Source organism: Schistocerca cancellata, chromosome 8, assembly GCF_023864275.1.
Source record: "Schistocerca cancellata isolate TAMUIC-IGC-003103 chromosome 8, iqSchCanc2.1, whole genome shotgun sequence".
Lineage (NCBI taxonomy): Eukaryota > Metazoa > Arthropoda > Insecta > Orthoptera > Acrididae > Schistocerca > Schistocerca cancellata.
The window spans coordinates 483,118,036-483,190,124 of record NC_064633.1 but is presented as its reverse complement, the minus strand read 5'-3'; the positions used below and the strand labels follow the sequence as shown (position 1 = coordinate 483,190,124).

At 40.6% G+C, this 72,089-nt stretch overlaps 2 protein-coding genes across 2 annotated transcripts; both read right to left on the bottom strand.

Annotated features, from left to right (window-relative positions):
- Nucleotides 1–19,102: 19,102 nt before the first annotated feature.
- Nucleotides 19,103–56,799, bottom strand: LOC126094698 (programmed cell death protein 7-like). Its single transcript, XM_049909226.1, has 6 exons — nucleotides 56,296–56,799; nucleotides 32,649–32,792; nucleotides 29,373–29,594; nucleotides 21,585–21,771; nucleotides 19,507–19,726; nucleotides 19,103–19,343 (listed from the first exon to the last, which is right to left on the bottom strand). Exons 1-6 carry the CDS (start codon nucleotides 56,791–56,793, stop codon nucleotides 19,208–19,210), a joined length of 1,407 nt encoding a protein of 468 aa, XP_049765183.1. The 5' UTR covers nucleotides 56,794–56,799; the 3' UTR covers nucleotides 19,103–19,207.
- Nucleotides 56,800–56,960: 161 nt separating this feature from the next.
- LOC126094699 (tubulin-specific chaperone A) lies at nucleotides 56,961–70,568 on the bottom strand. Its single transcript, XM_049909227.1, has 2 exons — nucleotides 70,276–70,568; nucleotides 56,961–57,181 (listed from the first exon to the last, which is right to left on the bottom strand). Exons 1-2 carry the CDS (start codon nucleotides 70,403–70,405, stop codon nucleotides 56,961–56,963), a joined length of 351 nt encoding a protein of 116 aa, XP_049765184.1. The 5' UTR covers nucleotides 70,406–70,568.
- Between the last annotated feature and the right edge of the window lie 1,521 nt (nucleotides 70,569–72,089).

Genomic DNA, 72,089 nt, shown 5'->3' with positions numbered 1-72,089 from the left:
AAGAAAAGAAGTACATTGGGCTCATGGTGGCAGCTACACAGCTCACACGTTCATGATCACTGCCTGTAGCCACTGTGGCTGGACTTGTTTTCTGTACATTGGCATTTTCAAAGCTCACCAAGAATTTCCTGGACTGTTACATTTTTTAATTTGTGTATGTTACATGCTAATGTATTATTTTAGGAAAGTTAAAACATTTTTATACTCAGAAAAATAATGGTTACAAACCTATAATGTTGAATACTGACAGGATTGCATTTTAAGATTTGAATATACGGAATACAAAAATTTTGGATACTGATAACTTTTGTAATATCAAGTTTCAACGAGACGTAACATGTTTGTCTGAAAAAGGAGTATAATGGCTTCAAACAAAAAAGTTATTAGCGGGGCCAAATTTTGAAGTGTGCATGGTTTACAGGTATCTTAAATTTGGAATATTTCTTTAAATGAAATGTTTGTAAATGAACTACACTGAAGAGCCAGAGAAATTGGTACATCTGCCTAATATTGTGTAAGGGCCCCCACGAGCATGCAGAAGTGCTGCAACACGGCATGTCATGGACTCGACTAATGTCTGAGGTAGTGCTGGAGGGAACTGAGAACCCGAATCCTGCAGGGCTGTTCATAAATCTGTAAGAGTACGAGGGGCTGGAGATATCTTCGAACAGCACATTGCAAGGCATCCCAGATATGCTCATTAATGTCCATATCTGGGGAGTTGGTGGCCACCGCAAGTGTTTAAACTCAGAAAAGTGTTCCTGGAGCCACTCTGTAGCATTCTGGACGTGTGCAGTGATGCATTGTCCTGCTGGAATTTCCCAAGCCCATCAGAATGCGCAATGGACATGAAAGGATGCAGATGATCAGAAAGGATGCTTCCATATTTGTCACCTGTCAGAGTCACATCTCAATGTATCAGGGGTCCCGTATCACTCCAACCGCACATGTCCCACACCATTACAGCTTGAAGTCCCGTGCTGAGAGGCAGGGTCCATGGATTCATGAGGTAGTCTCCATACCCTTACATGTCCATCCACTTGATTCAATTTGAACTGAGGCTTTACTGATCAGGCAACGTTTCCAGCCATCAACAGTCCAATGCTGGTGTTGACAGGCCCAGGTGAGGTGTACAGCTTTGTGCTGTGCAGTCATCAAGGGTACACGAGTGGGCCTTCGGCTCTAGTGGCCCATATTGATGATGTTCGTTGAATGGTTCGCACGCTGACACTAGTTGATGGCCCAGCATTGAAATCTGCAGCAATCTGCGAAAGGGTTGCACTTCTGTCATATGGAACGATTCTCTTCAGTTGTCATCAGTCCCGTTCTTGCAAGATCTTTTTCCGGTTGCAATGATGTTGAAGATTTTAGGTTTTATCGGATTCCTGATATTCACGGCACACTCATGAAATGATTGTACAGGAAAATTCCCACTTCATTGCTGCCTTGGAGATGCTATGTCCCATCATTCATGTGCCAACTATAACACCACATTCAAACTCACCTAAATCTTGATAACCTGCCATTGTAGCAGCAGTAACCGATGTAACAACATCGCAAGACGCATGCTGTCTTGTATAGGTTTTGCCGACTGCAGCACTGTATTCTGCCAGTTTACATTTATCTGTATTTGAATACACATGCCTACACCAGTTTCTTTGAGGCTTCAGTGTGTTTTCATCATCAGTAGCCTAAAAACTATCCTGTGAATAACACAGTTGTGTGAAGTACTGCATGAACAAGAATTTAACAATTGTAAGTACTGTTATATATATCACTTGTATAATGTAAAGGAGAGAGATAGATAGATAGATAGAGAGAGAGAGAGAGAGAGAGAGAGAGAGAGAAGTAGAATTGTTGAAGTTTTTGTAACAGAGTCCCCAAATTTACTACCCTCCAGGAAATTTCTCAGGCTCAAATCACTCTTGGGACTGAGAGCTGGCTGGAACGCCTAAGTAGAGAGCGCCAAGATATTTCAAGTGATGGAACATTTATCAGAAAGACAGGTTAGACACCATAGGAGGGGGAGTACTCACTGCAGTTTACAAAAATATTGTCTCAATTGAGGTCAAAGTTGAAGGTGACAGTGAACTTATCTGATCAGGTGTAACACGTGTAAGGGAAACCAAATTAATTGCTGGATGTTTCCACTGTCAACGCGATTCTGCACTGACATTTCTAGAGTAATTCAAAAAACGTCGACAGTTGATGATGATGATGATGATGATGATGATGTTTAGTTTGTGGGGCGCTCAACTGCGTGGTTATCAGCGCCCGTACAATTTCCCAACCTTTGCTCAGTCCAATTTCGCCACTTTCCTCGATGATGATGAAATGATGAGGACAACACAAACACCCAGTCATCTTGAGGCAGGTGAAAATCCCTGACCCCGCCGGGAATCGAACCCGGGACCCCGTGCTCGGGAAGCGAGAACGCTACCGCGAGACCACGAGCGGCGGACGCGTCGACAGTCAGTAGCATGTAAATACTCAGATCATGCAATACTAATTGGAGGTGACTAACCTACCAAGTAAGGACAGAGACATCTATGTATTCATCGCGGAGGGTGGGCAGGGGTTTGTCAGTCTGTTACTGAGAGTCTTGTGGATTACTTTTGAATGTAGTTTTCTGAAAGTTGTATTGAACAGCTAGTTTGGCAGCCCACAAGCAATGGAGGTATCTTAAACCTTGTAGAAACAAACAGGCTGGATCTTATCACCAGCATCACTATAGAGACAGCAATTAGTGATCATAATGTCATTACAGTCAACCAGGGTAACTTTGTTCCACATTTTTCCATTTTTGAAACTACTGGACATAAAATAAGTAGCACATCACAATAGGCATTGTAACATTTTATATCTATAGTTACTGAGTGCTTGGAAAAATACTAATGAATCATAATTATGCTCTATTAGAGCAAAATTGCAACTTTAATGCTGCTTAATAAGAAGTAAAAATGAACAGTGCTAGTCCTGTATTCCATGTTTACTTTAAAATATCAAGATATTTGTACCAACATGGGACTGATAGCTTGCAAATTAATTGAATATAAATGCAGAAAAAACATTTCTTATAGTGTCTTGTTAATAATATATATTACAATTAATAGTGTAAGCATTATAATTTTCTTAAAAACGGAACACAAATCACTAATACTGCACAGGAAATAGACCCCTCAAATATCTTCATCTGATAAGCATAGGAATTCATTAATGATTTTAACCATGCCCCTTTTATTAACTTTTTTCATTCAGGATTCAAAATTTTTTTAGTAGTCTCCTTGCTGTACCAGACTCCATCATCTCTTTGAGGCCACACCCAGATTTTTTTTCCTTTCTTAAGCATGCAGCTTACTCTTACTGCCTTGCCCCTCTACTACAGTTACTTTTCCAGGATAGCGTTTATCCTCATATACTGCAACGACATAATCATATACATGAAACTCAACTACAGATGTAGAAGATTTGATTAATATGTCAATTGGTTATCCTTTTTCGACAACTGTGTTTCTCTAATTGATAACAGTAGGACTGTTGACAATGCCACGTCTTGTAGGCGATGACATCTCTAACGGCAAAGGATTCAAGTCCAGGAAGGGAGGGGTTCTCACAGCGAACAACGGCTAGGGTAAACCAACCACTACCAGAATTTCCAGTAGCGACGTCCAAAGTAAAATTAACCATGCAGCCAGGGAAGAATATAGGTCCATTTAATATAATTGCTTGCACTGTTCCATTTCCTCCAAGTTTATTTTCGAGGCTAATAATGTGTTTGTAGACAGGCATGCGGTGGCGGCGTTGACGATACACACGTCGATGAGGCATAGTGCTTCAATGCTGTTGCAGACATAGCTCACAGCAGAATGGTTCCGCTGGCGTGCACTGTCCACTTATATAGGAAACGCGCGACCTTGATTATGTAATGGGCTGATAACGGACTTAGACTCTGTAGGCACCAGCCGGAATGGGTTATCCCGTACGCGCTGTAGTCACACTAGCAGCGCGCTTACCCTGGTGCGCCGGCCTAGCGCCGAGCCAAGTCGGGCGGGTTGCGTCACCGACTCACTAGGCGCTCAGCAGGCAGTGCGGCACTATGTTTTTTCAAACTGTTGCATCATTGAGCCCCCGTTTCGCAATGTACGTCTAGCGGTTACAGAGGTCAGGGATCACACTTTATTAATAATTATAGTACAAAGTAATATCTCCAGTTACAGTTACATTTTCAGCCACACTTCTGTTCATATCTAATTCAGTGATGAATACTGCAACTATCAGAAGCAGCTATAGGCACTTCTTTTTTTGTAATTCCAAGTTCTGGGTGTTCCAGCATGAGTCTTCGCACCACCTCTTGTATTTGGGACTGATCTTGGTCATGGTGTACAAGGTCACACAACTCCAGCTTACCCTGTGGTTCATTTTCTTCTTCTCCCTCCATTCCTGTTGTCCACAGCTCCTGGTCTACTGGCTGGCATTGCTGCATCTGGATCACAGGTCCCACGTTTGATTCCTGGCTGGGTTGGGGATTTTCTCTGCCCAGGGACTGGGTGTTTATGTTGTCCTCATCATTTCATCATCATTCATGACAGTGGCTAGATTGGACTGTGGAAAGATTGGGACTTTGTAGGGGCACTGATGACCGCGCAGTTGAGCACCCCACAAATCAAATCGTCATCCATTCTTGTTAGTCTCCTTCTCCTGTTGTTACAACTTAGTTCCTTATTCTCATAAAATGCCCTAACATCCTCTGCAGACACTCTCTCCCCTGGTTCTATGGGCAACTTTTTGACGATCTTCAGATTGAGGTCCAAATGTCCTACAATCCCCAAGTATTTCTGGAATTCAGTTCCCACACATCTCATCACAGAAGACTCATTTCTAGCATTATCAGGCAGATATTATAAGAGACTGTCACAGTTAACAGGATACAGCCCACATTTCTGAAAACCTTTCACAAAATTTGTAGGCATTGTCTGTTCACCTACCTGCAATGTCTTCACCAGTAAGCCACTAAACATACCCTCTGGAAGAAACTGTTTCTTCTTTCCTTTTGGAGTCTTCCTCCACTGACAAAGAATCTCTCTCCAGTTTTTCTTCAGAGAAGAAAAATATGCCAAATCTATAGGCTGCAGGAGATGAATAGTGTATGGTGGCATGCAAATGAACTTTATGTTGTTTTTCTCACACGGCTCCAAAGTTTTTATTAAGATGTGAAAAAAGAGTTTTTCTCCATTAATTACTCTTCTTCCTTCTTTCTTTAAAGCAAAGAGGAGCAACTGAGGTTGAAACCAACTGTCAAACACATTCTGTTCTAGCCACCCACTCTGATGTGTTCATTTGTGTCCAAGGAACTGAATGGTAAATCCAGTTAGTCCATTTTTGCCTACTTTTAAAAATAAAATATGGAGGAAGGAATTCTCCTGCTGCATTTCCACAGAACAAGACAGTGAAGCATAATGTTGAGGTGTTCTCAGTTTTCTCAGGATGTCGACATGTCTGACGAAACAAGAGCTTTCCTTTCACTAGTATGTTATGAAAACTCGTTTGATCATAACTGATAACATTTTGAGCAGGAACACCTTCAGCCTCATCTTTCTATTTCTCAAAAAAGTGTTGATTACGTCCTCTCTTACAGCAGCACACTTCCTTAAAATATTGACTGTAAATTTGTGAGAAAGTTCAGAACTATGTCTTTCTAAAAATGCCCCTGCCTAGTTTCAGCCCAGCATATTACCAGCAAAGCAGTTTACTTTTAGTTTATGGGTATCAAGATATGATTTAACAATGCACCTCAGGTCAAAGAATGGTCCTGAAGACCCATGTTACTGATAGTTTTGTAGAACACCTACAAAAGATATTTCTTCAGTCTCGGTACAAATGGGGGGCCTTCCAACTTTGCAGTTGTGCTTGTTCCTCAATTTGTTCACTGTGGTTTATCTTGGAATGTCATATTTCCTTGCAGTTTCCCTCTGGTCAACTTGTCCAGAAGTAATTTCTTCTTCTATCTTCTTCAGGGTTTTATTCTTTCTGCCATCCCATGCTCTGTAGAAGGAAAACATAGCAAGCCTACTGTACTATTTATCTTCATGGCTAAATGGAGGCTTAGAATGAATATCTGTGAGCAGCTGTTTGCTAGAAGTTTCTTTGATTATTAATATATGAATAATCAAATTTGTACTCCCATAAAAGGCTCAACCACCAAAATCAGGTAATTCATGCTATAGCAAATAATTTTCTCGATTTTTAATACTACAGTATCGTGATTTACTATTCTAGTTTCAATTTAGTTAACGTTGTACTATGACCCTGGTAACTTTGTACTGGTACAATGCTATCCTAAAATGAGCACGAATCTGTAACTAGCTATAACATAATAGTTATGTTGATACAGTAAAGAATAATTTCAGATCAAATTACATCACTATAAATGCAAAGAATTATTTAACTGTTTGAAAATGAAACACCACATACCTACAGTCATAAACTGAAATCACTACTGTCAGAAGCTCTCTTCATAGTTAACATCATCAAAGAACAACCACAAGCCAAAGAACTTGTAGGAGGGTGGAAAACCAATCGAAATATGAACTAAAAATGTTGCTCTTAGTACAAAATAATACCAGTAGGTGGAATGTCAACCATCTGAAACACAAGTATTAAGTGGTGCAAAGGTGCCCTGTCCAGTAAGCAGTGACCCTGACTGACTGTACAGCAACTGTGGTTATAAAAGTTAACAAATCACTTAATAACTCTTGAAGAGTGTTTCTGCTAGCAAGAGCAGAGAAGCAGCTGTTAGGATCTCACACAGACAGTGAATTGACATCACTTAGTTCCAGTAAAACATCTGTAGAGGAATTATGGACAAAGTTTGAACAGATTGTAAAAAGTTGTCTGGAGAAGTGTGTGCCTACTATGTGCATTAAGTACAGAAGAGACCCACTGTGGCTTAACAATGAAATTTGGAAAATGCTGAGGCAGCAGAGGCTGTTGTACTCTTGATTCAGAAGAGAATTCACAAATGGACAACAGGCAAAGACTGTTACCGATTCTTGTGTCTGTCAAAAGATCGATGCGTGAAGCATACAACAACTACAACTACCACTACCGTACCTTAGCAAAAAATCTGGCTGGGAACCTGAGAAAATTCTGGTCCTATGTAAAATCACTAAGTGGGTATAAGGATGCCATCCATCCAGTCCTTGACTAGTCTGGTTGGCAGTTGAAGACAACAAAATGAAAACTGAAGTTTTAAATTTCATGATTAAGAAATTGCTCACGCAGAAAAATCATACAAACACACCATTATTTGACCATCAAACAGACTTCTATGTGGACAATATAGTAATAAGCACCCCTGGCACAGAGAAACAACTCAAAGATTGAAAACATGTCAGTCACCAGGTCTGGATGATATCCCAATTTGGTTTTAGAAAGAGTACTCTACAGCATTGGCCCCTTATTTAGCTTACATTTATCGTGAATCTCTCACTCAGTGGAAAGTCCCAAGTAACTGGAAAAAAGTTTAGGTGACTTCTGTATAAAAGAAAGTAAAAGAAAGGGCCCACAAAATGACACACCAATATCCGTAACATTAGTTAACTGCACAACCTTTGAACATATTCTCTGTTCAAATGTACAAATGTAATAAATTTTCTTGAGACTGAGAAGCTTATGTCCACCATCATTTATGTGAAACTTAGCCTGCCCATCTCTCATACAATATACTGTGAACTATGGATGAAGGGCAACAGCCAGATTCCATATTTCTATATTTCCAAAAAGCATTTGACATGGTGCCCCACAGCAGATTGTTAACAAAGGTACAAGCACATAGAATAGGTTCCCAGATATGTGGCTGGCTCAAAGATGTCTTAAGTAATACAAACCAGTAGTTTGTCCTCAACGCCGAGTGTTCATGAGAGACAAGGGATCATCAGGTGTGCTCCAGCGACATGTGATAGGACTGCTATTATTTTCTATACACATAAATAATCTGGCAGACATGTGGGCAGCAATCTGTAATGATGCTGTGGTCTACAGTAAGTTGTTGAAGTTGAGTGACTGTAGGATGATACAGGATGACTTAGATAAAATTTCTTGTTGGTGTGATGAATGACAGCTAGCTCTGAATGTAGAAAAATGTGGATGAGTAGGAAAAAGAACTCTGTAAAGTTAGGATACAGCATTAGTAGTCTGCTTGACGCAGTCACATCATTTAAATATCTGTGTATAACCTTACAGAGCAACATGAAATGTAACCTGAATGTGAGTATTGTAGTAGGAAAGGTGAATGGTCGACATCAGTTTATTGGGAAAATTTTCGGAAGGTATGGTTCATATGTGACGGATGCTGCAAATAGGATACTAGTGTAACAGATTCTTGAGTACTGCTTGAGTGTTTGGGGTCTTTACCAGGTTGGATCAAAGGAAGGTATCAAGCAAATCAGAGGCAGGCTTCTAGATTTGTTACCAGCAGATTCAAACAACATGCAAGTATTACAAAGATGTTTCAGGAACTCAAACGGGCATGCCTGGAGGGAAGGCAACATTCTTTTTGAGGCACACTATTTAGAAAATTTAGAGAATTGGCATTTGAAGCTGACTGTAGTGATTCTAATTATGCCAACATACTTTTCTTGTAAGGACCGCAAAAATATGATACAAAAAATTAGTGCTCATGTGGAGGCTTTATACATAGTCGTTTTTCCCCTCAATCTATTTGCGAGTTGAACATGAAAGGAAATGAATAGTGGAACAAGGTACCCTCCACCACACACTATACAGTGTTTGCAAAATACATATGTAAGCTAGATGTAACAGGTAGGGATATTTCATCTTGCTACATCTCAACAGCACCTCTGATTTATTGCCAATGCAAACAAAATACAAGTCAAAAGAGCAACAAATGTATTTTCAGTAATCTGCAACAAAAACAAACTTCAAGATTCAAAAACATTCTAACAATCAAAAAATTTGGAGCAAAAAATCAAACTTTATACTTATGACAAATGAAAGATCAGATTTCTTTGGCAATATTAAGAATTCCCATTATAATACAAAATGCTTGCTTATCATGTAGAATTGCCCAGTGGCTCAAACACTCTCCAGGATTGTTTGCACAATCTCTGCACTACTAAGTTATGTTAGCACAGTTGCCTCATTCAGTGTACTTATTATCTCTCTTTCTTATGATTTGCTTTTTTTTCTGTCAATTTGTTCATGCATTTGCACAAGTCTATTTTTTTTCCCTGAGGACTCTTTCTCATGCCTCCTGGTATTTCCATAGATGGAAGAATTCCCTTTATTATTGTTGTCCAATATTTCTGCAGCACCATTTGATTCACCAATGTTCACCGTACAGGTAATTCCAGTTTATAACTAGCATGCTACTTAATAGTTGTTTAAGTCAGTGGGTGATCTTCCATTCACATAAATAATATAAACATCTAATCCTGCCTATCAGTCCTAGACAAATTTGAATATTTGATTGTTAGCTGTGATTTAGATTGTTTGCTGGCATGAATTTGACACTTGTGCACTTGTATTATGATGTTCTGAGGAAATGTAATTAACCTTTTGTCTATCCTTCCATTTTTCTATCATTACACCTAGCGAATACAAAGTAATTGTATTTCCTTGTCACAGTTTAGCAGCTGTTTGCTGGGTACAGTGATAAAAATTAGAAACAGAATGTCACACCATGTTGCAGAGATAATAATACTGAAAGGAATCAAGGCAGAGTTGCATCCCAAAGTAGTAAACAAAAAATTTAAAGGTATGAATCCACTTGCTGTGCAGACATTTAAAGCCAGTCTTGAAGGGTTAACTTTAAAAGTCTACAATAGTGATAATTTGAAGGACAAATATAATACAAACTTTTATCACTTTCTTTAACAGCTCTCTCTCATTAAAAAAAGCACAGGCCCATGCATTACTATTAAGCAAATCATCTGAATAACTAACAGTTTTAGATATCATCTAGGAAGAAATAAGATGTGTGTCATCATATGAAGAGAAGAGAGTAGAAAGCTCTCAGAACAGAATTAAAGCTATATGGTCATTTGTGAAAAAGGTATCAGTGCAAAATATGGCTGCTCAACATGATACACCTCTCATGTGAGAATGAAACTGTTAGTGACCCTTTTAAGTTGTGCAAAATATTTAGTAATCACGTTTTGTCAATGGTCAGCATATTAAGTCAAAATTTTATCAGTACAGGTACATATGTTGTACCCTTGAAAGCTGGTGTTCTGAAATAACTACATCACAGCTAACTACAGCAAACAAGCATACAAAATTAAATCAGTTACTATGTCACTGAAGAGTAAAAACTCCCGTGGACTTGATGAAATTTCAAGTAGGATTATGAAGACAAGTGCACCATACATTACCAGTAGTTTTGTACTTAGTCATTTGTGCAGTGAGTCTTTCATGTGTGGTTAACTTCCTGAGAGTCTGGAATCATTAGTGAGACCACTTTATAAAAACAGTGAGAGAGAGAGAACACAATTATCAGCCATCTTCATTGCTACCAGTGTTTTCAAAAGTTTTTGAGAAAGTACGATACAGAAGACTAGTAGCACATCTCAATACATACAATTTGCTATCAAACACTGTTAGGAATAGAATGTCCACAGGTACTCTTTTGTGTATGAGGCACCAGCAGGGCTAGATGATAGGCTGAGGACAGTATGTGCCTTCTTTGATTTAACAAAAGCACTTGGTTACCAGGACCATACAATACTTTTGCATAAGTTTCAACATTAGGGGATTAGGGATATAAGTTCAACAATGATTTCCTTCATATCTGGAAAGTGGGAGTGGAAGGCTGTCATCCAGTGCTCATAAACAAGGAAGAGGTTAGAATCTGACTCATGTACGAGGGGCGCTCAAGAAGTTTCTAGCCCGAGACAGTTACTGTAATGTCTTGTGCAAACAACACCACCCACTTTTATGGTGACCCTCTGTGGGTATGCAAGTCAAATTTTGCGGCTCCAGCTTCATTAGTTTTGCTGCTAGGATATGTTCTGTACCGTAGTGTAAATAAAATGGCTAATATCGAGAGAATCGAGAACCATGGTGTGACTGAATATCTTCATTTGAAGGGAATGATGCCCAAGGAAATTACAGACAGCATGCGGACTACACTTAAGGAGCATGCTCCATCTTATGCAACAGTGGAAAACTGGGTGCCAGACTTCAAATGTGGAAGAACGAGTGTGGAAGAAGCGTCAAGTGGCAGAACTGATGAAACAGTGACTGCAATATATGATACGATTTTGCAGGATAGTCAGTCAATGTTGCAGCACATTGAAACCACATTTGGAATCTCCAATGGGTGTACTCATGACATTGTTGTGGATATCTTGGGAATGCAGAAACTTTCATCTCAGTGGGTCCCGAAAGACTTGAATACAGATCAGATTGGAGCATGTGCAGTGTTGTGAAGAAATGTTTGCCAATTTGAAGTGGGTGAAGATGTCTTTCTTGCAAGGTATGTGATAATGGACGAAACATGGGTTCACCACTTTGATCCTGAGACAAAACAACAGTCACAACAATGGAAACATCCTTCATCCCCTACCCCAAAAAAGTTCCGGATGCGAAAATCAACCAGAATGGGTGTAACTATCAATGCACCATATTATTGCACCCTCCTGCGCTGTTTGAGAGAAGAGAGAAAGAAAAATTGGCGTGTGGAGTTCTTTTGCATCAGGACAACACACCGGCATACAAATCCCTCACTACACTGGAAACTGCATGTTTGAATTGTTACGTCATCGGCCATATTCTCCATATTTGGCTCAATCAGACTTTTTTCTTTTCCCAAACCTAAAAAAAAGACCTTAAAAGGAAAACCTTTTATTTAAATGGTTTGCAGAAATTATCTGAGCGTGCCTGTGAGTGTATAAGTGTGCACAGGTATTATATTGCAAAATAAATTGGTACTATGACATTTCTGTCATTCTTTATTTGTTAGGCTAGAAACTTTTTGAACCGCCCTCCCCCATAAAGTAGGAGAATGGCACAGGGTTCTGTTCTGGGTCCAGCACTTTTTCTCTTTGCAGTTAACCCCAGTGACATTATGAATGGTGTGGAATGTAATACTGTATAAATAATTTAGCTAATGGGATAGTCAGCACATGGCTTTCAGAAAACAGATTAATGTTTTACAGTAACAAAACGCAGTGCTTACAGCTTCTGAGGTGAAACCTTTGAAAAAGGGAAATTTTATCATACAATGATGGTCAACAGTCAGTGATTTCGACCATTTTAAATTCTTATGACTGAGGATAGGCAGAAAGCCTTCTAGGAATTGTCACATTCTAGATCTTGTGCAGAAACTGGATGCTGCTATCTTCTTTATAAGAAAGACCTCCACTGTTTCTGACACTGAAACGCAAAAGCTTGTCTACTTAGCTTATTTTCATTCTGTCGTCTCGAATGGTGTTATATTTTGGGGCAACACTCTGCATTCATGAAGAATAATATTAGCTCAGAAACAAGTCAGACTGATATGCAGTGTCAGTCAGCAAACTTCATGTAGGCCACAGTTCAGATGTGTGTGGATTCTCATTCTGTAAGTTCCTGTATATATATTCAGTCACGCAATATGTTGTTGACAATAATGGCTGTTTCAGAAGAAACTGCAACATTCATTTGGCACACATTACGCAATGTGCTCTATTGAGTGTGTTTCATTTGCAATAGCTTCCTAGCAGAACTGGGGGAAAAAAAAAAAAAAAAAAAGATAAACCCCAAGCTTTCCTGATGGCACATACCCTTTATTCTGTACAGGAATTCCTTGCAGTAACTGGGAACTGGGAACTCTGCTCTGTAATGTGTTTTTCATGTTTTATTTAACATTTAATTCTTAGTTTATAAATTTTAGAATCAGCATTCTGTAAACTATGTACTGACTCGTTCTGTGGCCAAGTTGCTTAGACTTGTAGGGTCCTACAGAACTTGATTAATTAAATATGAACACTTTCATGCCACGTTTATGCCTTTTGTTTTGTATATACTGTCTAAATCACAATCTGTTCCTCCAAAGAATCGTTGATTCATCTAAAGATAGGTCTCCTTCCTGGGCATTAGTGTCTTTCCTGATGCTTGCACATATTAATAACTTACAGAAACTGCCAAGTCATTAAGTTAAGTGAATGACACATCCTTTGTCAGTTGAGGCAGTGATGTGAAATCAGTTGCAATATTCTGTCAACTTACCTTAGGGTGCAAATAAGCTACTTGTAAATAAAGAGAAGATAGTGGCACTGAAATTCCTGCTTGACACTTTCCAGCAGGGCCACAGTGACTGCTGCAGACCCCAGACATTTTAAATTTTTTCGACTTTGTTATGTAGCTCCTGCTTATAAAATGAAAGAAGGAAAGCAGATTGCCACCTATTTCAAAAATACTGTCATAAATTTCAAAACCATTATCACCAATTTTGGAACCAGATTCTTCAAGCAATCACAGAATTTCTTCCTCAGTCAAAGTGCCCCCATTTCATGACAAACTTCTGCAATCAAGACAACAATGGAACCGCACTGCAAAGATGAATGTTTAGGAACTAATCATGCCTTTAGCATGTTTTTCAAATCACATAGCACTTTGTGGAAATAGGAAGATCCACTGAGCAACTCTACAAAGTACTAAACGAGTGAACAAGTGAATTCAAGCCATCACTGCTTGGGAATTATGTATCGTGAAGTAACAGTCAGGAAAGCCGCACTCGGAGACACTTAAGAGTACTGACTGCTGGTGAAATTAAAACATGCCTGTAATCTCTGTGGACAGCAGCCGGAATGTGTTAACTATAATCCAAACAAGAAATGTTACTCCATTTACACCTCCTTTTGCACTCAATTAAACAAACTCAAATTTTCGGGAAGAGTTGTGGACAAACACCTGTCCTGGGAAGAGCATTGATCTAATTTGTAAGAATATCAGTATTTACTCTTTACATTTCAAGTCAGTGTTTCCTGGGGTTTCAGCCTTCCTGAACTATGATACCTTATGGCAAATATATTTTAGTTTGATAAGTCCACAACTGTACAATGGTATCAGGATGTAGGGTGGGACACCAGTAGTCCCTACAAACAGGATTTTCAAACTGCAAAAAAGGCAGTAAGAGTGGTAGCTACATGAGAAATATAAGATACTTACCATCTCCTCTATGTGCTCCCGCAGACAATTATGTTCGTGAAATTAAATACACAGAATGATGTAAAAAAAGTAATGTATGTAATAAATACACACAGGGAAGAGAAAGCTTTCACATAAGTGCAAGTAATAAAAAGTCTACAGACTGCAGTCTACATATAATGGGGACAATTTTCAGCAATAAACTACCATCTGATTTTAAGGCAACCAATTTAAAAACCTGAACAATAGCTGAAGCTCTTATTGAAAGGAAAATACCATTACTCAATAGAAGATTCCAAATTGTAATGCCCTTTTAAAACTGTTAGTGTACTGGTACACAGCCAGAAGCTTGTTTTTGTAACAGAAAACTGATAATTTTTGATCTTCACTAATACCTATATCAATGTATGCATGTATCTTTTACTGGTATGAAAAGCTGAATCAAGATATACACCTACATACAAACTCCACAAGACACTGTATGGTGTTTGGTGAAAGGTACCTTGTACCACTGCCAGTTATTTCCTTTCCTGCTCCACTTGCAAGTCGAGAGACGGAGAAACTACTGTCTATACACCTCCATAAGAGCATTAATTTCTCTTATCCTATCTTTGTGGTCCTTACGCGATATGTACGTTGGCTGTAGTCAAATTGTTCTGCAGCCAGCTTCCAATGCTGGTTATCTAAATTTTCTCAACTGTTTTCCTCAAGAACAATGTGGCCTTCTCTCCAAAAATTCCCAATTGAGCTCCCAAAATATCTCTGTAATACTTACGTGTTGTCTGAACCTGCTGGTAACAAATCTAGCAGCTTGCCTCTGAATTTCTTTGATGTCTTTCTTTACTCTGACCTGGTGGGAATCCCAAACACTTGAGAAGTACTCAAGATGGGTCACACTAGTGTTCTACATGTGATCTCCTTCACAGATAATCCACACTTTCCTAAAATTCTCCCAATAAACTGAAGTGGACCATTCACCTTTTTTACGACAGTCATTACATGCTTGTTCCAGTTCATACTACTTTGCAGCAAATAAACAAACACATTCTGTTATTAAAATAATTTAATATAGGTTAGTTTGAATAATCAATAACAGTTTTAGGTGTCCTAGCTGTGAATTTATAGCAAAATGTAATGGGTATAAGATGATCACCTACCTGCCAATGTTCATACTTAATGCTGTTCCTCTATTTTCAAAGAGGAGATCTTTCTTCCGGCAGCTTTGTAATCAAATGTATGTTGCGCATACGTAACGAAATTTCCACGGACACAAGCAGTTATTCTATTAAAGGTTTCTGGTTACAAACACTGGTTTTCCCTTTGTGTTTCTGATCAGAAACTAAAGCACTTTACCTATAAGTAGAAGCCTGAACAAACACTAGTGTATTCCTAATATAATAAATATGTAAATGTTTTATCTTCATATTCTGCTATGTCACGAAACATATGTAAAAGTTCTGCTTCAGCTATCATTGTTATATCTAAGTTTCTCCATTCTCAAGCTTCCAGCTTTTCTCCTCCAATTCATATTCTCTTGGCTCATAATCACTACGTTTTAATATGTTCAGTAATTTACCATTGAGTAGCAATCAATTTAATTTTTCATTCTTCCTGCTCCCCCCCCCCCCCCCCCCCCCCCTCCTTTTCAAATACAAGCTAAAAAGCAAATCATCTCTACAGCACCACATGCAAGAGCAGTGATATACTTAAACAAGTTAGAACACCTGGGGACAGTGGTAGTGACAAAGTTAACCCATGTAGAATAGTCAGAGGGTTGAGCATCCAACTTATTTTCTGTTCACCTTCTGAGACCATTGCCATGTTGTCAGTAAACCGTATCCCTCCGAATTGCTGTCTAAGATGAACTGTCCCAATGAGATATTCCTGTACTTCCCCTGCTGTCTCATATATAAAATTACCATTAGTGACAATAAGCAATCCTATCTTATACCTTCCCTGATTTTAGCCTCATATCGTTTTGTCAATGCTGAGTATTAGAGTCTGTCTTGCACAAAGACCATGGATTACCTTTTCTCTCTGTAGCTGAAACCACAGTGCTTCAGAATGGAGAACATTTTATTCCATTTCACATTATAACAAGCCCTCTCAGAATCAATGGAAGTGATGTATGTTATCTTATTTTTTTATTTGTGAACTATTATTAACATCAGTGCTAAAAGTAGCATTGAGCGATCCTGCTTCTCCTAATACCAAACTGGTCCTCTCCTTATCTGTTTTCAATTTTCCATTCCATTCTTCACTAGCGTATTATGAGTATTTCTGATGCATGGGGTACTATAGTGACTGAGCTGTAATTTTCAAAACTATCTGCTGTTGCTTTCTTAGGAAGCGCAATAATTATATTATTTTTCAATCTGATGGAACTTTTCCAGTTCCATAAAATTTCACGCACAAGCTTGCATAGTATTAGCCCTTGTACAGTATCCACATCACTCTCCTTTAGATTTTCTAATTTCTGGACAATTTCATTTCAGAGTGAGCTTTGTTGTTGTTGTTCACTTTCGTCATTTTACGTTTTGTTCTTTCTCTATTAATTCTAGTATCTTTCATGTGATCCATGGCTCTCTCTGCCTTTTCATTCCTAGTACTTCTTTAGCTGCACTTACAACACCTCTTAAGTCTACGAGGGGATAAAAAAACCCACACACAACCAACCACTGGAACGACATTGCCGTGGGCGGAGCTAGTGTAGTACGTATGCATTTTTGCTGCTAGGCATGTATAGTGCAACTCATTGCCAGTTCAGCGCCACCTGTGTTGTTCTGTTCATCTGCAGTGACTTTTTACTAGCGCTGCTTTGCCTTTTGAGGCAGCTGTGAAATTTTGTTTTCTACTCAATAAAAATGATGCTGAAAACAGCTTACTAAGGTGACACTATGGGAAAAACTCTAGCATATCAGTGGTTTGCTCAGGTTAAAAGTAGCAACATGTCTATTGATGACAAACCTCGTGGATGTCCATCAACTGCCTGAATCGACGAAAATATAGAAAAAAATTTGAGAGCTTGTGCTCACGAAACGTTGACAGACACAACTGATCAACTGCCAGAGATTAGTGAGTTCTCTTGGAGCTCTGTTCAGTGAATTTTGACAGAAGATCTGGGAACGAAAATGGTTGCTGCCAAGTTTGTTCTGTGGGTTCTGACTGAAAATCACAAGGTATGTCAATTTGAAACATACTGTGCTTTGAAACAATAGCTACTGATCCAAATTTTCTGGTGATGAGTCAGGTGCTATGGTTACAGAGGGGAAAGAGAGAGAGAGAGAGAGAGAGAGAGAGAGAGAGAGAGAGAAGCAATATTCAAGCCAATGGAAGATCTCACTGTCACCCCCCCGCCCCCCAAAAAAGTGCCAAGCCAAATCAGCAGTTTGGATTTGCTTTTTTTATACAAAGGGCGCAGTTCACTCAGAGTTTGTTCCCCCAGGTCAGACACTCAATTGAACATTTTATTTGGAAGTTTTAAGGGTGTGCTACAGTGTTCATCAAGAAAGACCCAATTTGTGACAGACAGAAGACTGGTTCTTCCACCACAATGCACCTACACACACACACACACACACACACACACACACACACACACACACACACACACACACACACACACAGCCACTGTTAGACAGTTTTTGGCTAAAAATGGCATGGTCCTGCTGCCCCACACACCTTAATTGCCTGACCTGGCTCCGTGTGACTCTTTCTTATCTGAAAGGACACGGATTTGAAAACTTTGAAGTAGTCACGAAAAAAATTAGGGAGGAGCAGTCATGCATTCTAAAGATGTCTATAAAAAAAAAAAAAAAAAAAAAATCTTTCGAACAGTGGAAGCACTTGTGGGACAAATGTATTAGTTGTAATGGAGAGCATTTTGAAGGGAATAAGATTGTTTTGTAAACAAACTGAAAATAAATAGCTTTTAAAAAATAATTAATTTTTTTTAGGGTACCCCCCTCATATTCCATGAGTTCTCCACATCAGCAAATGTCTGAAGTGTGGTGCTATTTTTTTTAAAATGACGTTCTCCTAAAGTAGTCTGAAATTGTGATTATTTCAACTTCTGTGAGTTGTAACATTTCAAATACTTTCTCTGTAATTTCAATGATTCAGTGGTATTTTGCATGAACACTTCTTTCTCAAGAATACTCTTAAAGTGTGTTTGCTTTGACTAACTTGTCCCCAGCACATTATACTACTGATCTATCTACCATCTAATTTTGCTTACCAAGACCAAAATTCTAACTTTCTGTTTCCTACCTTCACCTGCATTCTGGACTTCCACTAAGATTAAATTATTATTTTCTTACACATATTCTTTGAATTAATTAACATAATTGCAGCTGTCATCTGCACCTACAGCTGGCATTTACACTTTTATAATTACAATGGCTGTTAAACATCCATCCAATTTGACCATCAATGTGCTTTGTTTCCTGTAGGTTATCTTTACTCTACTGCCAATTTCCTTATTAATTATTATTCCTACTCCTGTTCTACCATTATCTCACCCTATATAAATAATTCTATGATATGCTCTATAAATATTCCTCTCATTCTGGCTATCTTACCTCACCGGTTCCTAAAATATTGGCCTGAACATTTTCCATTTTACCACAATGTCTTAGTATTGTAACATTCAACATACCTACATAAATTAGCATTTATCTTTTTTATGAATTTTCTTTTTTGCAGCATCTTTCTGACACTAGCTGAATTAGGTATTAAGATATTACCTACTGGTGACACATGAAAATTCGTGCAGGCCTGGGACTCGAACCCGTGTTTCTCACATGTTGTGAGTGAACGCCTTAACCTCTTCGGCTACCCGAAGTGGTTATTTTCATTGGAGAGAGAAGATGGAAAACTAAGTAATCTGTAGATTAGGCTCAACTAAGAGCATAGCAAGTATATGGTAGGTAAATGGTATGAAGTTGTACGAGCATTACACATTTTTCAGTATTTACTTTTCATTCTTGTTTATTAGTTTAATTTACTGCTGGCAAAAATACAAATAATTCTTTCTTCAAACCTTAAGCATTAAAAACAATTAATCATCTTGAGTTTTGGATGATAGTAAAGCTTCCCATGCACCAGATGAAGGATTTGTTGGTAATACCCAACCAATTGGAATTGCAGAAGACATTGGAGCACTTGCAGGAGCCAAACATTTATCCCAGGACCACCTAAACAAAAAACACAACAATTATCAAAACAGACAAAATTGGCAACATATATGCAGAAGAATGGGTAGGTAGGTTGGTAGGGAGGGAGAACTCCCAACATATTGCAAAAGTTTATCAGGGCAATAAAAGGCATAGCTGCACACCCTCTCTTATCAAAGAGTACCTGATAGCAAGGAAATCTTCGGTGTTCCTCTCTGCTGCTGCATAAAAACTTTGACTGTCAGCTTGGTTGTGTCCAAACAGTAACCTTTTCCATTGGGCTAGAACTGTCCTGTCATATCTAATCTTACGTTCATCAACTGCTTCTGTTAACATCACTCTGAGCCCTTTCTCCTCCAGAGCATATTCTTCCATTTTCTCTTCCCAAAGACTCTTAAGATTATCTGAAATGCATACAAGCATACATTAACTCAAATACAGGTCTCAGATCTAACTCACAATGAGTTTACAAATCTGGTCACATGACAAAGGTTTCATTTAAAGCCTGCAGGGGCAACCAATGACCCGTGGGATGGATGTGGCCTTTATTCAGGGACAGAAAGGGACAGGTGGGGGTGGGGGGGGCAGGGGGAGGGGGAGCAGAGAGAGGCGCGGCGGGGGGGGGGGGAGCAGAGAGAGGCGCGGCGGGGGGGGGGAGCAGAGAGAGGCGCGGCGGGGGGAGGGAGCAGAGAGAGGCGCGGCGGGGGGGGGAGCAGAGAGAGGCGCGGCGGGGGGGAGCAGAGAGAGGCGCGGCGGGGGGGGGAGCAGAGAGAGGCGCGGCGGGGGGGGGAGCAGAGAGAGGCGCGGCGGGGGGGGAGCAGAGAGAGGCGCGGCGGGGGGGGGAGCAGAGAGAGGCGCGGAGGGGGGGGGAGCAGAGAGAGGCGCGGCGGGGGGGGAGCAGAGAGAGGCGCGGCGGGGGGGGAGCAGAGAGAGGCGCGGCGGGGGGGGAGCAGAGAGAGGCGCGGCGGGGGGGGAGCAGAGAGAGGCGCGGCGGGGGGGGAGCAGAGAGAGGCGCGGGGAGGGGGGAGCAGAGAGAGGCGCGGGGAGGGGGGAGCAGAGAGAGGCGCGGGGGGGGGAGCAGAGAGAGGCGCGGGGGGGGGGGGAGCAGAGAGAGGCGCGGGGGGGGGGGGGAACGGTGGGAGAGGGGGGGAAGCCAATGTAAATACTGCATTCAGTTCAGTGTTTCTATGTGCCACACATAGCTTATACGTGAGTTGTTGCCTTTCCTTTATTTTACATATTATTTCATTTCCCGTGATTTCAATACATTATAAACACAAGACTACCATGTTAAATATTCTGAATTATCAAATGTATTTGAAGTGCCTTTACCAGTGACCAGTCAACACACTGGTGCTTGCTAATAATAGTAATTACTTCCAGCTAGCACCAGAAGCTGACATTAATGGTCATATACTAAATAAAACACAATGCACAATATTCCTTTGGTTCAGTAATGTAAGAAGTTAAAATGAAGTCAACATAGGCAAATTAGTTTCAGGTGAACTGAAATATACACACTCACAATTTAAAAAAGAAATATATATAATTTTAGTTGCTACAATGGAGAAAAAAGTTAAATTGCATAGATCAGTAAAAAAAATAGTTATCAAACTAGTAAAACATTATGTATTGAAATACTGTAAGAACACTATAGAAAAGAGTTAATATTGTAAATCTAATTTATATAAACTTAGGGAAATATATTTACGAGACAAGTACTAGATAAATTTGATACTGAGAGACTGTGCTACTAGTCAATTCATCAACTGCGTACACATTTTGAACAAATTACACCTGTAGCTAAACATAATATACAACAGTGATTAGCTCTGGAAAGGCATTTTTCTAAAAACTAGCAAGGTTTTCATTCATATTTATGTCAGCGCCTCTAATATTCTGCAAATTACCTTCATTCAAACTGTTTAATTCTGCCAGAAATTTCTATTAACATAATCATATTTGAGTGTTTAGATTTGCAATTCTTAACACTATTTACATTACCTTGCTCACCTACAACTGGTGTATGTCTTGTTCTTTATTATCTATATTAATGTACTTTTCACTACTTCATCCCATACTTTCACTCTGAAACCTTAGGATTTGTTGTTTATTTCAAAGGTCTTTTCACCTTTTTGGCCTGATGTGTAAGAGGTGCTCAATTTCCTATCCCCCAATATTAAAATTAACAATATTTCCACAAATGAAAATTTCAGATCACATTAGTGTAAGCCACTAAAATTAGGTTAAATATCAACCAACCAATAACACGAGAGAAACAAGCATCCAATTCTGATGACACTTTTTCTCCGCGTCCTAGGGCCATTTGAATCCGGAGTTTCCTCAGTCGAGCCAATGCTGAGAGTAGTGCCAATTGTCGACGGGCTTCTGCTTTCCTCTTCGTCACATCAGACAATATACTATCTGCCTCCAACTTCAGACTTTCTTCCTACACAGACACAACCAAATGAACAAAATTATTTTCACAAATTTGTTAAACACTGATTGAAAGACATAAAAAGAGAAGGTCAAACATATGGCACATTAGCCTTGCAAACGAGAGAGAGAGAGAGAGAGAGAGAGAGAGAGAGAGAGAGAGAGAGAGAGTGAGTGTCAACTTTCCATCAGTGAAAGGTGCAGAATGTTTCAAGCGGAGAAGTGGATAACTGTATTATGGAAGATAAGTGTGGTGGTATAGCTGTCTTGCTGTGTCTGACTACAGGAATACACAAAGGGAAACCTAGCACCGGCACAAAACTACTGTACTTAACTGACAAGATAAGGTTTGTCATCCAGATTAGTCATTCAAAAAATACAGGGTCATCTTACATTCACAGATACAGTTTTGGTTACCGAGGTCAACGAAGGAGCGACTTTCATTTGCAGATTAAGTATTGGTTATCGAAGTGAAGTGCACATTTAATTTGATGATTTTGGAAGGGTAGTATGGGGTGCAGTGGCAGAAATTTGGCCAAATAAGGGTAATGTAGTGGCAAGTGGGCACCAAATTTCATTGCGGTGCCCACCATGGGAATGCATCCCAAATACCCTTTTTTTTAAAAAACACCTATCACACTTAAATTGCAGCTCACCTGAATTTAAACATAGTTTGATCTGAACTGACTAATAAATGGACAAATACTTTGCAATAGTATATATTTCTACAGGAGACTAATTCCAATATAAATATTTTAACACTGAATACACACAACCTGTTGCTATAAATTGATCATGAGTTTCAACAAAGGTGCTCAAGTACAACTGCTCAACAGCATTGTTGATTTTCAATGTTGTCAAAAAACGAAGTATTGTGTTATCCTGAAGTGGCCAGATTTCTCCCGATTCAGCACTAGGGATCCAAGAGCATAAAATATTCTTGTTATGCAGTTTGCTTAACACTACAAGAACAGTAAATTGAAGCAAAACACATTCATAACTATTGAAAAACATGCATTTACAAGTCTGCATATCACACTTTGTCCACACAAACAATATGGCATCAATTTCAAGTTAATGGTTATTTATGAAGCAGAGACCACAAATGACTATGCAGAATGAAGGGCATCTGATGTCACAGAATTGAGAATGTTCACAGGTGGCATTAGATGATGAATAAATTACACACCATCAGTCCTATATTCCAAACTCATGGGTGACCAAATGAGAGAAAGCTTCAGTAACTGGAGCAGCAAATTGTTCACTACGTGTAAATGACCTCAATTTAGATTTTCCAATTACTTGAAAAAATGTGAACGAAGGTGCAGGAGATGAAGGGAAATTTTCTAAATGCACAAGTCACAAAATTCAAAGGAAGTAAGAGCTGGTTTGTAACAATGACAAAGAGGGTAGGACTCTCATTACAATATAGAACACTGGCTCAATTACTTCATGTGGCACTGGATGCAAAACTATTTGTGCATTAATGCTATAAAATCCATCAACTTCTTTTGGCAAATCTTATGATACTTTCTACCAATACAACAGTTGTTATATATTTTATTAATCAGAATGTTAAGAATTTCTTTGAAGGAGGTTCATAAAAAACTTGGATAAATATGGCAATTCCCCTGAAATAACACCCAGCAGGCAACAAGTAGCTGTATGCTTTGTTTATTACTTAAAGATAAACAATATTAGGAGGAGGATAGACTGCTATTCACACCATAGAAATGATCCTTTGAGTTGCAGACAGGCATAATGTAAGGATTGTTACACATTACAGCTAAATCCTTATTCAGCAAAACACACACACACACACACACACACACACACACACACACACACACACCAACAGTTACCCAAGCAAGCACACCTCAAGCACCCATGACCCTTAAATAAACAGCTCTGGCAGGTCAGAAATCAACAGCTCATCTTTACGGCGAGTAGCAATGTATCCTTTTCCTAATATTGTTGATATTCCTACCTGGAGATTCCATTGTTTTACATAAAGATCAACAATATTGTGTTGTATCACTTCTTATCACATCAACAAGGTTTGCACATTGTCCACAATGTGGTTACCGGAAATTTTATATTATCTCTCTACTCGTTACTTACAAACAAAAATTGGTAATGAAAATTCCTTTTCCTGTGAGGATCTCAACTAGGTATCACTGTACTGAGCCACAATGATCTGGTGAGTGTGGGGCCGATACGGTAAGGCTGATTTGGTTTTCTGTCAACTAGTGTGGATGACTTATGAGATGAGAAGTACGGCTGAACCTTGTTAGCTGTATATACAACATAAGTTAACTTGAAAAACAACATTACACTGCTTAATAATCAGCCAGCCATCTGGATACAGGATGAAAATGGCTTATCACATTCATCTTATTGTAGCATAAAAATTGAGATGATTCGCTGGTAAACCAATTATTAATCTCTAGCCAAGATTTAAAATACACTGTGTTAAAATGGTTTCAAATCATTTCTGATTACAAAACAAATATTAGATTTTGCTGACTGTGTATTTTTTGGATCTATTCAGAAGTAACCTGTATTACACACGTTTCATGCGTATGCCTGGCAAACACAATCTCCTGGCACATCTGCTAATCATCAGTTCTCTGAGAACTAGAGACATCCGCTGGGTGGCAAAACAACCAACTACATGCAGTACAATGCCTAGCACAAAAAGGGACCAATAACAACAAAAAGAATAATAAACTGAACATCATCATTTGATTACTAGTATCGTGTATAATTGTGGGGTTACAATTGTACAATAACCTTTCAGTGGTGAAGAAAGCAGTCTTTATAGCTGACAGAGGACCAGAGTTCATATTTTGCAATCAACACATTAATTTATGATGACTTGATGACACTTTCCGTTCATGAAACTGTGTTGCTGCAAACAACAACAATATTACAGTAGCTATATTTCTGATGGGGTACATAAATCATACATTAACTTATGCCTGAAAAAGGGAACAGAATTTTTGTTTTAGATAACAAACTAGTGGATATGCATAGATTTTGTTTTCAGTTCCTTTTCAAGAGAGAAATAATTGGGGATTCAATTAAGGACTTAACTCATGAAAGCAAAAATCATTCTCTCTCATCTGTAAATAAAAGAAACTGACATCTGCACCTAATTTTTATCATACACTTAATGGGAAGATTGGTGTTTGGATTGAAAACTCTACATGCAGTACCACTGGGTGCACTGAGTATGACAGCAGTACTGTTGCCAGTCTGAAGCACAGATAAAGGAGCAGGGTTGGTGTCAGGAAGGGCTTTTGGCAGTAAAAAAGGAACACAACTAATGATAAGTATCTGTAGTACTAGGAATTTCCCAGAGGCAACACACAGGAAGACTCTCTGTTCTCTGGGGCAAATGAGCAAAGGCTACATAGTCAAGTGAGGCCTTAGCTAAATAAGCTAGCACAAATCAGGATGGGCACATTAAACACCAATCAATGATAGGAAGAGGAAGAAAAAGTGACTATGTTGACAAAGGTGGAAGATCTGCGTACTGTGCACTTTCTGAATGATTTTATAATTTTTCTTGGGATGTCGTCCAGTCTGATTCCACTCCATGTAAAAATGGACTGCATGAAATTTGGGCTTACAAAGAGAGCATATAGCATTTGGATGTTTGTAATTTTTTAAAAATATTTACAGTATGTGAAGTCCAGAACTCAAATATCAATCTCCAGAAGCAGTTTGCTGATACTCTAGAAATTCTGGAGAAAATTGACTTTGAAATCTTATGAGCATCTTTAATTCACTAACTAGGCCTACTTTTCGGTCGGAAATGTGGCTCCCTGGTAGAATACAGCTTCCAAATTGCTGCTGCCTACCCATATGGTAGTTGCTGCCAGAGTTGGTGGTCCTGTGTGCATGCTTGGATGTATGACTGGTGTGGGTTTCTCTTCTTCTCATTAGCTGATGAAAGCTGTGTCCAAAAGCTTTGTGTAGGTGTCTTAATTGTGCCTGTCTGCAACTTAACATGTCTTCTTTACAGAAAGTAGCAATCTATCTTTTCTTACATTATTCTTAGTGCTGTAGTATTAATATACCAGAAATATAACCAATAATGGAGACAGAGATGCAACTGAAAGAGCAGCTGAAGAAATGGGAAAACTGTCATGGTTTGTAGAAAAAGAAACTTGAAGTGCCGCATGCTGTAAAAATGAAATGAAGTGCAAAGAAGAGGTGGGAGGAAACTGGATCAGCTACAGATGAATAACTTTACAAAACTGTCAACAAAGATGCAGAAATATCAAGGCAACTGCTTGGAATGAAACCTATGGAAAACTAGAGGCAAAAAGAGCAAACAGTAAATGTTTTTTTTTGAATAGCTAAGATCAGATACAAGGTGACCAAATATTTCACCGTACTACACATGAAAAGAATGAAGCTGTGCTCATGCTCCATGATGTAAGGTTAATGAACAATGGAAAGACTACTTTGAGAAACTTCTGAAATCGAAGAAAGTTTTCAGAAGAGAGTGACTGCACTCAGAGAAGACTTGAGATAAATCAAAGTAGTGACAATAGCCCTGAAGAAGAAAAGCTACACAAGAAAAACAGCTGGTCCTGGTGACCAACTTATTTTGTACCTTGCTGAGACAGATCTAGACAGCAGAGAGGATTCCAGATGACAGGCAAGAGAATACAATTCCGCCTATTCACAGACGAGAAAGATGATACGGAGGAATTCAACTAGTGTCACACATTATGACAAACTTTGTAAAGACACTGGAATAATGGCTTGCAGGTGAAATATAAACATGAAAGCAAAAGGTTGGATTTATACCAGAAAATGGGGCAACAAAGGTAACCTTTGCACTACTCTCATTTAAGGAAAAATGATTTAATTATTGATGTCCTGTCAGTGGCAATTAGAGATCAAATCCCAAGATGTGCGTCTGAAGACTAGTGACATGTATTACAGTACAGAGCATTAAAATCAATGAAACGGAAAAGGGACACCAATGCTATGGAGTGAGGATGGCAAAACAATCCAGAGAGAGGGGGGGAGAGAGAGAGGGGGAGAGGGGGAGAGAGGGGGGAGAGAGGGGGGGAGAGGGGGGGGAGAGAGAGGGAGAGAGGGGGAGAGAGGGGGGAGAGGGGGGAGAGGGGGGAGAGGGGGTGGGAGAGGGGGGGAGAGGGGGGAGAGGGGGGGGGGAAGGGGGGAGAGGGGGGAAGGGGGGAGAGGGGGGGAGAGGGGGGGGAGAGGGGGGAGAGGGGGGAGGGAGGGGGGAGGGGGGAGAGAGGGGGGGAGAGAGGGGGGGAGAGAGGGGGGGAGAGAGGGGGGGAGAGAGGGGGGGAGAGAGGGGGGGAGAGAGGGGGGGAGAGAGGGGGGGAGAGAGGGGGGGAGAGAGGGGGGGAGAGAGGGGGGGAGAGAGGGGGGGAGAGAGGGGGGGAGAGAGGGGGGGAGAGAGGGGGGGAGAGAGGGGGGAGAGAGGGGGGGAGAGAGGGGGGGAGAGAGGGGGGGAGAGAGGGGGGGAGAGAGGGGGGAGAGAGGGGGGGAGAGAGGGGGGGAGAGAGGGGGGGAGAGAGGGGGGGAGAGAGGGGGGGAGAGAGAGGGGGAGAGAGAGGGGGAGAGAGAGGGGGAGAGAGAGGGGGAGAGAGAGGGGGAGAGAGAGGGGGAGAGAGAGGGGGAGAGAGAGGGGGAGAGAGGGGGAGAGAGGGGGAGAGAGGGGGAGAGAGAGGGGGAGAGAGAGGGGGAGAGAGAGGGGGAGAGAGGGGGAGAGAGGGAGCATTGCTGAAACTAAGATTTTGTATTCTGCAATTTATCCCATGTTCATAATGTGTTTTTATCAGTAAATAAGGTGTTTTGAAATCATGTCATTCTCTCTGAGACACCCTGTATTTCATTGTAGCTTTCTTTGATGATAGAAGCTATTGACACAAAGTGTAACAGGTGTATGTTGGACAGTCAAAACTTCTATGCATTTAAAAATTTCAGATATTCAAAATGGTACTACGAATGTTCTTCAATTTAGGAGTGGGATATTTTTCAAGAACATTCTCTTCTCTGCTATTTACAATGAGTTTCAGTACTACTTAGCAAGGTATGTCAAGTTTCTGACACACAATAAGTGGAGCAGCCACCGCTTTCTGCATAAGCATCCATCCTATTAGAGCTATTTCATTTGTTTGACCTGTAGAATATATGCTGCTCTCAGGACAGGTTAGGTAAACAAGATAGGGCAATCTTACTCCCCATTACTTTCAGGTGAGTCACCCTGCTATGTGTTTATATGCACTGAGCTGACAAAGTCATGGGATACTTCCTAATATCTTGTCGGACCTTCTTTTGGCTGGCGTAGTGCAGCAACTTGACTTGGCATGAACTCAACAAGTTGTTGGCAGGCCCCTGCAGAAATACTGAGCAATGCTGCCTCTTTAGCCATCCATAATTGCGAAAGAGTTGCCAGTGCAGAATTTTGTGAACGAAATGACCTCTCGATTATGTCCCATAGATGTTGGACAGGATTCATGCCGGCAATAGGGGTGGCCAAATCATTCGCTCGAATCGTACAGAATGTTCTTCAAGCCAATTGCAAACAACTGTGGCATGGTGACATGGCGGATTGTCATCCGCAAAAATTCCATTGTTGTTTGGCTGCAAATGGTCTCTAAGTAGCTGAACATAACCATTTCCAGTCAAAGACCGGTTTAGCTGGATCAAAGGACCCAGTCCATTCTATGTAAACAAAAGCTAACACCATCATGGAGCCACCACCAGCTTGCACACTGCCTTGTTGACAACTTGGGCCTACATCTTCGTGGTGTCTGCACCACAGTTGCACCTATCATCAGCTCTTACCAACTGAAACTGGCATTCGTCTACCCTTGCCACAGTCTTCCAGTTGTCTAGGGTCCAACCAATATGGCCACGAGCCCTGGAGATACACCGCAGGTGATGACTTGCTGTTAGCAAAGGCACTTGTGTCTGTCGTCTGCTGCCCTATCCTAGTAATGCCAAATTTCGCCACACTGACCGAACGGAAATGTTCACTGTACGTCCCACATTCAATTACGCAATTGTTTTACAGAGTGCTACTTGTTTGTTAGCAGTGACAACTATAAGCAAATACTGCTGTTCTCCATTGTTTAGTAAGGTCGTCGGGCAATGGACTGTTTGTGATGAAAGGTAATAACTGAAATTTGGTATTCTCGGCGCACTGTGGTTCTTGTAATATTGATTTCCCTAATGATGTCTAAAATGGAATGTCCCATGCTTCTAGCTCCAACAACCCCACTTTCAGAATCTATTAATTCCCGTCGTGTGGCCATAATCACATCGGAAAACATTTCACATGAATCAGCCAAGTACAAATAACACTGCCCACTTCCCTTTTCTACCTCGGGTACACCATACTACTGCCATCTATATATGTGCATATCGCTATCACTAGACTTCTGTCACCTCGGTGTAATTTGTGGAAGGCCACTTATCATATTTATGCTGCTTCACGATACTAAGAATGATGGCAGAATGTTATATACATTTAATTAAACAAAGGAAGTAAATGAAATATTCTCCCACTGCAGCATATGGAGTCCCAGAGGAGGGCAGTGCATGTCGCATACTTACCATTTTTGCCTTTTCCACCGATTCCTGCATATTTTCTATCCATGTATCTATTTCTTTGTGAAGCTTCTGTCTCTCTGCCTGTTTTTCGGCCTTAATTAAATGCCAGTTTTCTCTCTGTCGTTTTTGATATTTTCTTTTTTTCTTGCGTTTTGCAAGTGACACCTGTAACATCTTCAGAATGGCTGGATCACTCAACTGTTTTAGCTTTTCTTGCACATCAACCTACAACATATAAATCAATGCATTTCAATCCTGGCAAATTAAGTGGCATAAAAACAAGTGCACTGTACAGTAAGTATTCTATACTAAAAGCATGCTTCCAAACATAACTAATTATACATAATGAGTGATACTTCTATTCTACGTTGGAATGAAACATGACCCAAAGCAAAATGTGTGCATAAATTAATAAATAAATAGTAATTATAATTTTTATTCATTTATCCCTTTCATTGTGCACACAGAAACACTAGTTGATAAATTTTAGTTATTGCCTTCCCCAAATTGCTTCATCCTGCCCCTATGTACGACACCTTTCAAGATACCCATGCATTTTTGAGTCTCAGACTCTTCCCTGTTAATTGTTTTGACGTCTACTTGTGAGAACTTATCTGTATGTCTATATGTATGCATGTAGTGTCCATATAGTTGTCAATGGGTCTACAGTGACTTTGTCGATGTTCTTGGTGCCTGTCAACTACCATAATTTGGATTTTGGGTCCTGTTTATAAGTATAGAAAATTTTTCTTGGTTCGTCGTGAGCTTCTCGTTTGTGCTAAAAACAATGAACAGAACTGAATTGGTCCATAAGGAAACACAGTTCTTCTGACCTACCGTGCACTGGACGTCTTTAATGTTGGGTCTTAACATTTTCTACAATATCTGTTCTATTTTTCTCAATGACACTGATAGTTAGAGTCTGAACTGCATGGAGTGAAAGCTACCTTGAAAAAAAAAGATGATTATAATGGTTGGGAGAGTAATACATAAGGAATACGCCAGTTTGATAAAGTATTAGGTATTATATTGCAATGTGGACCTTTCCCTGTTTGCAAAATCAAACATCTTATAAGAGCTTATGCCTTAATTTGTTTCTGAGGAAAAAAAATACACAAATCAAAAAGTTTTGCATCACCTCGGTTCCAGAACCCGTACAAAAAATTGGAAGAGATCAATATAAACATAATTTCCGCCCTTTTTATTGCTCATGAAAACGACACATTGCATGTTGTACCACCACACAGCAAGACCTTCAGAGGTGGTGGTCCAGATTGCTGTGCACTCCGATACCTCTAATACCCAGTAGCACGTCCTCTTGTGCTGATGCATGCCTGTATTCGCCGTAGCATACTACCACAAGTTCATCAAGACACTGTTGGTCCAGATTGTCCCACTCCTCAACGGCGATTCTGCTTAGATCCCTCAGAGTGGTTGGCGAGTTACGTCGTCCATAAACAGCCCTTTTCAATCTATCCTATAGGGTTCGTATCTGAAGAACATGCTGACCACTTTAGTCGAGCGATGTCGTTATCCTGAAGGAAGTCATTTACAATATGTGGACGATGGCAGTGTGAATTGCCATCCATGAAGACGAATGCCTCGCCAATATGCTGCTGGGTTGCACCATAAGTCCGAGGATGGCATTCATGTGTCATACAGCCATTAGGGCGCCTTCCATGACCACCAGCGGCATATGTCAGCCTCACATAATGCCACCCCAAAACAGCAGGGAACCTCCACCTTGCTGCACTTGCTGGACAGTGTGTCTAAGGTGTTTCAGCCTGACCGGGCTGCCTCCAAACATGTCTCTGACTATTGTCTGGTTGAAGGCATATGTGACACTCATTGGTGAATAGAATGTGATGCCAATACTGAGCAGTCCATTTGGCATGTTGTTGGACCCATCTGTACCGCACTGCATGGTGCTGTGGTTCGTCATGGATGTTGGAGTAAAGTTGCGTGTCATGCAGCCTACAGCGCAGAGTTTGAGTCTTAACACGGCGTCCTGTGACTGCACAAAAAGCATTATTCAACATGGTGGCGTTGCTGTCAGGATTCCTCCGAGCCATAATCTGTAGGTAGCGGTCATCCACTGCAGTAGTAGTCATGGGTGGCATGAGCAAGGAATGTCATCGACAGTTCCTGTCTCTCTGTATCTCCTCCATGTCCGAACAACATCGCTTTGGTTCACTCAGACGCGTGGACATTTCCCTTGTTGAAGAGCCCTTCCTGTCACGAAGTAACAATGCGGATGCGATCGAACCATGGTATTGACCATCTAGGCATGATTGAACTAAAGACAACAAGAGCCGTGTACCTACTTCCTGGTGGAATGACTGGAACTGATCGGCTGTCGGACCCCCTGTCTAATTGGCGCTGCTCATGCATGGTTGTTTACACCTTTGGGCGGGTTTAGTGACATCTCTTAACAGGTGAAGGGACTGTGTCTGTGATACAATATCCACAGTCAACGTCTATCTTCAGGAGTTCTGAGAACCAGGGTGATGCAAAAGCTTTTTTGATGTGTGTATATAATAGGTGATTTTTCATTTAGCAGCAAAGTATTGGACCAGTGGCACAAGTGAGGCCAATATGAAAGTTGACAGCACACGGCAGATAGTATTTTGTGTGTCAGATAATCTTTAAAATAATCCGTATACTGTTCAATACTGTGATTCACATAGCACAATTAAAAATCTATCAACTTGCATATAGTTAACTTTAAAAATGGGGGTACAAATCAAGGTTTTTTCCCCCTAATGAAGTGCTGGACCATGGTGGCTTCTGGAATTATATTATGGTATTATAATTCAGATTTTATTAAGCTGAATATTTCATATTCTGAATTTTTGTTGCACATCTGCGTGGTGAATTTAAATTATCAGAACTATAAGTTTAGTATATGATATTTTGGCTGAACAACACTCTGCTATACAATGTGTAAACCTAATAAATTATAGCAAAAAGAGCTTTTCTACTTCCAAAAATATACCAGTTTCTCATAATATGAGCTAACTTAGGAAGCAAAAAATCTACTTAAGAATTTTGCTCCCACACAGTAACTAAGCAGATAACAATACGTACTGAAAAATTTGCTCGTTTGTCACATCTAAAGAAAAAAGTCAAAAATATAACAGTTTAGACAGCTTTCACTTTAAATAGTGCACGTACTTCGAGATTTTAGAAAACTCTCATTTTACATTACACATTAGCAGAGCAATGTCTGTCAAAGTCTTACTCTACACTACACACATGCCACTTGGCTTTTTCACTCACTCTCTTCTTACTGATGTCCTCAAATTCCATTTGCCACTCTGAACAATTTACTGTATCACGTTTTGAAGACAGTTTAGCATGCAAAAATTGGAGTTCCTCAAGAGTAGTTAAACATTGTTTTAGCATGTTCTTTGCTTCAAATATCTGTAAAAAAATTGAAGAATCAGTACATGAATATAATTCCACAGACTAACTTTTCATCAATAGACTAATCTGAATGTACTTCATATACTCTGAATCATTTGTCTATTCCATAAGGAATCAATAACTGATGTGCAGTTGATGTAAAATTTGTGCCAGACTAGACTAACATGGATTTTACTGTTTACCATGAGCAGTACATTCATTATATTACAGGTTCAGCACAACTGAATGATTTTCACTGATGTCATTTCATTACATTCCATTATCGATTCTTTGATCGATTCACTTCAGTGGACTTAATTATTATCAAATACATTTCTGATGGGGGTACTATCTAAGAAATTATGTGGCACCACAGTATAGTTTAAACTGCATGTCAGGACTAGGGTTGAAAACTAATCATTGTATATGATTTGTAATTATCATTGTGCCAGGAGTCAAATTCACAACACAATTATAAGAAATGTCCATCACTCGATGAGCGAGTTGCAGTTTCTAACCCATTTTTGTCTTGCTGATTCACACTATTTTCCAAAGACACCCATTCCTGCATACAGTCTCCTCCTATTTCATACACAGAACCACCAAAGAAACTGGCGTAGGCTTATGTACTCAAATACAGACACATATAAACAGACATAGTATAGCACTGGTGACAGCAACACCTATACCAGGTGAGTCACATAACATTACCACTGGAAACACCTCCCTAACAACAAAAAACACTGAATAATCAATTATGCAGACTGAAAGTGAGGGGTGTAACTGGTTAATACAAACTGACAACTGAATATAGAAAAAATAGTTAATCAATGCCATTTGTTACATTGTAAAATGTTATTTATATATACAGTAATTTGTAACAAAGTTGACACTTCAGTAACTCCTCAGCAGTTCAATCATGTGCATTGGAGAGAACCGAATTAATCAGGGATACAAAAAGAACAGTGATGTAATGTAGCTACAGAAGAGACATGAACAGCATGTTACGTCCACATGCTAACATTTTTATTAGTCTTTTTCTCTGAAGACTACTGTACTGCACTGATTTGTTAGAAGAAAATGTACATTAACATGAGGATGTAGTTAAACTTACAAATTGGTTTTTGTTTTTGATGACAGAATGTGAAAGTGTGTGTCTTGACATTTAAGGCTAATAAATGTTCAAAGTGGTGCCCATCATTTGCTGCACACATCTGCAATCTACCGTGTAATAAATGTCTTACACCACACAGTACATCTGATGTAATTTACCATAGGCTGCCTCAATAAAATGTTCATATCTTCTGGGCTTGTAGGCACATCATTGTACACGTTCTCCTTTACCGTACCCCACAGAAAAAAGTCTGAAGGTGTAAGATCAGAAGAACGGGTGCCCGATTTGTGTGTCTGCCACATCCTACGGAACACCCGTCGAACATTCTGTCAGGGGTCAGCCTAGTGTTCATTGCAGAATGTGCAGCAGCACCATCATGTTGATACCACATACATGTTTCGAGCGGGACATTTTCTAACAACGTTGGCAGCTCATTTTGTAGAAACTATGTATTTTGCAGCTGTTTTGGTGCACTCAATGAAGTGACGACCAATGAGATGGCCACCAATTACTCCACACCATACGATTACATTTCACGGTCGCTGTTGCTCTACCTGTTGAAGCCAGCGAGGATTGTCCACGGACCAGTAATGCGTGTTTCGTAAATGCACTGCAAAGTGGTTTGTGAAACCTGCTTTTCACCAGTAAACAGGTAGAACTGCAATGCATTCTCTGTTGATGCCCACTGACAAATTTACTCGATTATTAAACTCATCTCCATGTAATTGCTGATGCAGTGACAAATGATACTGGTGAAGTTTGTGACAAAGTGTGCGCATTACACTACTTTGACTCATTGCACTGCCTCTAGCAATGTCATGTGAACTCATGTGGGCTCACGGCAGCAGCAGCCAACACACCAACTACACCTGTTTCTCCTGTGATGGGTTTGTTAAGGACCCGTTTGCAAGTTATGCTCATACCTGTTGCATACAATTGTTTGTAGATGTTTCCTAACGTGCTACGCATTGGATGATCTCTGTCCGGGTACCTTTTTGCATACAACCTTCAGGCTGCAGCTGCATTTTGTCTACACTTGCCATAAATGAGTATCATCTCTGCCTTTTCAGAGTTAGAATAAACCAGTTTCACAGTTCATACGACACTGTACACACTGTTGTACTTGTGACCTTCTCACTTTCCTACTGTGTGTACTTCTGTTCTTACTTGTGTACAGTATACTATCACATATGTGCGGTAACACCATGTACCACAGTTATTCTCAGTAAAAGGACTAATTTGGCAAGCACTACATGCAGACACTGAGACAGCCAAACTCATATATATCTTCATAAGTATCTTCGTAAACATACCTCTACAGATTGTTTGTTACAATACGCGACTGAACATCTGGGGCTTCAAGCGTCAACTTTACGTTACAAATTACTCTGGATGTACTTAACATTATACAATGTAACAAAGAGCATTAAGTATTTGTTTCTGTTTTCAGTTGCGCTAAAAATAAAACAAGTCTCCCTTCAAAAAAAAAAAAAGGAAGCGTGTGTTGAAAATCATACTTCCATGCATTTCTCAGTGGATTGTATTAACCGATTCCATCAGCCCCACTTCCTCTCGGTCTGTGGAATCGGTTAATCAGTATTTTTTTTGTTTGTTTTGGTTTTAGGGTGCAAAACTGCTACGGTCATTAGCACCCGGTCTGTGACTTATGAAAAGGTAAAAAAACCAAACTGGAAACCAGCAGCAATGAGTGCGAAACACAAAAAAGTGGGGAAACTAAAACCAGAAGGAAAGCTTAAAAAACCACTATAGAAGGGGGGTTGTTTGTCCCCAAAAGGAGCTTCAAATGACTGACGTCCTCTCACTGGCACTAATAAACTCGAGAACGCAATTGGCTGAGCGCGTGTCATCTGCTAAAATGGAAGATATATCAGGTGACAGCTGTAGACGGGCGTGTAATGGAGTAAAATAGGGGCACTCAAGTAAAAGGTGTCTCACCGTCCACAGTTAAGAGCAGTGGGGACAAAGTTGGGGAGGATCGCCAGTTAAAAGATGTTGATGGCTAAAAAGACAGTGCCCTTTCCGGAGTCTAGTTAAATTTACCTCCTCCCGAGGATGAGTTCGGACGGAAGAGGTCCAAGCGCAGGGAAGAGCTTTCACGTCCCGCAATTTATTATTGGGAAGTGTCAACCAATGTGCGTGCCATAAAAGAGCAACACAACGACATAAAACACTCGGTAGATCAGCAAAGGGAATCATGCTAATAGCAGTCTGAAGAAGAGAGACTGCAGCCTTGGCCACTATATCAGCCGCCTCATTTCCACAGACACCAACATGTCCTGGGATCCAGAGGAACGCCCCAGAGACGAGCCCCAAGTGGAGCAAGTGGAGGCAGTCCCGAATCCGGTGGACCAGAGGGTGGACAGGGTAGAGAGCTTGGAGACTGAGGGGAGAGCTGAGCGAATCTGAGCAGATAACATACTGTATCTGCTGATGGCGACGGATGTATTGGACAGCCTGGTGAACAGCGTAAAGCTCCGCAATAAAAACTGAACACTTGTCAGGAAGCCGAAATTGATTAGGGGTGTCGCCAACAATACAGGCACTCCGAACACCAAACAATGTTTTTGTGCCATCATTGTATATATATGTGGCATCCTTCATTTGTGCGCATAGAGCAGCAAATGCCCGACGATAAACAAGAGAAGGGGTACCATCCTTGGGAAACTGACAAAGGTCACGGAGCAGGCAGGTCTTGGGCCGGAGCCAAGGCGGTGCTGTACCCCAAGTTGTCAAGAAAGTTTTAGGAAAGTGGAAGGAAAGAGAACGTAGCAGTTGACGGAAGTGGACTCCCGGTGGTTGTAGAGAGGAAGGGCGGCCTGCATACCCTAAATCCAAAGAGGCGTCGAAAAAAATGTCATGGGGCGGATTAGCAGGCATAGAAGACAGATGGCTAGCATAACGACTCATGACAGCTCGCCGATTGGACAGCGGAGGTTCAGCAGTCTCAGCATAAAGGCTTTCCATAGGGCTGGTGTAAAAAGCTCCAAACGCTGAACGTAATCCACGGTGGCGGACAGAGTCGAGACGTTGAAGAATATACAGCCGAGCAGAGGAGTAAACTATACTTCCATAGTCCAATTTCGAGCACACTAAGGCGCGATAGAGGCGGAGAAGGACCACTCGGTCCGATCCCCAGGAGGTACCATTCAGAACACGGAGGGTGTTGTGGGATCGCAGATAGAGAGCCGAAAGATATGAAACATGGGAGGACCAGCACAGTTTTCTGTCAAACATAAGACCCAAGAATATAGCGACGTCTGCGAACAAAAGGTTGACCAAACCTAGATGTAAGGAAGGCGGAAGAAACTCCGTACAACGCCAAAAACTGACACAAACGGTCTTACTGGGAGAAAAGCCGAAGCCGGTTTCTATGATCCAAGAGTGGAGGCGATCGAGACATCCTTTAAGACGTCGTTCAAGAAGGCTGGTCCATTGAGAGCTATAGCAGATTGTAAAATCGTCCACAAAGAGGGAGCCCGAGACATCAGGAAGGAGACAATCCATAATTGGATTTATGGCAATGGCAAACAGTACAACACCTAGCACGGAGCCCTGGGGTATACCGTTTTCTTGGGAGAAAGTACGGGAGAAAGTAGTGTTTACCCGCACTTTAAATGTGCGTTCTGCCATAAATTCACGAAGAAAAAGGGGCAGCCGACCTCGGAAGCCCCAAGAGAACAGTGTGTGGAGGATGCCTGTCCTCCAACAGGTATCGTACGCTCTCTCCAGATCAAAAAATATTGCTAATGTTTGGCATTTCCTGAGGAAATTGTTCGTGATATAAGTGGAGAGAGCAACAAGATGGTCAACTGCAGAACGATGCTTTCGGAAACCGCATTGGGCGGGTGTTAAAAGACTTCAGACTCCAGCCACCAGGCTGACGGCAATTCACTATATGCTCCAAAACCTTACATACACTACTCGTGAAAGAAATGGGGCGACAACTAGAGGGTGTAATGTCCCCACAGAAAATACCATCTACCACGCATCAATCATTTTCAATCAAACCATCCAATTCATTCACTTTGGAAAAGTTATCTGATCTGATTTTCTCGTAATATATGTGACGACAGCTCAACGACGCCGAAGTATTTTCTAGTGCGTTTATTCTTTGAAATAACAGAGATGCATATATGCATTCTTCATGGTTGTTAGAGTGGTAACTAGGACAGCTTCTGGAGCATCTGTTGAGGGATTGACGTGTTTCTGAGAGATACATATTCTGTTTTTCTTCTCGCTAAAGCAAGCCAATTAACATTTGTGCCGCTAGCGGTTTGTTTGAAGAGAAAGAGACTGTAAAAGGAAAATAATTAAGGCGTGGAATCACCGGAGATCTGGATATGTAATGGAGATGGATTTAATACACAATTTCCTCCATAAATAAGGTTTGTGACTTTTGTTTTGGAGTGAATGAACGAATGAGTTTTTTCTGAATTATTTGATGATTATGTTGGCCCTGTAATTAGTGGGGAAGTTTCAGCTGTGTCGAAGGGAGCCTGCAATCACTGAGTGTGTTAAATCATCCAAAAAGGCTTCATACACATCTGGAATTCGCAATCTTTCGTAAAAGGAACAAATTGTCCAAACGATTGATTCTCCCGACTGACTGCAGTGTTTAACAGTAATAATAAATGTAAAGATCTCTTACAGCAAGCCAGCCGCTGATTACCAAGACGAAGGACTCCACCAAAGATCCTATTTGGCCGATTTCACATAATAAAATATTATATTAAAAACTGTACATAGATAAAGGAGAGAAAGAGAGAGAGCGAATGAAAATAGAGATAATACTAATAATCCTCCATTAGTCTAATTTTTCGCCTGTCTTATCATGGATCAGTCAAGAACGGGGAGGGCCTTACTTTACTGTATAGATTTATGTGTGAAGGTGAAGGTATCTTAAAGGCAACAGATACATGTCTATACAGACAAGACATTACACAGAGAGAGCGGCTAGCTGCATTCATCATTTATTCTTAGATAAAGAGACGGCAACTTATTATCCGAACATTTAAAAAAGGTTAAAAGGGGAGATGTTTGTCCTTTCCTGGTTGCGGAACAGGAACGACGATAGCTTCCCGCCATCTTCTGGGCAAAGTACTGTCGGTCCAAATTCGATTATAAAGGCAAAGGAGGTAACGCAGACTATGATATGATAAATGCAGCAACGTTTGGATGTGGATACCATCCGGTCCTGGGGCGGAAGAGCGAGAAGAAGAGAGTGCATGTTGGAGTTCCCGCATGGAGAAAATAGTATTACAGCTTTCGCGATTCTGAGAGGAGAAAGCAAGAGGTCGCACTTCCGCTGCACGTTTTTTCGGGAGAAAAGCTGGCGGGTAATTTGAAGAGCTCGAAATCTCAGCAAAGTGTTGACCCAATGAGTTAGAAACTGCGACAGGGTCCACTAATGTATCATGCGAGACAGTGAGCCCAGAGACCGGAGAGAAACTAGGTGCACCAGATAACCGTCTAATCCTACTCCAAACTTTGAGGAGGGAGTGAAGGTGTTAAATGAGCTAGTAAAGAAGTCCCAGCTTGCCTTCTTGCTATTGCGGATGACGCCACGGCATCACGCAAGGAACTGCTTGTAGCGGATACAGTTGGCCAAGGTAGGATGGTGCCGGAAAATGCGAAGAGCACGTGGCAGCTCACATATTGCATCAAGGCATGCCTCATTCCACCAAGGAATTGGGGGCCACTGGGGAAAATCGGAGGTGCGAGGTATTGAACATTCCACAGCTGTAAGAATAACGTCTGTAATAAGAGTGACCTCATCGCAAACGCTAGGAAAGTTACGGTCATCAAATGTCGCTAGAGACTAAAAAAGTGTCCAATCGGCTTGGGCAAACTTCCAGCGTCTCGGGCACATATATGGCTGTTGTGGCTGCAATCTAAGGACACATGGAAAGTGGTCACTAGTATGTATCAGCAAGAGCGAACCATTCGAAGCGCTGAGCTAGCAGAACAGTACCGACCAAAAGGTCCAAATGAGAGAAATTTGTCATGGAGGCACACAAAAATGTAGGGTCCCCAGTGTTGAGGCAAACAAGATCCCCTTGGTGGAAGACGTCCATCAGTAGTGAGCCGCGCGGACAAGGATGCAAAGATCCCCAAAGCGGGTGGTGGGCATTTAAGTCCCCAACCAGCAAATAGGGGGGCAGAAGCTGACAAAAGAAGATGAAGGAGATCAGCTCTTGCTGTTTGCGTGGACAATTGAATGTATACAGTACAAAGAGAGAAGGTGTACCCAGAAAGGGAAAGACGGACAGCGACAGATTGGAAGGAACTGTTCAAGGGGATTGGGTGATAATGGAGAGTATCATGGAGAAGAATCACGAGTCCTCCATGTGCTCGAGTCCCTTCAACAGAGGGGAGATCAAATCGGACTGACTGAAAATAGGGGAAAACAAAGCGATCGTGGGGACGCAGCTTTGTTTCCTGAAGACAGAAGATGACCGGCAAGTAGGATCTTAAGAGGATCGACAATTCATCCCAATTGGCTCGAATGCCGTGGATATTCCAATGGATAATGGACATAGGGTAGACAGAAAAGGGAAGAATGCAACCAAGGTTGCCCTCAACTCAACGACTGTTCAGAGCCAGTGGCCGACAGCGTGGAATGGCATTCAGCTGAAGGCAGACGGCCCTGATCCATAGGTTGTTCGGGAGCAGCTCCTGCCACCAGCGATCAGCCGGTTGATCAGCCGCCTGCAGTGCACCTTGGCGACACAGAAGACAGCTGAGGGCGGTTACCGCCAGGTTGTGCTGTAGATGAGACACGCCGTGGTGGAGGAGAGGAACTGGGTTTCTTATTAGCCTTCTTGGCTAATGCTGTATTTACCTGCATGAGGCACAGTGGGCTTTCGACTGGTGAATAACTTTTGAGCAGCAAAGGTCGACACCTTTTCTTTCACTCTGATTTCCTGAATGAGCCATTCGTCTTTAAAAATGGGGCAACCTCTAGAGGAAGCAGCATGGTCATCCATACAGTGATGCAACATGGGGATGGAGGTGGACAAGCACACTCGTGGGCGTCCTTGCTACACGTAACGCATTTGGCCAGATTGGAACATGACTGGCTGGTATGACTGAACCGCTGACAACAATAGCAACGCGTAGGGTTTGGGATGCAATGGCAAACGGAAATTATCTCATAGCCCGCTTTTTTGTTCGATGGAAGCTGAACTCTTGTCAAATGTCAAGGAGACAGTACGGGTTGGAACCAAGTCCTTGTCAACCCTTTTCATGACTCGATGAACAGCCATTATGCCCTGGTCAGATAGGTAGTTTTGAATTTCCTCGTCGGACAATCCGTCGAGGGAGCGTGTATAGACAACCCCACGTGATGAATTTGAAGTATGGTGCGCCTCCACCCGGACAGGAAAGGTGTGTAGCAGTGAAGTACACAGCAATTTTTGTGCCTGGAGAGCACTGACTGTTTCTAACAACAAGGTGCAATTTCATAATCGGGAACACACACCTCCCGAGAAAAGGACGGAGGGACCAATCAGCACTTTCGGAAGGTATCAGCTCGGGTAATCACCCCTCCCTGGGCCTGGGCGTTACCAGAGGGTACGTACGTGTCCTACCTGTCTACCCGGGGCGGGGAATTATGCGTTACCCCGTCACCGGCTACGCGTGGGAATGCATGGGTTGGCCTTCAGACACGCACAGGGAGGAAAAAAGAGAAATGGAGGAACAAGGAAAAGGAGAGGAAAGAAGAGAGGTCTCAAATGCCGCAGCGGAGAAAATGGTAAAGAGAAGAGGTAAGGAAAAGAGAAGGACAAAGACTTGCCAGCAGAGAAAGAGAAGGAGAGAGACTGTTTTACAGTTTCGAGCATCCATCTCCGGACGTAGGCACTAAACATACTCCCAGAGGGGGAGAAAGGGAAGGGAAGAGGCGGCGGTGAAGGGGGGGGGGGGGAGGGGGAAGATGGGGGGTTGGGGAAGGATGTGGAAAAGGAAAGTATCCAGCCCGGAAAGGAAGGAGGGCCACACTAACTCGGGGTCCTGTGCTTGCTACGCACATATCCACAAAAGAGTTGTGGATCCCAGGGGGGTGGGGGTTGGGGTTATTCAGTGTTTGTTGTGGTTTGGGAGGTGTTTCCAGTGGTAATGTTTGGTGACTCACCCTGTATAAGACAGCAAGAGGCGATCACAGTTGTTAGATCAGTTACTGCTGCTACAATAGCAGGTTATCAAGATTTAAGTCAGTTTGAATGTGGTGTTATAGTTGGTGCACGAGTGATGGGACACACCATCTCCGAGGTAGCAATGGAGTGGGGATTTTCCAATATGACCATTTCATGAGTGTATGTGAACATCAGTAATCCAGTAAAACATCGAATCTCAGATATTGCTGCGGCCGGAAAAAGATCCAGCAAGAATGGGACCAACAACGACTGAAAATTGTTCAACATAAGAGAAGTGCAAGTCTTCCACAAATTGCTGCAGATTTCAATGATGGGCCATCAACAAGTGTCAGCATGCAAACCATTCAATGAAACTTCATTGATATGGGCCCTCAGAGCTGATGGCCCACTCGCGTACCCTTGATGACTGCAGACAAACTTAATGCCTCGCCTGGGCCCATCAACACTGACATTGGACTGTTTATGACGAACTGTGTTGCCAGGTCAGATGAGTCTTATTTCAAATCTTGTTGAGCGGATGGACGTGTACGTGTACGGAGACAACCTCATGAATCCACGGACCCTGCATCTCAACAGGGGACTGTTCGAGCCAGTGGAAGCTCTTTAATGGTGCAGTGTGTGTGTGCGTGCAGCTGGAGTGATATGGGACCCCTGATACTTCTAGATATGACTGACAGGTGACATGTACGTGATCATCCTGTCTGAACATCTGCATCCATTGGTGTCTATTGTGCATTCCAATGGACTTTGGCAATTCCAGCTGGACATTACGACACTTGACGGGTCTAGAATTGCTACAGAGTGACTCCAGGAACACTCTTCTGAGTTTAAACACCTGTGGTGATCAACAAACTCCTCAGACATGAACATTAATGAGCATATCTGGGATGCATTGCATTATGCTGTTCAGAAGAGATCTCCACCTCCTAATATTCTTACAGATTTATGGACAGCCCTACAGGATTCATGGTCTCAGTTCCCTCCAGAACTACTTCAGACATTAGTCGAGTCCATGCCACATTGTGTTGTGGCACTTCTGCACGCTTCTGGGGGCCCTACAAGATGTAGGACGGGTGTAACAGTTTCTTTGACTCCTAATCCCAATTGTCCTCCTTCCAAGGCCATCAACAACTTTATCAATGCCGAACTAACTAAAAAAACAGTGCAAGGTTTTGCCTTAGTATATTCACAAGCAAATGTGTGAGCCCTTCAAGAAATTTTTTAGTGAGTGCAGTCCTGCAATACATCATGTTAACCTAGGTTACCAGGATCAAATTACTGAGATCCACTTCTCCAGGTCAAATTTAAACAGACACAGTGGCAGATTTACAGATAGACCCATTAGGCATGGGCCTAGGGGTGGCACCTTAAGGAAGGTGGCATTTTTTGCTCTGTACTCATTTTAAACTTTTATGTTTTGAAGTAACTGTGCTTACAAACAACAAATTTTTTTAATATTGTTAAACAACTTGCTAGTTCAAGTAAGCCTTAAGAACGAAATTCGACAATACATGCTTGGAAATATATATATTTTACTTGGTGACTAAATGGAAATTTAAGACTGGGTTTCTGTCTGGTATCATCTTCATGGCTGTTCAAAATATTTTGAAGTAAGCTGTCGGGACAGCAATCTAGAACACAACGATTCAAACATTATTCCGAGAACGTTGTGGGCATCTACTTAACCCTACCGTATTTTCCCCATGAAAACACCGGGACCCCTCAAAAGCTGTGATAAACTAATCAGCAGTTTCTTAAAACATGTGTGGGCCTCAGTATGTAAAACCCTACCCTACTTAAATTTCTTGTAGAAATTACAGGGAAGTATCAAGTCAACCCTCCATTACTGTAATTAATGTTAAAGCTCTGTGGTCTTCAATATCTGAGCTTTGATTTAATGACACCTGTTTGACAAAACATGTTGATACTGCGAAACATTTTTAAATACATGGTTATACGAAAAGAACATAAGCAGAATATCTAATAATGTGTGAAATACACTTAGTAACACTTTAAAACTGATTTATTTACTTAGTTACTTTTTGGCAAAAAATGAAGAAGAAATCAACTTTCGTTTGTCTCATTTATTGTGCTGCAGCCTGTGCAACATCAAAGTCCCCCACTCTGTGCAATTGAACAGAACGTGGCATTGCAAATTTTATACTAAACTTCTTAACTAAGCTTTTTTTTCCTTCGAGGAAAGGATATTTTTATTTTATGTTGGAACAAAAGGTGCATTTCCATGCAGACATAACAGCAGTGTTCACACAAACAACAACACATTACCAACTGCCAACAATACTACTTAAACTTTGTAGTCTGTCTTCTCTGCCCACAGACACCACTAAAATGTTGTAAGTGGGATAGGAGTCGATCCAAACTGCAAAAAAATTGCTTTTTAAATTAGAAAGACAGTGCCAAGAGTATTCAGAACATATTTGCGTCCCAGTTAAAATTCTGGTGACGTGGGAAACAGAAGCCAAGAAGGGACTGTCCCGTTTCCTGTACCAGAAATTCCAGCTGGCAGGTGTGCTTCTACTGTTCACTGAGAACATAGGCCCAGGCGATAATGAAATTTAATTATTCTGCATTGTCGTTCTACCACAGCACAGTTACACTGAGTAATTCGAGTTGGTCACTTCATTGCTCCGTGTTTAAACGAAAAAATCTTTGTGCATGTGTGCAGTGTAGTACGAATGGAAGTGGATACAGTCTTTCTTTCTTCCCTTTTACAAATTTTCTTCTTTTATTTTGACTGTTGGTTGACAATTTTGTAAGTGCCTTAACATGAATAACAGTGAGAAAACCAAACTTGTAAAAGTAAGGGGGCAGCATTTCAGAAATTATCGAAGGAATGGCGAGAATGAGAAGACAATGTTCTAAAAACACTAGGCAGAGTAGATCAATTTTTCGCAAAGAATGTTGCTGGTTAGACTTCAAGGAGTACAGATTATATTTCTGGCACTGCACCTGTTGTAAAAGAAGTAAATACAGACAAAAGAAAAGTTAAAAATGAAGAAAAGCAAATTGTTCCCGATTTCGAGTTTCACGAAAAACTAAGTGTCGAGTCAGATATTACAAAAAGAAATAACTTCGTTAGTGATGATACTGCAGAATGGTGTGTCAATGAATCAACAATCGACATTCTCTTACACAGTGGCAGTAATCAAAATTATAATGGTGATTTTTCTAATCCAAGAAGATCAACAATTTTTTTAATCCAAGAAGATCAACAGATGATAAAACCAAATATCTGAACAAAAATGTATTTTACCGTAAACTATTAAATGGTGAATCAACTTTGCATGATTTTCTAGCATATTCCTGTAGCACCAGTGCTTTTTTTTTGTGCACCATCTAAATGGTTCGGAGGTAAGGCCACTATTGCTATTAATGGTTTTGCACATTGGAAAAATATTTCTAATATTTTATCTCACCATGAGAATTCACTTTAACACAAAAATTGTGAGTTATCACTCTTAGCAAGGAAAAAAGTTACTGGAACAATAGGTAACAGTATCGAGTCATATTTTGAGACAGAAAAGAATGTACTGGTACAGTCTGTTGAAAAGGGTGTTTGCACTAGTGAAGAAGCCAACAAGTTGTGGACTTCCCTACGTGGACACGTTGAAAGAATCCATCCATTGCATAATGATCAATTTATGACGTCTCTTGAACTTATAGCTGAGTTTGATCCTTTTCTTGCAGAGCACATTGAACGATATGGAAATCCAGGGCAGGGACGCACAAGTTATTTGTCTTCAATAATCTGTGATTAAATAATAGAGCTTCTGTTTTGAACAAATAAAAAGAATTATTATAAGTGAAATAAAACAGGCCAAATAATAGTAGATTCTACGGTGGACATTTCACATATTGATCAATTACATTAAGATATGTGAATGAGAATGGTGAACCTGTTGAACATTCTCTTCTGTTTTTACCAAACCCAGAACAAGTCTGAAAACTTAGCTCAGGCCGTACTGAAAATCCTGTCTACAAATTCCATTGATATTATTGACTGTAGAGGCCAGTCATATGACAATGCAAGCAATATGTCGGGAACCTACACTGGCTTGCAGACACGCATTAACGAACGAAATCCGAAAGCGCATTATGTGCCTTCTGCAGCACATTCCTTGAATTGAGTCGGCTCTGATGCTGCAAGCTGTTGTCTGAAAGCATGTTCATTTTTCAATGTAGTGCAAAGCCATTATTTTTTTCTCTGCTTCTACAAAACGCTGGGATAAACTTCTTTCATGAAACCAGGAAGCAAAACAGTAAAAAGTTTATCAAAATCACGTTGGTCAGCATTATTCACGACTACAGTTTGGAAGGACATACTCCAGAGATTTTAATAGCGTAAATCTGAAATTGCAAAGTGTAAATATTGATACTAAAATGGTGCGTGAGTCATATGAATCACTTGTACAATTTATTGCATCTATTCATGGTATGTTCGACTATTATGAAAATAAATCCATGGAGACTTGACTGATACAGACTATGAATGCACCTATAAAGGATCACAAAAACACAAACTTCGTGATGACGAAGAAGCAGACTCTGAAGAAGTTTTCCCGACTAGAACGGAGAAATTTAGTGTCGAAACATTTCTCCCAGTACTCAACAACTTGCACGCCAAATTAGTGAGGACGAAGGAAAGCTAGAGAACACTGTTGGACCCCTTCACAGTATTCAGTAACTGTAAGAACAGGTCACCTGATGATATTGCTGAACGTGCAGCAAAATTCCAGGCATCATATGACACAGATTTAGAGCCTTCCTTATCTATCTAGTGAATGTGTACATTTCACAGTGTGTGAATGGGTACATATTTTGTGATTACTGATATACCAGCCGAAACGAGTAAATTTTTACGAAAAGAGAGGTTACAGTCCTAGAATATTTCTATGTATGGCACTTACAAATTTTTCAGTAGGACAATCGTTTACAGCTATTAAAAGACTGAAATCATACCTACTTTCTACGTTGTCTGGAGGAGAGATTGAGTGCCTTGTCCATTCTTCACATCGAAGCCGACCTCCTAACTGATAACTTCCTGAACAACGAAGTTATGATCAATGAGTTTTCTGCCGTCAAAGCCATACACAAACTCCGCTAACTGGTGAGTTTGTTTATTTATTCATATAAATTTTAAAAATTTAAGATTATAATGTGTTTTTTATTATGACTTCAAGCACATTTATTGGATTTACAAACTACGTATTACCTGTTTATTTTACAATTGCCGATGGCAGAACTAAACCTCATTTATGTGCAGACGTGACCGAAGGCGCCCGACAATACTAAACAATACCCGAATTACCCAGGCCGCTCAGTGCTGTACAGTCAAGTCATACTGATACTCAAGTATATTACAACTGATGCATATTCTTGTCATCTGCTGAAATGTATAGTTATCACAGAAATATACATTATTGGAGAGTAAGACCTGATGAAAAAATGTTAATCAGTAACATAGTTCAATTCTGTTGACATACACGTAAAAGCTTTGCTAATACTGTAATACCGTTAGAAACAGCTACAGTGAGAGCAGTTGCTGCAGTACAAAACTGTTCAAGCCTTACATGGATTAAAGGTATTGTGTACAATTATTATGCAGCATTTAGCTACAAAGACCCTAATGCTTTACATGTTAACTATTAGATTATAAAACAAATTTGATTTTTCCACACTAGTCTCTAAAATTAGGTAATAGCAAATCCAGTTCTGTGTTTGTCCGTGTGTATTTAGTAATTAGTTCATGCACTGAAATCTCTATTTCATTTTCATTTCTTATGCTTTGGTATAGATTTACATATTAATACTGAATGTGTTTTTTATTTGCTACACATTTAAGTTATTAGAGCGTATAATGACAGTTTAATTTTGAATGTATCATTGTAAAAGTATGTATTAATTTCTAGTGTATGACACATTCGTTTCAATTTTTAGATCGTAACACAACTTATTTATCTTCCTTTTCAACGGTTTTGTGTATAAGAACATATTAAAAGTGAATGTATAACAAAAATCTGTTGTCGCCTACACACACACACACTGCTGAATTTTTAGGCCATAAAAGGAAAGTTATTTTCCTTGTGATCATTTCAGTTGTCTTTCGACAGCAGAAAGTGTTAACACAATGCAGTTTTAAGTTTGTTTTATCCACTGCCATACACAAAGTACAGTTCAGGTAATATATTACATTTTGATTGAGAGCGACTAGACCGCTGACGCGTGCTTCAGAACACAGAGTACAGAAACAGTTCACAGCGCTCCCACCCAAAACAGCTATTGTAAAGTGATTGGGTAATAGTTATTATTTAAAACATGTTTTTTCGTTTTTTGGAGGGGGGGGGGGGGCATATAATATGATGTGCCTAAGGCCACAAAATTTTTAAATCTGCCACTGAACACACACGAAATAATTTCTTCGCATTTTCCACACGAAAAATTCACAGAGAATGTCACTCCACATAGTTGTTCAAGCTTACCTATGGAAGTGCAGGGAGTGGGCAGGCATGAGGCGGCGGACTGGCCGGGAGGATGGTGTAGCGCAGGGGGAGGGGGGGGGGGGGGGCGGTATAGTCCGCGGCCCGTGGGAAGGGCGGTGTAGTCCGCAGCCTTGGGGGGGGGGGGGGGGAACTTTTTCTTTTAGAATATTCCTCAAGAAAACCAAGAGGAAAAACTATTCTTGCGTTGTTACACAACAGCACACACAAAATGACAAGGAGCTTCGACGTATTTCTGAAAGGGCAATCTATTTACAACGAATCGTTTCTAGGTGGCACCTATCATACCGTGTACAAGGCAAAAAGATCACTTGAATAAATTGGATGAAGTCAGTTATGAAAAACAGTTCTAGTATGTAATGGGGAGGGAGGGAGGGAGGGAGGGAGGGAGAGGGAGAGAAAATTACTGCCTAGTAACTTGACAATAATTTGGATGCTCTGCGATCAACTCTTGTTTTTTTTTAAGTACAAAACTCTATTCAGAGTACACCCAGTCTTGAGTGTACATGAGAATTTTTTTTAAGAAGTAACTATAACTGACATGCTGCTGAACTGACATCAATTTTACTGGTTTGTGCTATGATGGGAGCTGTAACATTCACTCATTTTTACTGAGTGCAGAGCTTTCAGTGGATACTGACGACTCACAAACGTCAGTCAAGTTCATCTGAAAATTTCACAAATGTCTCAGGAAATAAACTGCAATGTCGCAAACTGAATAATTTCTCTTGATGTTGCAGATGAATTACAAATGCAAATGACGATTTTCATTGCTTTCATTAAAAGCGGCAGTTGTAAGGTGAGCTACATACTGCTGATAGTAATGTAAATAAAAACAAGATATCACACAGGTTAATTCAAAGAGAAGCATGACACAAACTTTATTCAATCGGAGGTGTTTTACACAGCTTTTGTTAGTATCGTATGAATTAAGATTTCTTCTACTGCCTAATTTAAGCAGATGCTCTGCCTTTATCAAGCCAAATAAGCAGAAACTGCAATTTTATGTATACAGACTGAAGTGACAAGTGAAAATTTGTACTAAGGCAAGGATTCAACCCTGGCTCTCGTGCATACTAAGCAAGTGCGTCAGCTACTAGGCCACTTTGGCACAGCAGTTCATACAACTGCACATATTACCCTGGCACACCTCCCTCCTCGATCCAAATTGCCACTGCTGCTCATGCTTGGTGGCAAATGCACCTGCTTAGTAAGCAGGAGACTCAGGTTCGATTCCCAGCCTCAGTACAAATTTTCATTTGCTGCTTTAGTCTATGCACATAAATTCTTATCTTTACGACACCAATAAAATCTCAAATTGTGTAATTTCATTTTCAGAAAATGCAATGTTTACAGTGATGTTACTGCCATCCCTTGAGTGTTTGTTTTCAGTATGACTAGTTTGGTGTTGTTTTCCACACACAATCAAGAAAGTGCAGCTCTATTCACTCACAATGGTTCTGGAGGTATTTCGACTATTTGTTGATGACTCACGTGCGAGAAATTAAAATTGGTAGGCATGTCCGCGTTCCTTAATCCCAAGTTGTCATTTCTCTACTACAGTAGTTGTTATCCACCCAAAGCACCTCACAATTTCTTTTTATCTTTCACAGCTCTTTTAAAAGCTGCTTCTGCTGTCTTAAGCACCTGACCAGAAGTGGGAAATATGATTGCATAATCAAGCATGTTCATTCATCACTGAACTGTCAATAAATAGCAGTACAATTATCAGCAGTTTCTCAATATGTTTTCCAAACACAAAGTTCAAATTCTTTTCTCGGTAGTTAAACAATTTGCCCACAATATAGGGACCAACTGTCACTTTTATGGAGGTAAAACACAAACTTGCATTTGGATTCCACAAGGACAGTGCTCCATGAAGAACTTACTTCTAGCCTATACTGATACAAAATCAGTTCATGTAATTCAAATTTCATTGAGGACCAAACTCTTAGTTAATCTTCAATAAACACATCACATCATTTACCAGTTTTGACGGATGGATCAAAATGTTGGACCTGGACAAAGAAAGACTTGAGTAAAATACAACAAAAAACTATTATCTATGAGAGGTTATGGATACGATTGGAAGGGACATGATAACAACCAAAACAATATGAAATTCGCTTTACATCAAGGAACTATAGAGAGAAATAGTCTGAAATGCTGCATTAAAAGAATGGGAAAGAAAGTGATGTACCTTCACTCATGACACACACCATTTCAAAGATTGGACATCCATACAGTTCACAGGCCCGCTTATAGATGCCTTCTGGGTCGACCCCCTGGTATGTCCCTGGTAAGTCACAGCTGTAACGAACTTAAGGTGGGCTTCTGCCAGATTTTCACAGACATCTTCATATTTGCCAGCTTTACTAATATATCAGCAATCTCCTCCAATTCTTCATTTAAAATCTCTTGTAGCAGGGTTGATGTGTTAAGTCAAACCTTTATTTTGCAGCCAGAGCCTCGTATGGAGACCAATGATTATTTTGTTCACTGTGCATACATGTTAACATATACGCCACATCCTGGTTTGCTCTTTCAACAATTCCTTAATTTTGGCTATGACGAGGTTTCGTATGTACAATTTTCAATTGGGACCAGTACTCTTACGTACATTTGAAACAATTTTGTTGGCAAACTCCCTCACATTGTCTGTCGGGAGGATTTATGGAGCTCCATGAAGAGTAGAAGTGGTATGCTACTTCCTTTGCCATCTGTTTTAAGAGCTTTACTAACAACAAAACTAGTCAGGTGATATTTATGTACTAGAATGAACTGAATTCAGTATTGGGATGAATTTGAAAATCTCATTAGATCAACCTGGCATCATGAACTGACTTCAAGAGAAGTAAGTGGTTTTACTACTGTACCTTTTCTACAGCTCTTATTTCTACTGGAAGGATTCACAGATTTGTATGAAACGCTCTGTATTACGAGGTGTTATATTCCACAATGGCCAATAAGAGAAATGGTCTCAAGGTGTGTTAAAACTCACCATGTGGTATGTAAAATTTGATTACACTAGTGATAGGAAGAGTTTTTATGTTTGCTGGATGTTCATTACACTGTACTTCCATATTAAGCAATAACAAAAAGGTTGCTTCTTTTGTACTGTCTTAGCTGTATTCATATCCCTTAGTATTTCCTTATAGCAATCGCCAGCTTCTATTTTAGTTAATGACAAACTGACATCTGAACTTCAACCGAACTGGACTGAAACTGTTACAACCAATATGTCTATGAATCTCTGAACTATCAAAACATTTAAATTATATTTTTTACATACTTTGCCTTAAACATAATGGACATTCTACTAAATGCCTAGGCAAAACGTTATACATTTCATACCCTGCCTAATAATTTTTCGAATTCTACATACTATCCTAGCATTCTATAAAATGTCACAGTTTCTGTCAACATATCAACTAATATTATTTATTCCAAAGTCTGTGTCATATTTATACATGGATTTCACCGACACTGTGCTATGTCTATTGCTTTTAAAGCAAGGTAACAGGCAACTGAATGTTCCGATTTATTAACAAATCTGCTTGCAATCCAAATTGTAATGGAGGCAATTATGTAAACAAAAGTAAGATCTGTCAATGCATGGACCACGTTGTCTTTGTTTGTAACCCTATTGTATTGAATACTAATTCATAGTACTTTCAGAACCCTTTCCATTAATTAACTTTTGATATTGCACAACATTTAAAAAATGAGGCAAAACTAAGCATTTCATTTTTCGAAGAGCACTACTTCATTAGCAGTTGGTCCACACTTTTGTTGGGAGAGGGTGGGGGGAGGAGAGGGGGGAGAGAGGGAAGAGGGGGGGGGGGAAGAGGGGGGGAAGAGGGGGGGAAGAGGGGGGAGGGGGGGAAGAGGGGGGGAAGAGGGGGGAGGGGGGAAGAGGGGGGGAGGGGGGGAAGAGGGGGGGAGGGGGGGAAGAGGGGGGGAAGAGGGGGGGGAAGATGGGGGGGAAGATAGGGGGGGAAGATAGGGGGGAAGATGGGGGGGGAAGATGGGGGGGGAAGATGGGGGGGGGGGAAGATGGGGGGGGAAGATGGGGGGGGGAAGATGGGGGGGGAAGATGGGGGGGAAGATGGGGGGGGGAAGATGGGGGGGAAGATGGGGGGGAAGATGGGGGGGAATATGGGGGGGGGAAGATGGGGGGGGAATATGGGGGGGGGAAGATGGGGGGGGAAGATGGGGGGGGGAAGATGGGGGGGGGAAGATGGGGGGGGGAAGATGGGGGGGGGAAGATGGGGGGGAAGATGGGGGGGGGAAGATGGGGGGGAAGATGGGGGGAAGATGGGGGGGGAAGATGGGGGGGAAGATGGGGGGGGAAGATGGGGGGGAAGATGGGGGGGGAAGATGGGGGGGAAGATGGGGGGGGAAGATGGGGGGGAAGATGGGGGGGGAAGATGGGGGGGAAGATGGGGGGGGAAGATGGGGGGGAAGATGGGGGGGAAGATGGGGGGGAGATGGGGGGGGAGATGGGGGGGGAGATGGGGGGGAGATGGGGGGGGAGATGGGGGGGAGATGGGGGGGAAGATGGGGGGGGAAGATGGGGGGGGGGAAGATGGGGGGGGGAAGATGGGGGGGGGGAAGATGGGGGGGGAAGATGGGGGGGGAAGATGGGGGGGGGAAGATGGGGGGGAAGATGGGGGGGAAGATGGGGGGGGAAGATGGGGGGGAAGATGGGGGGGAAGATGGGGGGGGAAGATGGGGGGGGGGAAGATGGGGGGGGAAGATGGGGGGGGAAGATGGGGGGGGAAGATGGGGGGGGGGAAGATGGGGGGGAAGATGGGGGGGGGAAGATGGGGGGGAAGATGGGGGGGGAAGATGGGGGGGAAGATGGGGGGGAAGATGGGGGGGAAGATGGGGGGGGGAAGATGGGGGGGAAGATGGGGGGGGAAGATGGGGGGGAAGATGGGGGGGAAGATGGGGGGGGAAGATGGGGGGGAAGATGGGGGGGAGATGGGGGGGGAGATGGGGGGGGAGATGGGGGGGAGATGGGGGGGGAGATGGGGGGGAGATGGGGGGGGAAGAGGGGGGAAGAGGGGGGAAGAGGGGGGGAAGAGGGGGGGAAGAGGGGGGAGGAGGGGGGAGGAGGGGGGAGGAGGGGGGAGGAGGGGGGAGGAGGGGGGAAGAGGGGGAGGAGGGGGGGAAGAGGGGGGAGGAGGGGGGGAAGAGGGGGGAGGAGGGGGGGAAGAGGGGGGAGGAGGAGGGTGGAGGAGACTAAATCTCACTGGCTATTTACAGTTGGTGCAACTTGACATAAAGAACGATTCAAAACTATGCTGCTTTCCAACATTATTAGCTTACCAACTGCCCTTTAACGGAAAGGTTAGTCCTTTAACTCCTGCCCCAACCCCTGTCCATTTCTGAAAATGGAAACACCCTGACTCTGGATAGCTCACTTGAAGTCTTCACCATATTTTTCACAATGGCTTGCAGAGTATGTCTCTTGATGTGGATATCTCTGAACCTACATTTACAATTGAGCAAACACTTACTAATGAGCATCAGGAATCTAGCAGTTCAAACTGTGTGCAAATTCCTAAGGGACCAAAATGCTGAGGTCATCAGTCCCAAGACTTACGCACAACTTAAACTAACTTATGCTAAGAACAACACACACCCATGCCCGAGGGAGGACTCAAAGCTGAGGCGGGAGGGGTCACGCAGAACAGAGCAATATTTCAGTGTAAACAGTTGGCAAGCATGAGCTAACATGTCCGTTGGACTTCAAAGGGAGTTCTTGCATTCACCACTGTGTGATAGAGTAGCAATGGAGGGCAAGGCAGGAAAGAAGTTTTATTCTGTGTCTCTGCAATGTAAAAACCAATATACTGAATTTGTTGGTATCACCTGTCTGCACTAACTCAATGTAATCAGAATAACTGACAGACCACTCATCAAATTCCAAGTGCACAATTACATGAATAACAAAACAGAATCCCACACCTCTCACCTGGTTCTAATTTAATGGTGACATTTTGTGACCTGGACTACGTGTGAAAACACCATATCCACATTCCTCAAAAATCTCAACACCTTCTTCCCGATTCGCTTCACCTCATGGATGGCTACATCAGTACATCTGTCCACATAAAACTGACACATGCCACCCATTACATACAAAGAAGTCTTACATCCTAGCCACCCATGGCCAACACATCTGTAGTGACAAGCAGACCCTCTCCAAATATGGTAAGGGTCTCACTAAGGCCTTCACTGACCAAAATTAACCTCCGAGCCTGACCCAGAAGCATTATCTCCCACGCCTTATCTATCCAGTTCGCCTACCACCTCCCACATATCCATTGTTAAGCCACAAAGGAATACCCCTCATGACTCAGTACACCCAAGACTGGGGCAACTGAATCACATTCTCCTCTCGGGTTTTGACTAACTCTTGCTATATCCTGAAATGAGGAATATATTCCCCATCCCTCCCACAGTGGTATTCCACCACCCATCAAACCTACACAATATACTTGTCAATCCCTAATCCACTACTGCTCCCAAACCCTTGCATCATATCCTTGCAACAGACCTAGATGCATGACCTGTCCCATTATGTCCTCCCCCTACAACCTACTCCAGTCCTGTCCACAGGCATCTCTGACCCATCAAGGACATATCTACCTGTGAAAGAAGTCATGTGATCCACAAACTAAGTTGCAATAATAGTGTCAGTTTGTATGTGGGCATGACAATCTGTCCAAGTGAATGGCTACTGCCCAACTGTGGTCAAGAGACAGCTGGACTACCCAGTTGCTGAACAAGCTGCTCAGTATGGTGTGCTTCACTTGTCCTTTGTTCCTGTAATCTCACCTGGTCTCTCCTTCACTAGTCCCTGCCCTCCACCTGCCAATCCCCTTTCCTGCTCCCACTCCAGCACTACACACACTGCTCCTGTTTGACCAATGCACCTACTATTCCTTCCCTACTTCTTTGCTTCCCCTGTAGCACATCCTCCCATCTCCCCTCACCTTGCTATCCCTCCCCTCCCCACATTGCCACCTTAACTCCCCCTCCCCCCCCCCCCCCACACACACACCAGCACATTGCTGTTCACATCAAATGCAGTCGGGACCCTGCACCCTGAGACAGCGGCCATATGTATGTGTGTGTGTTTTTTTTTTTTTCTTTCAATTTTGGAAGAAGGGTTTTGTCCAAAAGCTTAATTATTTTAGCTGTCATTTTCACTGTGACTGTCTGCGACTCAGCACCTCTCTGTGTGGTGATGAACAATCTACCTTTTCCATGGTTTTATGCCAAGTTTGATAACATTAACTATAGTTATTCTCATGATATTAAATTGTTTAACAACTCACAACCTATCTTCTCCCATATTTACATAGAACTTCGTCTCAGCTACAGATCAATCCATCACTACAAAGTATTTTTAAAAAAAGCAGCCTAGAGGAAACTTTATTTTTTTTTTAGTATTTTATCAATGCACATACGAGGTCATACACCACAACATAATATCTCAGGTCAAAGTCGACATCTACTATTGCTAGGTTCAGTCCACTCAAAAGAAACTTAAAGTGATATAGGTAACATATGAGAGCAACTTCCACTACAATCTCTGTACTACTGGAGAACGGCTGTCAATATCAAAATCTTCTGCCGTTTTAAGTACAAAAGTTATCAGAAGACGAAATTTAAGTAGGCATTCTTATTTTTTTACTGACCTTCAGTTTTCTTTGAGCTGGTCTTTGCTGAAGAGGCTGTCTTCTCTGAAACAGGAACTGTCTCACCCACTTTTCATCTTGACTTTCATCATCAAACTGCACACCTAAATTATCCTGAGAAGAAATCCAAGATGAAGTTTGAACTTGGAAACACAAACTCTGCTGATTATCCTGGACTGTGTGGATGTGAGCAGTGTTGTTTCCATTATTTGGCAAGTTGAAAATTTGCTGTGCAGGAGCAACGAAAGGGGGATATGTGCAGAATTGAAGAGGAGGAGGAGGAAGGGCAGGTGGGGGAGGGGGAGGAGGAGGTGGTGGTGGTGGTGGTGGTAGTCTGTGTATGGACGTTGGAGGAGGCTGTGAAAAAGGGGGAGGTGGTACATTGAAGCAGGATGGCACTGAGGCTGGAGGAGTTACTCCATGTGGGGGAGGATGCCACAATGCAAATTTGTCACTATCTGTAATGCACCGTGACTGAGATGCTAGGTTGTTTGCCATTTTTTGCACTATCAGTCTTGATACCTATACCTTTTCCTTTAAGTCCTTCAAAGTACACAAAATATTAAACTTATGTTAAATGCAAATTATTAGTGCTGTCACTTGTAATATGAAGCACGGAATGTCATTAAAACTGTCTTTTAGAATACAATTAGTTCAATAAAGTTTTAAGACATGTTTGCCATTATTGTTGGCAGCTGAGGTTTCGCATCTTCCAAAGCCTTCACAGCTGCCATATAATCTTCATTTTCAGCCATGTCTGATTCATTGTCAATTATTCCCTTGAGTTCCTCATAAGCCTTCCATAAGCGTCGCTGGCAATCTGGAACCATCATCATAGACTCCTGTAATACTTCTTCTTGTTTCCTTATAATATGTTCATCTTTTTCTGTAAAGAAATAATTTATGCCAAAGTAAGTACACATTAAATCAAACAGATTTTGGACACACACACACACACACACACACACACACACACACACACACACTTATACTAATGAAATTTCAGAATGTAATAGGGAAAAGGGTTATAGACTTGTATACAGATTCCTTCATTCTGAGATGATAAACACAAGCAAAATAAAGTTGAATTGAGTGTGGTGAAAGAAAATTAAATTCCCTCAGAGCAATGAGTCAATAGATGCTACTGTAATGATACACACACACACACTAAGTATCAAACATAAGAGAGATTTCCACAACAAAACATAATAAAAACTGTCAAACCGAGATACCTTCTTCGGGTGTCCGTTGCATTACTTACAATCCAATTTCACTCACTGTTTTAGAAGACTGGTCAATAAAGTACAAAATTGTATTAAATCTGAATAGCATTTTACCAGTTACACTTATGGAATAATCCAATAAAAGAAAAATAAATTATTATGTAAGTCCAAAAAATGAGAGGGTTCACAATAGCTTGAAATTCTATTGTCATTTCCATAGTGTTTCATCTACTGTACAGTTAGAAATTGAGCAATTATGATCTCTCAGCTTAGTGCTAGTTTATAAATAACACCTGGAGAACAGCAGAGGAACAGATCTTACTTAGAAAATCAGATGTATTCAATAATGTCCTGCTTTTTTAGTAGTTACATAAAGAAACACAAGGAGAACCCAAAGGAAGACCCAATAATTACAATTGTTCCAGTCAAATAGCCTAGACCCATTCCAGTGGCTCAAATGCGGTGTGATCTGCAGGACAACGGCAATAGACAGTTTGGAGACCTAGCTCACGTTACAATAATGTCAGCACACTTCAGTAATGTTTCACTGCCCAATGGCAGCTTCTTCAAATTCTGCATCATGTCAACTGGCAACATGTGAAGTGTTGCACCAATACCTTTGTCATACACTGAAGCTGTGCCATCAACTGACACAATTTAGCATTTGAAGACGATGCCTTAAGACTATGTAAACTGCATTTTAGAGTAATGATAATGAAACCTGAGATGGTGTTCTTAATTCTTCCTCATTTTAATGGTATTATAACTGTGAGAATTAGACACTCTTAGATATGGACTAGAAGCCCAAATAAGGCATACAAACACTGTAAAGCTTAGAAGCTAAAGCGGAAAGAAACCTGCGAACATGACTGATTGCGAAGTGACACCTACAGCTTAATTAATCAAACAAACAGCGAGTCGCACTAACAGTATCTTTAAACAACTGCTGCCTATTATGTATTATTACTAATTAAACTCATTTTCTGCATCATAGAAGAATATAAGCTAGATCATCCTCACTTGTCAAAGATTTTTGCATTATGTAATACAGCTTCAGGCTATGTTCCAGATCAATCTGTCTGAAAGATTGTATCTCAACATGTTTACAGATGAAAAAGATGCATCCAAACTTTTACTTTTGAAGTTCCATCTGAATGGAGTCACTGCGAACATATGTACATTGCTAACATTAATGAAATTCTAGGCCCTCACTTCAAGCCCCAGTGCACACATTGGAGTGATAGTTCTTCTTTAGCAACCACACCAGATGTGTTAAAAGATGAATTCAAAATGAGAAACTTTTGGCAGTTGTCATATGGAACGGATATGGTTGGGGTCATTCCATGTCAAATCATCCAGAAATTTCAGGAAATAACACCCACCTTCAAGCAAATCCTTCAAATTTTAGGAAGTGGAAGTTTACCTAGATATATTCACACTTCCAAAATGTGAATGTTGCAGGTCAATTACTTTTTCACTTATGATAAAATGAAGTTGTATAGATTCAGGAATACAGGCTTTCATAGACGAGCTCCTTTATAATTTAAAAATGCAATTGTACCAATAGTTTTTGCAATGGAAGCTTGAATTTTTTTTTAGTTAAAGAGGAAGGTTTATATTTTTATAGTCATGCTTCTTGTAGTGAATATCCATCTAAAACTCAGAAAAAATTGTTAATAATTTCTTTTAAACAAAATCCATGCATGGACATTATAATTTTTAAGGTATCGCCCTTCATAGATACCTTCGAAAAATTTACAATATTATTATAAATATTCCATTATGTCGCTCAAAAATAATCGTGTTTGTAGAAATAATGGGAAGTGTGAAAAACAATGTTATTGTAAAAGAAATATTGAAGTTGATAATTCATGACTACCATGTCACCACTAAATTGCTGAAGTTGGCTACACTCTGTTTCCCTAGGAACAAATCATTTATGAGAACTCTGTTTTACTGCCACTATATGTACTACAACACCCAGTTCCTTTGGTTTGAGTCATGTTCACTGAGCATGCAGTTCTGAGCTCTTGTACTGAGTTGTACCCAGAGTCAATCATTGGTTGAAAATTCAACTGTTGTAGTTTTTAACTATTCATTCCAAAACAAAAGTAAATCCCCTAATATTACAATAATAATGTGAAATACCTTTGTAATGAAACAATGGGATAGAATGATTTTTCATTATTTAATTACTTTTTAGGTTACACTAACCATCTTTAGAGTTATTTGTGACAAATATTGGTTTTACGACTGAAGCAGTATGGAAAGTATAAGCAGGCAGTGTTCTCTTGGACAATATCTGCAAGATATATGTGATAATGCCCTGGCTTGTCAGAATGAACTGACCAGTGAAGAACACGAACTTTTATTATGGCAAAGCAACAGTCATTCATACTGTGATTATATAAGAAAATTTGCTGTGATCCCTTCAAGTGTCAAACGATCCGTTTCATCTGGATTGCGTGAAATTAGTTTGGAAAAGGCAAAGAGCTTCGAAATGAGAGGTTTTAGTGTTGTTCCTGGGGAGAAAATTTGCCCAATCTGTATCAAACTTATTAATGAAAAACAAGCAAGTGACGACTCATCACTAGACCATATAAATGACAGTAATGTGAAGGTGCAGACATCTGAAAAATCTGTGCTCAATACTAGCTGCATTCAGTTGTTCGGCATGGTCCATATGCAGTAGCCAAGCAAAAATTGTAATCAGCAGCTGGGGCTCTGAAAACTAAAAATTTCACATACATATCAAGTTGAGCTGGCTGCTGATGCAAGCACTATCCCCAACAGTGATTTAACAGAACTGGAAGAAAAGGGAAATTATCATGATGATCCCACTGACAAAATCAAACAGAAAACTGAATATGTAAATAATCATGAAAAATTTCAACACTTACTCTTGTGCTGCTAACTTGGTCTTGACAGAAAGTCAGTTCCAAATTTCACGTTTTTGAATATTTGGTACGACAGGAAAGAGCTCTTTTAATGGAGAAGAGTATTTTATCAATGGCTGAGCAGAAAAAGAGGAAAGATGATAGGGTGCAAAATGTAAAGAGTTTTTATTTGGATGACAAAAATACAAGAATTATGCCCAGGAAAAAAAGACAAAGTGAGCCCCCAGCGAAAATAGCTATGAATAAAAGCATCTTGTGTTAAGTAATTTAACCAAACTGTATTCTCTCTATATTTAAAAAAAAAAAAAAAAAAAAAAAAAAAAGTATCCTGAAGACAAAGTAGGATTCTCAAAAGTTGCTTCTCTTCAACCAAAACATGGTATACTTGCAGGAACATTAGGAACACATACCGTATGTGTATGCATGTACCACCAAAATGTTAAATTGTTTCTAAATTCATTCTGTGTCTATTAAAGAAACATACAAAGATCTAATCAACACAATAACACGTGATATAAATAACCAAGCCTATATGCTTAGTCTGTGTGAAAAATGTCCCACCAGTTCATTGCTTCAATTCTACCTAGAAAATGAAATAGAAGACTATGATCCTGACGAGGTGAGTCAGTACAGTCAATGGGTATCAACTGACAGAATGACTAACTGTTCAAATCACTTCTCTATCAGAATTCTGTGACACATTAAGAAAATTGAAAAAACTTCCTCCACACTTACTTCTCAATCACAATCTGATCGTCTAAAAATGAAGAATGAAACACTTTATACAGAATCAGTGTTAATTTTTACGGATTTCAGTGAAAATCTCAATTTTGTTGTTCAAGATGAAGTACAGTGGAAGCATTGGAACAATGGCAGCTGCACTCTTCACATTGTCCATATATATTACGAAAAGGACAAATAGCTGCATGCAAAAAGTATTTGTATTGTTTCTGATGATCTAGAACAAGATGTTGCCTTGGCGTAACAGACTCAGAAACCAGTACTGAATTTTTTTTAAAGTATGGATTTCCAGAAATTCATCATGCATATGTTGAAATTTCACTGATGGTTGTGCTGGACAATATAAAAATTGTAAGAATTTCAGAAATATCTGCTACCATGAACATAATTTCAACAAAGTGCAGCTGGCCTGGGTCAACGGAAGCATCCGATTCCACCTGTCTACTTTGACCTGTGACGTAAGGCTGTTGTGGTGTGTGACGTCACGATGGCGTGGAACTTAGTTTGTGAGAGTGGCGTGTTTGTAGATGTTTTGATGTGATCGGTGGTGCTCTCTGGTGGTGTGTTCATGTGTTGTGGGTTAGGTGATTTTTTGTTTAGTTTGCATGTGTGGCATGTTTATAGGTGGTGTACTGTTGCGGTTGGTGGTTCTCTCTGGTGGTGTGTTTATGGGTAGCATGTTATGTGGCGTATGGGGGTTCATTTGCGTGGTAGCTTTGCACATGTGTGGTATCGGTAGTGACTGTGCTTTCAGCAGAATATTTTTCAGCGAGTTAACGATTTTGGTTTTGTTATGTTGACGTTATTGCAGTTTTTTCTGATCATTGTGTGTGAATTTTGGTAAATTGCTTTGTTTATGTCTTTGGTAGGTATGGATATGACTGACAAGGCCAACAGTTTTCGGTTGTCAGCGATGATTGGGGGCCGTGCATTATGTCTAATAAAATTTCTCCAACTATTCGGACTTTTGGATGAAGTGTTCAGTGAAGAAATAAAGCTTACTAAAGTTCCAGAGTCTTGGACCAGGGACAGCTATATGTGGAGATGGAGGATAACAGGTCAAGGGTAGTGTCAAGATTCCAATTTTGATTTTCTAGGTGTTTTTGTAATGGTAGTATTAAAGTGTGGTGGTGGTGAAAGTTCTGAGATTTATAGCTTGGCATCGGTAGCTTCTGTTGACCTATATAGGTCAAGGGAAGTGTTCAATTCCAGTGAATATTGCTTTTAGTTGTTTTTGGGAAGGGTGTGGTCATTTTATTTTATCGTTTTGGTCATTTGGTTTAGTGGCGTGTGTGTATTTTTAGTTTGTGCCAACCCAAAAACCCCCAATTTCCCTCGCTTGTCCCGTTAGTTTCATTATATTTTTGTAGGAATATGTGTTTGATGGTTTTTTGAAATATTTTTGTGTTTGTTGTCATGTTTACGTAATGACGTCATAGTCGCAGTATGGGAGTAGTTGTGAATGGTCGTTTCTGCCAATCCCTTTTTTTCTACCAGCCATGGCAAATCTTCCTGTGATGGCATTGGTGGCACTGTTAAAAAGACTTGTCACAAAAACAAGTTTGCAAAAAGTTTATAAGGATCAAATACTTACAGCTTCACAGGTACTTGAATTCTGTCACATAAGGTAGACACACTAGGAGTAAGGGGAGTGGTTCTCAAATGGTTTCGTTCATATCTAGGAAACAGTACAGTCAGTAGAGATTATACGTCTCCAATGGATCGAAGTACATTGAGAAACATATCTGTTCCAAAATATATCAATATAGGGGTCCCTCAAGGAAGTGTACTGGGCCCAGTATTGTTTCTGGTGTAGGCTATATAAATTATTTCCCACAACATATGAGCCATGGAGAGAAGATATTGTTTGCTGATGACAGCAACATAGTAATCACCAGTAAGACACCAGCACAAATGCTGGAAAATTCTACTGAAGTGCTGAAGGATGTTCACAAATGGTCTCAGGACAACAAAGTAACTGTTAACATAAAGAAAAAAATACAATATGCTTTAGAATGAACAGAAAACAGGGTCCCTTCAATTTAAATAACATCTCCATAGATGAAATTCATAGGGTTGCACATTGACAGCCATATGAAGTGGAATGAACATCATATGAAGCTCTTGAGAAACGTCTCCACAATATTTTATGCACTTAAAGAGTCCTTGCATCCAGATGCAATAATGAATGTTTGAGAACTGTATACTTTAGTTATGTTCATTCAATAATCAGTTATGGTATTATTTTTGGGGAAACAGTGCTCAGAATTTACAAACAGTATTTAAAATGCAAAAGAGAGCAGTAAGAAAGCGGGCCCACTGCAGAGAACTTCTCAAAATCTTAGAAATTCTAACTGTTCCCTGTGAATTTATATTCCAAACCATAGTGTACATTAAGAAAAATATAGAAAATTATAGCACAAATGGCAGCGTTTATAACTATAGTATACAAACAAGTCACTGTCTTCGCCTAGACAGGAATAATAAATATACGACTCAAAATGGCTTCCTGTATGAAGGTGCAAAACTGTATAATAAATTGCCACAGAAAATGAAAGAAACAGACAACGTGTACTGCTTTAGGAAAAATCTTAAATAGGAGTGGTTCATGGTGTGGGTTCCTGTAGTCATGTCCTAGTTCATGAACCATGGGCAACGTATGAGTGGCCAAGTAAGTGGTCCCGACAGTTGGGATACCAGTTACTTTGGAATAAGGCTGGGCATCTCGGACATATTCTGAGTCGTGGTCACCTTTGTGCTCATACTGCAAAGACTACCTAATCCACCGGTTAGTCCCACAGCCGTTAGGGGTAAAACCCAATGTGACTCGGGGTAAGTAAGGCTAGCAACCTGCTTCCCTGGTACTTTAAATATGATGCTGGCAACGATCAGAGCAAAATGCCTCGGACCTTTGGAGGTGACGGAGTCCCACTTCTAACTGACAAACCAGGGACTCCTAAGACACGACTTGGCAAACAAATGGAAATGAGATGGGGAGCTATTAATATCAATGGGGGCTACTCTGGGAAGAAGGTAGAGCTGGCAGAGGCTGCAAGTAAGATGGGGCTGTACGTTTTAGCTGTTAGTGACATTCGGGTAAGGGGTGAGAAAGAAGAGGAAGTGGGAGAATACAAGGTCTATCTGTCAGGAGTCAAAGCAGGAATAGCACAATGGGGTGTACGGCTTTACATCAGGAAAGAAATGGAACCCAGCATAGTTGCAATAAGGTATGTAAACGAACGACTGATGTCGACGGATCTGACAGTGCCTAGCAAGAAAATTAGGATTGTGTCAGTATATTCGCATTGTGAAGGGACAGATCAAGATGAGATGGATAGTTTTTATGAGGCACCCAGTGATGTAGTTGTTAGAGTAAAGGACAAGGACAGTGTTCTGCTCATGGGTGATTTTAACGCCAGGATTGGAAATCGAACAGAAGGGTATGAAAAGGTTATGGGTAAATTTTGAGAGGATATGGAGGCCAACAGGAACGGGAAACAACTCTTGGATTTCTGTGCCAGTATGGGCTTAGTAATCACAAACTCCTTTTTTAAACATAAGAACATTCACTGGTATACTTGGGAAGGCAGGGGAACCAAATCTGTCATTGACTATATAATAACAGATCAGGAATTCAGGAACGCTGTGAGGGACACACGTGTATTCAGGGAATTCTTTGACGACACTGATCATTATTTAATCTGCAGTGAAATTGGGATTGTGAGGCCGAAAGTGCAGGAGGTCAGGTCCATATGTAGGAGGATAAGAGAGGAGAAACTTCAGGATAAGGAAATCAGGCACAAGTACATAACAGCGATCTCAGAAAGGTACCAGTTAGTTGAATGTAGTCAATTACAATCATTGGAAAAGGAATGGACAAGGTACAGGGACACAGTACTAGAAGTGGCTAAAGAATGTCTTGGAACAGTAGAGTGTAAAAGTAGGATGAAGCAAACGGCTTGGTGGAATGATACAGTCAAGGCAGCCTGTAAAAGGAAAAAGAAGGCGTATCAAAAATGGGTACATACCAGAACCCAGGTAGACAGAGAAAGTTATGTTGAAGAAAGAAACAAAGCCAAACAGATAATTGCAGCATCCAAGAAGAAATCGTGGGAAGACTTTGGAAACAGGTTGGAGACTATGGGTCAAGCTGCTGGAAAACCATTCTGGAGTGTAATTAGCAGTCTTCGAAAGGGAGGTAAGAAGGAAATGACAAGTATTTTGGACAGGTCAGGAAAACTGCTGGTGAATCCTGTGGATGCCTTGGGCAGATGGAGGGAATATTTTGAAGAGTGGCTCAATGTAGGTGAAAATGCAATCAGTAATGTTTCAGATTTCGAGGTAGAATGGGATAGGAATGATGATGGAAATAGGATCACATTTGAGGATGTGGAAAAAATGGTCAATAGATTGCAGTGCAATAAAGCGGCTGTGGTGGATGAAATTAAGTCGGAACTCATCAAATACAGTGGAATGTCAGGTCTTAAATGGCTACACAGGATAATTGAAATGGCCTGGGAGTTGGGACAGGTTCCATCAGACTGGACAAAAGCAGTAATCACACCAATCTTTAAACATGGAAACAGAAAAGATTGTAACAACTACAGAGGTATCTCTTTAATCAGCGTTGTGGGTAAAATCTTCTCAGGTATTGTTGAAAGGAAAGTGCGAGTATTAGTTGATGACCAATTGGATGAAAATCAGTGTGGGTTTAGGCCTCTTAGAGGTTGTCAGGACCAGATCTTTAGCTTACGGCAAATAATGGAGAAGTGTTATGAGTGGAACAGGGAATTGTATCTATGCTTTATAGATCTAGAAAAGGCATATGACTGGGTTCCTAGGAGGAAGTTATTGTCTGTTCTACAAGATTATGGAATTGGAGGCAAACTTTTGCAAGCAATTAAAGGTCTTTACATGGATAGTCGGGCAGCAGTTAGAGGTGACGGTAAATTGAGTTCATGGTTCAGAGTAGTTTCAGGGGTAAGACAAGGCTGCAACCCGTCTCCACTGTTGTTCATATTATTTATGGATCATATGTTGAAAACAATAGACTGGCTGGGTGAAATTAAGATATGTGAACATAAAATAAGCAATCTTGCATATGCGGATGACTTAGTTGTGATGGCAGATTCGATTGAAAGTTTGCAAAGTAATATTTCAGAGCTAGATCAGAAATGTAAGGACTATGATATGAAGATTAGCATCTCCAAAACGAAAGTAATGTCAGTGGGAAAGAAATATAAACGGATTGAGTGCCAAATAGGAGGAACAAAGTTAGAACAGGTGGACTGTTTCAAGTACTTAGGATGCATATTCTCACAGGATGGCAACATAGTGAAAGAACTGGAAGCGAGGTGTAGCAAAGCTAATGCAGTGAGCGCTCAGCTATGATATACTCTCTTCTGCAAGAAGGAAGTCAGTACCAAGTACCATTCAATCTTTCGACCAACTTTGTTGTATGGGAGTGAAAGCTGGGTGGATTCAGGTTACCTTATCAACAAGGTTGAGGTTACGGATATGAAAGTAGCTAGGATGATTGCAGGTACTAGTAGATGGGAACAATGGCAGGAGGGTGTCCACAATGAGGAAATCAAAGAAAAACTGGGAATGAACTCTATAGATGTAGCAGTCAGGGCGAACAGGCTTAGATGGTTGGGTCATGTTACATGAAAGGGGGAAGCAAGGTTACTCAAGAGACGCATGAATTCAGCAGTAGAGGGTAGGAGGCGTCGGGGCAGACTGAGGAGAAGGTACTTGGATTTGGTTAAGAATGATTTTGAAGTAATAGGTTTAACATCAGAAGAGGCACCAATGTTAGCACTGAATAGGGGATCATGGAGGAACTGTATAAGGGGGGCTATGCTCCAGACTGAACACTGAAAGGCATAATCAGTCTTAAATGATGATGATGATGATTTTGTAGGAACACTGCTTTTACACTATAAGTGAATTCCTAAGTACAAAATTATTGTAAATAACTTTTGTTTCACAATATTTAACCATATGCAACGTTGTGATAAGGAGCTCAAATGGCTCTAAGCACTATTGGACTTAACACCTGAGGTCATCAGTCCCCTAGACATAGAACTACTTAAACCTAACCAACCTAAGGACATCACATATATCCATGCCTGAGGCAGGATTTGAACCTGTGACCGTAGCAGCTGTGTGGTTCCGGACTGAAGCGCCTTGAACCGCTCGGCCACTGTGGCCAGCCTGATAAGATGCAAAAAATGATTGTAAATAACTTATGTGTCACAATGTTTAACTACATGCAACAACAAACTATAAATATATGAATGTACACAGCATCCACACATCTTAAAATTTCCACAGATCGCTAAATAAATAAATAACCTGCAAGGCATTTCATTTCTCTTAGTTTCAAAAAATGAAATGGTACAAGTAGAACATTATCTTTCTCAGCACTTCACAAGTGCAAAAACAACTTCTGGAACACTATCTATACATCACATTGTACAAATACCACCAACCAACACTGGAGTAAAAAGGCTGAGCTGCGATATGGATTTTAGTATCATGCACGATTTCTCAAACACACTTCCGTCACTAATGCCAGAATGCACTAAGCAGCCCATCTGCTATGTTGCATGTGCATATGACTCTTCTTGGTATTTGGGAATTGTTGAGAAGGTGAATTGTGAAGGAGATGTTACAGTACAGTTCATGCATCTTCGTGGACCATCCCCATCCTTCTATTGGCCTGATAATGATGTTTGTTTCTCTCACATTCTGTGTGAAGTTGATATCACCACAGCAACAGGCCTTACTTATTCTCGGAGCAAAGAGTCCTCAAAGTTGGAAGAAAAGTGGTTCTCATAAAATAAAAAAAAGAAATAAGTAATAATGATCTAAGTATCAGTGTCATCACGTGTAGTTCCAAATCAGTTTGAATGTAGAGTGCAGCACCAGCATTTTGTGCAGTGCTGACAATATTGGCTTTTGACAAAATGCTTAAATATTATAAACAAAATGCTATGAACTTTTACACTGAGTTAATTTGGTTATGGCAGAAGTAAGAAAGTGTTCATGTGTCACGTAATGTACAAGTTGCCCTCTATTTTATAATTTGTAATTTTGTTTCATATACCACAATTTTTGATCAATTTGGATACTGTCTTGTATACTTATGTTGACGTCTCTTGGGTAGTAATTTTATTTCTCTCCAGGATATATTGGACAATTCCACCATGTTTTCAGAAACCACATGTCCGAAAGGATATTCAGGGGAAAAAACTGTCAGCATACCATTATTTGTTTAAATACTGCAGCCAATTTTCAAATATTTACAGTTTGCCTTGAAGTAACACATTGAATCAAACTTTCAGCAATTGCTACCAACACAATGTATATCTACATCTACATCCATACTCCCCAAGCCAACTGACAGTGTGTGGTGGAGGGTACTTTCAGTACATCTATCGGTTCTCTCTTCTATTCCAGTCTCGTATTGTTCGTGGAAAGAAAGATTGTCGGTATGCCTCTGTGTGGGCTCTAATCTCTCTGATTTTATCCTCATGGTCTCTTCGCGAGATATACGTAGGAGGGAGCAATATACTGCTTGACTCCTCGGTGAAGGTATGTTCTCGAAACTTCAACAAAAGCCCGTACCGAGCTACTAAGCGTCTCTCCTGCAAAGTCTTCCACTGGAGTTTATCTATCATCTCTGTAACGCTTTCGTGATTACTAAATGATCCTGTAACTAAGCGCGCTGCTCTCCATTGGATCTTCTCTATCTCTTCTATCAACCCTATCTGGTACGGATCCCACACTGGTGAGCAATATTCAAGCAGTGGGCGAACAAGTGTACTGTAACCTACTTCCTTTGTCTTCGGATTGCATTTCCTTAGAATTCTTCCAATGAATCTCAGTCTGGCTTCTGCTTTACCGACGATCAACTTTATACGATCGTTCCATTTTAAATCACTCCTAATGCCTACTCCCAGATAATTTATGGAATTAACTGCTTCCAGTTGCTGACCTATATTGTAGCTAAATGATAAAGGATCTTTCTTTCTATGTATATGTCTTGGAAGTCTGTAACAATCTTGTAAGCAAGTATACATTATGAATTTCTGTGAAGAAAAGGGGGCAATACAGTAGTAGAAAACAATCATTAAAATGAAGGTTGGTGTATGGAACAATATTTAATACATTTAGTTCTCTTGGGGAGTGTATATCCTTCTCTTGCTCCAATTTATGAACAGAAATGATGCATCATTGAGGAGGGATTGGGAACGTGGCTAAAATTTGACACAGTTAAACGCAACAACACTGCACATTTTTCGAACACGCGTAAGAGCAAGAAGTACCAATGTGTGCAAAAATACTGCAGCTCATCAAGAATCTAGGCTCGACCTTTTCTTCTTCTTCTTTTTTTTTTTTTTTTTTTTTTTTTTTTTTTAAATCGGAGGAAAGACTGCGACGCATATCTCAGCTGAATATGAGAAGCCGTTAGTGTACATTCGAATGTGGGGCACTTAAAACACTGGCACTTTCTCATAAGCAACTTTACGGTATACAAAAGGTTCACATATTATCTATTTCAGTCATCACCAAACGAAACAGTTAAAAAAAGTGGTCTGGCTTTCGAAAACTTTCGCAACTGTGCTCTAGTGATTTCTGTAGAAATAATTCCTACGTATTAGATGACGCTCTTTTTCAGTGAATTGGCTAATGATTTCACTATTGTTACCTAATAAATGCTATAAATTTTATGAAGCGCCTAAAGGGCACTGCGCAATTCAAATTTTGGGCAATATATGACAATGGATTTATTTATACATTTTGTTACAGTAATGAACTTATCCTTCACAAATCAAAATTTTCCCAACACGACGTACTATTATATAGTACTGTAAATTAGAACCCAATAACGAAAAAAAGCAGTTACAATTAGTAACAAATTGGATATTTTATGGCAGAAGAACAATACATTCGGACGAACACCGATATTTCTTAAGATAAGAACTAGGTTACCTCATACGTCAAAGTATCATGTGAGACTCGATTCCGTAAAGATCCTGCGCACAACCCAGCTGACATTAGCTGTAAATAGAGTCATTTGAAAAAAATGTTTAAATACAAACATGCTTTACCTTCTTCTTTCAGTTTCTGGACTCTCTCTTTTTGTTTCTCTGCTTCTTGTTCATATACCACCTTTTCCTTCGTCAGACGTTTCACGACACCTGTCTTGATTTTAATAACTTTTACTCTAGGATCCGCCATATTTCAACGAATTATGCAATGGAATTAAATGATTACAAATTTCCACGTTATCGACGAAATAACAAACCTCATACAACGTTTAACACTTTAACAAATTGCTTTGCGACAACACCTACCTTTCGACTTGGTTTTGACCTACCCTACGGCTACAGAATTCAGAGACATACCAACTCACCGAGCAATGAAGATAAAGAACACAGAGTTCCGAGGATCTGCTACCGCGTTCGCAACAGATTGGCCCAAGACCACCTACAATTTATTGTAGGTGGTCTTGATTGGCCTCTGAATCTCGTATTGCATTTGATAAAGTGGTAAAACAGAATCTGGATTACGAAAAATTTCATTTTACTTAAAACATGAAAAACTGAAGGAAGAAAACTTAGTCATCGTAAACATACAGCAGTTCTCCAATGGCAAACATTAGTGCTTGTGATATTTTTAAAATGATTCCAAAGTTCTCTTTCCTTCGAAAATCAATTAATTAAAGTACAATCTAGATGAATGCGGAAACTGAATAACTATCTGAACCTAAACTTTGCAAAACACAAAGCTCAAGTGTGTCTTGCCATTTCATATCTGTGCCATATAGACACCAAAACTGCCAACTGAATACTACAGGCGTCTAAAGCATGGAGGTAAGAATAGAGGGCGACGCCGTGACATCACAGCTCTGAAGCTATGTGAAGCCGAGGGTAGCCATCTCAATCCGACCAAAACATTGCTGCTGCAAGCTTGTGTGCATAGGCTTGTCGCTCACTTTTGGAAGGATTTTGCGCTATTATGGTGACTTGTGTGGTGTTCGGATGTACGAATCGTTCCGATTGTGATGCGAAATAGAAGGGAATAACATTTCATGTGTAAGTTGTCTCGTTAAGTGTGATTTTACAACTTCATTGTGAATGAACGTGTGCTACATCGGTACTTGTACTACAGCGTGTTTTTCTCCTGTATGATTTTAGATTTCCTAAAAATGAAAGTCGGAAAGCTCTGTGGGAGAATGCCGTGAGGAGGAAGAATTGGCGTGCGTCTAAATGGAGCACTATATGTTCTCAGCATTTCCGAGAAGAGGACATAGACCGAACTTCCCTTTCAACAGTAAGGCTCCGAGAAAATGCTGTACCATCAGTTTTCCCTACACACCCAAAACATTTGCAAAAGGTATGTTAATTCAAAGAATTAAATTCTTAGTTTACAAGTTCACGTTTCAGTATAATACGTACGTATCGTCGATAATCGAAGTGTTGAGTAACTCACTTTGTCTTCATCATGTACCAAATTAAAAGCTAACACTGCATTAACTGGCGTAAAGTATAGGCCTAAACAGGACACTGTGTAGATTTGCCATTCTATGTACCGTATTTCAGTAAATATTGGTGGTAATGAACAGTGTTTCCCAGTAGTGTAACGTAACTGAAATGTCCCAGTACGTATTACAAACAAGATGTATTTATGGGGCTTTGGAGGGAGGGTATAGCTAACTTAGTTTTCAGTTTCTATTATTTAGTTTGTGATACACGTTTATTACTGAATTAACAAAAATGTATCGTTTACATTGAAGGCTAGCTATTCGTAATATTACATTAAAAACTATTTTTAATCAGAAGAAATGCGGAATTTCGCCTTTACGAGATTTTATTTTAAACAAAAACTTTGAAACAATCAATCTGATGACGTTACATGCGTA

Bases quoted from the DNA above. Each gene is read 5' to 3' on its own strand.
- LOC126094699 (XM_049909227.1), bottom strand. From the start codon at position 70,405: ATGGCGGATCCTAGAGTAAAAGTTATTAAAATCAAGACAGGTGTCGTG. The intron at 57,182-70,275 runs GTAAAGCATGTT...ATTTCTTTACAG, and splicing joins CCAGAAACTGAAAGAAGAAG to AAAAAGATGAACATATTATA.
- LOC126094698 (XM_049909226.1), bottom strand. From the start codon at position 56,793: ATGGCAAACAACCTAGCATCTCAGTCACGGTGCATTACAGATAGTGAC. The intron at 29,595-32,648 runs GTGAGTGAAAAA...TATATGTTGTAG, and splicing joins AGGACATCAGTAAGAAGAGA to GTTGATGTGCAAGAAAAGCT. The intron at 21,772-29,372 runs GTAAGTATGCGA...GTGTCTGTGTAG, and splicing joins CGGTGGAAAAGGCAAAAATG to GAAGAAAGTCTGAAGTTGGA.